This window comes from Lemur catta, chromosome 1 (assembly GCF_020740605.2).
Source record: "Lemur catta isolate mLemCat1 chromosome 1, mLemCat1.pri, whole genome shotgun sequence".
Lineage (NCBI taxonomy): Eukaryota > Metazoa > Chordata > Mammalia > Primates > Lemuridae > Lemur > Lemur catta.
Genome location: NC_059128.1, coordinates 65,926,382 through 65,981,163, shown reverse-complemented (window position 1 = coordinate 65,981,163; position 54,782 = coordinate 65,926,382). Strand labels below are relative to the sequence as shown.

The 54,782-nt window shown below is 43.9% G+C and overlaps 3 protein-coding genes and 1 non-coding gene across 15 annotated transcripts; 1 reads left to right on the top strand and 3 right to left on the bottom strand.

Annotated features, from left to right (window-relative positions):
• Positions 1–9,422: 9,422 nt before the first annotated feature.
• Positions 9,423–21,628, bottom strand: RBM23 (RNA binding motif protein 23). Of its 7 annotated transcripts, XM_045525874.1 has the most exons (14): positions 21,442–21,628; positions 18,088–18,163; positions 17,409–17,530; positions 16,870–16,917; positions 14,324–14,497; positions 13,769–13,822; positions 13,503–13,620; positions 13,258–13,410; positions 13,028–13,165; positions 12,559–12,624; positions 10,964–11,159; positions 10,761–10,874; positions 10,583–10,667; positions 9,423–10,499 (listed from the first exon to the last, which is right to left on the bottom strand). In XM_045525874.1, exons 2-14 carry the CDS (start codon positions 18,151–18,153, stop codon positions 10,496–10,498), a joined length of 1,338 nt encoding a protein of 445 aa, XP_045381830.1. In that variant the 5' UTR covers positions 18,154–18,163; positions 21,442–21,628; the 3' UTR covers positions 9,423–10,495. The 7 variants fall into 7 exon arrangements, with proteins under 7 accessions (XP_045381830.1, XP_045381860.1, XP_045381871.1 ...); XM_045525904.1 differs by lacking the exons at positions 18,088–18,163; positions 21,442–21,628 and adding an exon at positions 17,080–17,225 and having other exon boundaries at positions 17,409–17,501; XM_045525915.1 differs by lacking the exons at positions 18,088–18,163; positions 21,442–21,628 and adding an exon at positions 17,080–17,126 and having other exon boundaries at positions 17,409–17,495.
• Positions 21,629–23,081: 1,453 nt separating this feature from the next.
• On the bottom strand, positions 23,082–30,743 carry PRMT5 (protein arginine methyltransferase 5). Of its 3 annotated transcripts, none has more exons than XM_045525842.1 (17): positions 30,442–30,743; positions 29,726–29,844; positions 29,331–29,416; positions 29,021–29,155; positions 28,515–28,627; positions 28,322–28,371; positions 27,944–28,107; positions 27,340–27,501; positions 27,091–27,168; positions 26,938–26,996; positions 26,728–26,850; positions 26,466–26,641; positions 25,755–25,864; positions 25,407–25,500; positions 25,113–25,229; positions 24,839–24,903; positions 23,082–23,620 (listed from the first exon to the last, which is right to left on the bottom strand). In XM_045525842.1, the coding sequence occupies exons 1-17, from the start codon at positions 30,549–30,551 to the stop codon at positions 23,468–23,470; spliced, it is 1,914 nt and encodes a 637-aa protein (XP_045381798.1). In that variant the 5' UTR covers positions 30,552–30,743; the 3' UTR covers positions 23,082–23,467. The 3 variants fall into 3 exon arrangements, with proteins under 3 accessions (XP_045381798.1, XP_045381818.1, XP_045381808.1); XM_045525862.1 differs by lacking the exon at positions 30,442–30,743 and adding an exon at positions 30,357–30,415; XM_045525852.1 differs by lacking the exon at positions 29,726–29,844 and having other exon boundaries at positions 30,442–30,531.
• Positions 30,744–30,903: 160 nt separating this feature from the next.
• On the top strand, positions 30,904–30,976 carry TRNAR-ACG. Its single transcript has one exon. It is a non-coding gene; the product is annotated as a tRNA-Arg (tRNA).
• A 15,708-nt stretch (positions 30,977–46,684) lies between these two features.
• On the bottom strand, positions 46,685–54,329 carry HAUS4 (HAUS augmin like complex subunit 4). 4 transcript variants are annotated; one of them, XM_045525815.1, is made up of 10 exons: positions 53,938–54,329; positions 52,284–52,360; positions 50,626–50,768; positions 50,407–50,538; positions 49,925–50,059; positions 48,646–48,742; positions 48,003–48,148; positions 47,730–47,860; positions 47,303–47,371; positions 46,685–47,157 (listed from the first exon to the last, which is right to left on the bottom strand). In XM_045525815.1, the coding sequence occupies exons 2-10, from the start codon at positions 52,336–52,338 to the stop codon at positions 46,974–46,976; spliced, it is 1,092 nt and encodes a 363-aa protein (XP_045381771.1). In that variant the 5' UTR covers positions 52,339–52,360; positions 53,938–54,329; the 3' UTR covers positions 46,685–46,973. The 4 variants fall into 4 exon arrangements, with proteins under 4 accessions (XP_045381771.1, XP_045381765.1, XP_045381785.1 ...); XM_045525809.1 differs by having other exon boundaries at positions 54,115–54,325; XM_045525829.1 differs by lacking the exon at positions 49,925–50,059.
• Between the last annotated feature and the right edge of the window lie 453 nt (positions 54,330–54,782).

Sequence of the window (54,782 nt, the reverse complement as noted above, 5' to 3'; positions counted from 1 at the left end):
CTGCAGGAAACAGGCTGAGGCTACATTTAACTCCCAGAGCTATTCAACTTTGACTTGGGCTGGTTCAAGATGGAGCCTGTATGCACCAGGGAGGCACATCAGCCGGGGCATGATGGGGTCTGCCTGCATCTTCTCTGGCAGGGCCCCACAGCCCCAGCTGTCACCTGCAAAGCCCGTGTGAGTACTGAAGCTGTCACTGCCTCCCCTGGGGACGCCCACGCCTGCTGCTGCCTGAGCCATGAGCCTGAACAAAGGGAGCAGAGGCAGCAGCTCCCATCACCCCTAGACATACAGTACAGCTACCTGAGCACCTGAGGGCCAGGCCTCCACCCTCCCCCCCACAGCCTTCCAGAACTTGGTGGAAAGCGGAATGAGATGTCTCCTGAGTCCTTGTGGCTGGGCAGGACTCAAGGGGGACCAGCTCAGCACAAGTGGTTATGACAAGATGAATAATGCCACTATCCTTAGGGCTTCATACACTTTATCTGTTAATTCTTTAAAGACTATATAAACTGTTACTATTTTACAGTAGAAGAATCAGAGTATAAGTAATTTGCCTGAGGTCACCCAGTAAGCAACAGTGCTGGGATTCCACTCACGTCTGCTTGATAATGGTGATTTTATCCAGCTTTGCATCTGAGGCTCTGCTTCCCCCTAAAAAGGATAGGGGGAAGAGGAAGAGGGACAGCAGAAGACATGCAGGGACACAACGAGCAGGCCCATGTGCAGTGGCTATGGTGAAAGGTCCAGAGAAATTACATGGTTATAGTGGAGTAAGCAAGTTCTAAACTCTGGGGACCATGAACAGAGGCAGTTCAAAATTTAAAATGCAGGAAAACACATTAGGCCCATTAAGGGACCAGATGGTTCTACAGTTGGGTTGAAACCTCAGGGACATGAAGAGGAGGGATAAGAGATGAGCATGAAAAAGAGAGTTTGGATCTCCACTGCAAAGGACCTTAAATGCCAGGCAAAGGAGTTTGAGCCCAATTCTGTAGGCAATGAGAGTCACTGAAGGTCTCTGCATGTGGAAGTGACATAATTAGGATGGTCTTTGGGAAAAGGAAGCCGCGAGAGATGTGCATGGGTTGGAGGAACAGAGGCAAGGCCTGAGGAGCTGAGTTTAGGGGCCAGTAACAGTATTTCATATAGAGGGTAAACCATCCTGAGGGGATGGCAGTGGGAAAGGAGAGGAGGCAGGGACTTGAGGGTCAGAATCAATGGGCCTTGGCCACCAAGTGTATGGTTATAAAGAGACAGAAGAGTTGCAGGTGGAAGGAGGATGGTGAGGAACCAGGAATTAGAGAGCAGAAGAGATGGGGGAGGGGGTAAGTGAGCTCCATTTTGGAGATACCAAGTTTGAGACACTAAAAGAACATCCACAGAGTTTCAGCAGCTCCCTGGACAGCTGAGTCCAAAATCGGGAACAAGTTGTGGCAAGAGACAGATATGAGAACAATGCCATGAAGACAGTAATGAGAGCCAGGAGAAAGGGTAAGATGCAGGGCTGGCTTTATGGATGAGATATCTCTTGAGTCCTTGCGGGTATGTATGCCCTTACCATCCCCTGCAGTCACACAGGGCCCCATGCTTTAGTCTAAAGCTCTGCTGTCGCTGTCTTGAAATTCTTTGAACAAGGAGCCCTGCGGTTTCATTTTGCATGGGGACCCACAAATTATACTAAGGAGGAGGGTGCAGTACAGGCTGGGATCCTTAGCCCCAGACCACAGAAGGGGTCTGTGATTCTTGTGAAACGGTATATACAGTTTGATGTGTTTGTAGTCATGCATTTGCCTGAGAATAGGATTCATGAATTTAATCAGATTCACAAAAGTATCTGTGACCCAACAAATTACAAACCATTGATGGTACTGGTTGCCTCTGGGAAGGGGAACTACATGGATAGAAGACAGGGATGGGAGGTTTACTTTTCACTGTATACCGTTTTTCTACATTTTGAATTTTTAACTATGTCATATATTATCTGTTCAAAAACTAAATAAAATAATTTAAAACAAAATGTCAGGGTTCCAGAGAAAGAAGAGGGGCCTAGGAGAGTCCTGCAGATAGACAGATGAAGAAGATGGAGAAGCTGCCACCAAAGATGTACTGGAAGAACTAGGATTGAGCATGTTGTGGCTACTACAGGGAGGAGGGAGGGTTTCTATTTAATAGAAATAGAGTATCACCAATGGTTAAATGTGGCCACAGAGGGAGGATGAGGAACAAGAAAGGCCCAGTGCCTTTCACGTGGCAGAAGCTTAATGTATGTATATGCTGAAGATGATGACGGCAGGACCTCCCCTATGAGGAGAGCCACACACCACAAGCCTCCCTTCCCCCAGATCAGCCAGTCCCATCAGTAGGACCCATCTGTGTGTTCCCTCCAGACGCCTACAGGGAAGAACTCAGAACAGACGGATGCTGAAGCCAGGCTCCTGCCAGACTTGGAAGAGGTGGGGTCTTCTCTGAGAGCCAGGTCATCCTTCTCCCTCCCTCTAATCAAGGCAAAGTGGAGCTGTTGGTTGATCTGAGCTGGAGGGAGAGGTCAGCAAAGGGCCCTGGGGCCTGAGGTAAGGTCCCCTGTCCTCATGCTCCTTTTGACCACTGCAGTTTTGTCTTGGGGTCTGTATGCCCTTACCAGCCCCTGCTACCCTCAATCCCCTTTGCCCACAATGCCCCTCATTGGCCCAGAGCATAGACTGTGTGCTCTCCCTGAGGGCCAGAGGAGAGAGCAGTCCTGCGTCTGGGAAGGTATCCTCCTCTCTGGGCCTCTGCCTGCAGTTTGGCCTTTAGGTCCTGCTGCATCTAACCCTCTCTAGAGAGAGACTGGAGCAGGGGCTCTCCTCTTCTGAAAGGCTGCCAGACTCCTGAGTGGAAGTCCTCTGGGTTAAAGCCTTACACCCAGGAAGGCCACACACACACACACACACCTTTTTACTCATCTAACGTTTCAATCTACATTAATCTAAGTAAATTTTTCATGGACATTTTAATCTTTCATCCACAAATGCTTGAAGACATTTTGTTCCCCTCAAGTACTAAACATCTGCAATATGCCAAACATCTGGACCCCGTGGGGAAAACAAATACATATACCCTTGCCCCCCAAGTAGCTTACAGTTAAGCTGGGGAGACATCACAAAGTGGTGACAGTGCTAAAACAGGCAAAATAGCAGAAAACTATACCATATTCTATCTAACTGGGGGCTACATCACATGCTCTAGGAATTCTGAAAGGAAGAAGCAATAAATTTGGAAGACATATTTTAGAATCTGGGCCTTGAAGACTATGTAGGATGTAGATAGATAGGGGAAAGAAGGAAAAACATTCCTTGTGGTGTAACTACATGGGCAAAAGCACAAAGGAGAGGTAGGCAGCCCGCCATGTGCGGATGTGAGGAAAAGACCCTCCCTATACAGAAGGCAATAAAATTTGGGTGGATGATACAGCCAAGTTATCAAGGGGCCCAAACAAGAGCATCCTGCTTCTCAGTCCTTTATCATCTTGGTGGCTCTCTCAAGGTCCCTGTTCATCTATTTGAATGTTGATGTCAAGCTTCCACAGCTTGGTGGCCTTATAAACTCAAGATGTGAGTGGAAATTCAGTGACATCTTGGAAATTTTTCATTTTAGCACTGAGGATGTGTTCCCTGGATGGGAGCGGGGCGGTGGGGGGGTGTGTCTGTGGATGAAGTCACTCTTAACCTCTCTGCTTTTTTGAACCTCAGCTATGCTATCCCAACTCTAAAATGAAAATAATAAGAATACCCACCTCGTAGGATAGTCATGAGGACTAAATAAAGGACAAAAGGCAAACGGCAAAGATCTTTGTAATTTGTCAAGTGTTATACAGATAAGCAGTGGCAGTAGTTTTTTTCAACCTATGCCCTGGCCCCTTATTTAGGTGCCCAAGCAGCTTGCTAAACTCTCAAAGCACAGCACCACTCTGGAGATACAAATCTAAGTTGTGGGCCAGGTGCAGTGGCTCACGCCTATAATCCTAGCACTCTGGGAGGCCAAGGCGGGAGGATCATTTGAGCTCAGGAGTTCAAGACCAGCCTAAGCAAGAGGAGACCCCGTCTCTATGAAAAATAGAAAGAAGTTAGCTGGACAACTAAAAATATATAGAAAAAATTAGCCAGGCATGGTGGCACATGCCTGTAGTCCCAGCTACTCGGGAGGCTGAGGCAGAAGGATTGCTTGAGCCCAGGCTTTTGAGGTTGCCGTGAGCTAGGCTGACACCATGGCACTCTAGCCAGGGCAATAGAGTGAGACTCTGTCTCAAAAAAAAAAAAAAAAAAATCTAAGTTGCGATCCACAAGATCCAATATGCCTCCCATAGGACTTACAGGTAACCTGTTATTGGGTTTTGTTGTTTGGGGGAGGTTTGGGGGAAAATTGGCAAGTGGCAACTGTGGTATTGTATTGCACAATTTTCCATTTTTTTTTGGGGTTCAAATTATAACTTGTCTTTGAGCAGAGGATCTGTGCTGATTTAAAATAGTTATAATCAGGGAGGAAATACCAGTGTAGGGCTAGACTCTGGAGACTAACAAAGGCAGGTGCTGTAGCAATGGCTAGGAGAGGTTAGGAGAGATGCTAAGGAAAGGGTGTAACGGAGAGTACTCTGGGGTTTTTCCCTGGCCAGGCAAACCAAAGAGTGCTAGGTACCTTGAAGGTACCTGGGGAGTGGGGTGGCAGGGCACTCACCTTGATTTTTCAAAACCACCTGCTTATATTCTGACTATATGGACAGAGCCTCAGGCACAAAAAGAGATTGGGCTAGTGGGATTTGTTTTCCTGAAAACTGGGCTGGTTGTATGTGACCCAGGACCTCACGAGCTTGGGACTTTAGCCCAGGAACAATTAAGGTTTATTTTCACCATGCCTCACCTTTGCTTCTCCCCTTGAAAACCTCTGAAGCTGGGGAGGAGAATGAGGTGGGAAAGTTGATGATAGTAACTAACAAGTTCTAAGCCCTTCACACTTATTTCATTTAATCCTCACACTATCCCTGTGAGATAGGTACTATTATCATTTCCTTTTTACAGATGCGGAACATGAGTTAGAGAAGTAAAGTAACTTACTCAAGCTTATTCAGCTAATTTATGACACAAGAGGGATCTAAATCATGCAGTGTGGCTCCAGAGTGTCACCATTCTGCTACAGGATGAAGGTCCCCTAGCTTGCTTGTTCCCAGGAGTTGAGAAGAGAAGGCTAATTCTCTGCACCACTCATTCAAAACAAGTAGGCTTCCTGATGCTTGAAAGTGGATTACAGCTCCCATCCTTTCTGGAACATTGGCAAGTTTGACAAGTCTCTGATTTCCAAGGTCATTGTTTCCCCTTTCTACAATTCAGCACTGACTGGATCCTTTCCAGTCTTTAGGCACCTCATCCATCTACCCAGTGTTTTCAAAAATAACTGCTTAATGGCTCTCCAGTAACTCTAGCCAACTCCTTAAGGGCTTTTGAGAGCAGATCATCTGGACCAGCTACCAGAAAGTCATCCAACTTTTTAAAGTGATCTTTGTTCAGCTCTTTCCTTGCCCCTACCTTCCCACATGATCTAAGTTGGTTGCTCCACTTCACATTCACAGAGCTTTCTCAACCAAGAGCCTCACCTTGAGAGTAAACCAGTTCTGGATACAGAGTACAAAAGTTGGGACAGAGGGGAAAGGATGTCTGAAGTTAGAAGATTCAGACAATCAGCTTCTCAGATCAGAATTCCTTTCCCGCATGCAGCTCATGATTATTGCAGTCACCTGGTTGCCATGGAAACATCAGTCTTGGGTGGATAGCAAGCAGCACTTTAGAAAGAAAGTATCACAGGCTACCATGGTAACACCAAAAAGAGTAAAGCTGCATCTTCTCTCCTGGAGGAGTGAGGAAGGAAGGAAGAGGATGCTAAGAAAGGCAGGCTAGAAGGGACAGCCTGGCTCTGACTTTCACAGAGAAGGAATTCAATTCAACAGACATTTAATATGTGCAAGGCAAAGCAATAATCAAAAAGATATCTACAGCTGGCCTCATTAGGCTATAACCATCTAGTAATAGAGTTTTCAAAGAACTATAAAGAAAGGCAGAATAAGACCCACAATAGGATAAGAATACGGAAAAGGGAAATTAACTCCAACTATGGAAGCCTCAGGCTTTTAAAGGACAGGATTTTGACCAGCACAAGGGAGATGGAAGAGAGAACAAGATGAGCAAAGTCATGGAAGTGGAAGAATTCAGGATCTACTGAGAGCTATGGGGATAGATAGGAAAAGTGATACTTCCTCACTGACCCCAAGGCCTTAGCTTCCACGTGGTGCCAAGAGGCAGGGAAGGTTAAGTTCAAGGGATCTGAAGCCAGACTTCTAGGATTGGAATCCCCAACTTGCTGTGTGATCATGGGGCTAATTATTTAATTGCTTTGGGTATCAGTTTCCTTGTTTATAAAGGAAAAATAAAACAATCTACCTTAGAGGGTAGTTATGAGGATTAAAGGATTTAATGCACATAAAGTGATTAGATCATGCCTAACCCATAACAAATCTTGCCTAAATGTTAACAATTATCATTATGCCACCTTCTACCACCTCACATTTCAGAACTATAACCTCTTCTCTGTCCAAGTATTGCTCCCTGATTCTCACCACGCCCTTTCCTTTATAGGGAAAAGAGGGACTGTGATAGAATTTCTCCCAAGTTTTTGATTCATTTCCCTTCGTTGTAAACACCAGGACTAAAAGTTCACAAGTCAAGACCCTGCTTCCACTTGTAACTCACATCTGGGGGTTGTTGAGAGTCTAAGAAAGAAATAGGCAAGATTCCTATGGCAAAAACACAGCAGTTTAAAGAATAGGGAGGAAATGCCACCACCTTAGGGAAGGCAGAAGCACAGACCATAAACCAAAAAGTCAGGTGAAAATCCCATTTATTTATTTTTTTAAGAGACTGGGTCCCATTCTCATCACCCAGGCTGTTGTGCAGTGAAACAATCATAGCTCTCTGTAGCCTTGACTCCTGGGCTCAAGCGATCCTTCCACTTCAGCCTCCCAAGTAGCTGGCTCTACAGGTTTACATGAAAATCCCATTTAGAACTGAGGACTGGTGGGGAAATTCTAACTATGCTGGGAAAGGATCTGGGTCAGTCTCACCTCTACCCCACCTTAGCTACCATGCTAACGTAGGAGAGGTTGAGAGAAGTTTCTTTTATTTTAGGGTGGGTCCAGAGGCTGTTCATTGCCCCCTTCTCTCTACTCTAACCACCTCCTATGGAAGGATGAGTAACAAGAAGGCACTGAGTCACACACAATGACATCAACTATCACTCATCAGATGCCATCATCTTATATGGGGCAAGACTAGAGCAGAAGTTGTCTTCGATGTTTCCTTACTTCCACCATTATCTCCCTCCCAGCAAGAGGCTATGTGAGGAACCAACAAGGAAGAACTAAGGTGGAAGGACCAAAGTACAGGACGGCCAAAGTAGCTAGGGATAGGAACATAAGGAAACCAAGCAGAGGAGGGCAGGGAGGCAAGGTCTGTGGGTATTTAAAATTTGTAGGCCAGGCGCGGTGGCTCACGCCTGTAATCCTAGCACTCTGGGAGGCCGAGGCGGGTGGATTGCTCGAGGTCAGGAGTTCGAGATCAGCCTCAGCAAGAGCGAGACTCCGTCTCTACTAAAAATAGAAAGAAATTATCTGGCCAACTAAAATATATATATAGAAAAAATTAGCCAGGCACGGTGGCGCATGCCTGTAGTCCCAGCTACTGGGGAGGCTGAGGCAGTAGGATCAGCTTAAGCCCAGGAGTTTGACGTTGCTGTGAGCTAGGCTGACGCCACGGCACTCACTCTAGCTCGGGCAACACAGCGAGACTCTGTCTCAAAAAAAAAATAATAATAATTTGTAGGAGTCCAAGCCAGCCATGAAGAGGTCTGGTTCATGGCCTCAGGATGACTAACAAAAATGGACCCCACTGCGCTTCTCAAGATGCATTAATAGCCAAATCAATACCTATAGGGGACTGGGTCATAGCCAGCAGCTCCTACCTAAAAATAATGCATTCTCCTTCCCTTCCCCCAGGTCCCAGAAAGCAAACTAGGCTAGGACCCAGAAGTGGTGGGGGTGACAGTGAAAAGAACAGCAAGAGCAGCAGAGACTGTAGGCCTGGAACAATCAGGAATGCTATGGTTTGAATGTGCCTCCCAAAAGTCTGTGTTGGAAATTTACTTCCCAATGCAACGGTGTTGGAGATAGGGCCTAATACAAAGTGATTGGGTCCTGAAGGCAGAGTCCCCATAAGTGGATTAATGTCAACTCCAGGTTATTTAACAAGACAGAGTTATTTCAAAGTCAATTCAGCCCCTAGTACCTTTCTGTCTCATGTCCTTGCTACCACCCTCTGCCTTTCTGCCATAGGATGATGCTTTCCAGATGCTGGTGTCATGCTCTTGGACTTCCCAGCCTTCAGAACTCTGAGAAATAAACTTCTTTATAAATTACCCAGTCTGTGTGTTTTGTTATAGCAGCAGAAAATGATCTTAAGACAAGGAGCTACAGTCCTGGTGGCCTTTTAGGACATAAGCAGGCCTTAAGTACTTACTGACTTAGTGTTAAAAGCAATCCCAAAGGAACATCACCTGCTTAGAAGTCTGAGAGCTAACAAATTAAAACCTAAGCGCAATTATCCATATTTTTAGCATAATAAAGTCTTAGCATTCTGTTGCCATAGAGATCAGTAAAGAATGGAGGAACCCCATAGAGCCCTGCCCCCAATTCAGGCCCTCTCCTTTCAGTTGGTCCCTAAGCTGGTAGGCCAGGCTTTTCCCTACCCCTTATCATAAGACTAAGAAAGCAGGCAAAGGAAGGTGCACCTCCCCTTTCCCAGAGCTATTCCTGGGATACTCAGCTCCCTGGAATTCACTCATCCCTGGGCTGTTATCCCAGGCAGAGCCATACAGAAAGCAAGAATTGAGGGAACTGACAGAGCAACAACAGGAGACATTAGGTCCAGTGCACCTGGGTGTACAACGCCAAACCCCTTTGGATATTGGACTAAAATTGCTACTACAAAGAGGTCAAAGGCAGACATGGAGGTCAAAAGGATAAGAATGGTAAGCTCAGGAGGCTTCTCTGTACTTAAACTCCTTAAGATCACAAAACACCCCCCTAAAAAAGTACAGAATGTGCTACCATCACACTGCCATCTGGTGGAAAGACAAGATCTGTCCGTAGGCCCAGAGAAGGAGCCTGGAAGTCTGTCCAGTGGGCAGGTAGGTATGGAGATAGTTAAGATAAAGACAGATGGAGAAAGAGACCATGGGACCAAGAGTGTAATGCATACAGATGGGGAACGCTGCCCAGGTATGAGCCTTTTGTCCTTTTTCTTTCCCAAAAGGTTAAATAAAAAAAACAAAATAACACAATGGTATTACAAATGTTTTATATTCCTAGAACCATCATGGTTTTGGCTCATGAGAAGTTAACATCAGACAGACATACCAACAGAGACCACACACATATGGGCAGCAGCCACCACCATAAGGGGGCTTGCTTTTTGTACAAAGTTTTTATATATATATATATATATGTATATTTATGTACACAGACACAGGGTATAAAATCCAGTGAGAAGGGCTCACACGTGCCCAAGTAGGAGATGGGAACAGCTTTAACTGCCAGGGTTGAGGCCATAGTAGAGGTACACAGGAAGTGGTAGAGAGTAGCAGCCTCCCTCCATCCTCCCACCCTGGGCCAAAGGGGGGACAACCTGGGAGGAAGTACAAGTATACTTGTACTGGGAAGAAGTACAAGGAAGTTGGAAGATACTGGAAAGGTGCCCCACCTTTTACTAAACTTCTGAAATCCCCTAAAGGCATCCAAAATGCCTGGCAGGATAGATCACTCCCATGCCTCCCAGCAAGATGCTGAGCCTACAGTAGTTTCTGGCCTCAAGCTGTACCAAGCTGAGGTCTAAGGAAAGCTTCACAATGCATATGTCCATGCTATCTTCCAGGGCCCTTGCAGCAGAAAGCCAGCACCTTCAAGGTCCACCCTCCAAACTCCAAAGTCCTCTTGATTCTGAGGTCCCTGACAGATTTTAGGGTAAAAGGTATAGAAAAAGGAGAGAGGTTAGTTCCTTCAGTTAATGTCCTATGGCCTTCCCAATGGGGGAGGAATCATGGAATCACTAAGGTGACAGGAAAGGGCAAGAAAGTCATCTTGGAGACGAAACACAGGGAGAAACAGGTATTCAATGTAGGTGTAGATTCTGTTCTCTTCAACTGGGGGCTTTGCTCAGCAGAGTCCATTTCCAGTGGGGCCATGGGCAGGAGCTCTTCATGGTATCTAAGGGTGGCCGCAATTCCCTCAGAGTTAATGTCCATGCCCTCAGAATGGCTTGGTCCACAAAATGGAGAGATAGGGCCATGGAAGAGTAGATGTGGAGAAGCGAGTGGCAGGACCCAGAGGCACAGAGAAGCAGCATACTGTGCCACTGATTTACCTGTGGCAAGGAGAAGAGGTAAATGAAGAGCCAAAGAAAAGAGAATAACCAAAAACTAAAATGAGCTAAGCCCTGAGACTTACATGGTCGGCGGGGTAAAGAGGCTGGAGAGCTGGAAGCACTGGGAGGCGATTGCCTGGGAGGCAAGGTTCAGGGCTGGACTCAGAGCTAGAACAAAGAGAGGCAGAGTGCCTGAGCAAGCACACAGCATTCATTCTTTCCAGGCCCCCACCCTTTTCTCCTTCCCAAGTCCAAGTCTACCAGTCAGAGCTGCTGGGTTTAGGGCCCCCAGGGGAACTGCTCCATTCAGTTGCAGGGCAGCAGCTTGAGCAGCAGCAGCAGCTGCAGCTGCGGTTGGTAGCTGGATTCCAGAACCTAAAAGGAGAAAAAAAGGTGGGATATCAAGTCCTGACCCTTGATATAAAATTCAACATCATGTTCTTCACCCTGTGGAGATACTCTACCTTCTGCCAATTTGGCCATGAGCTGCAAACGTCCACCTGCTGATCCCAGATCCAGCTCCTGGTCCCCATCAGGAAAAGTGATGTCTGTGCCACCATCCAGTCGCTCAGTCACGTGGCCAACCCTCATAGGTCGACCAGCAAGCTCAAAGCCATTCAACTGTTCCAGGGCCCGCCGGGCACACTCAGAGTCAGAGAACTATGAGAAACCCAGGCCGTGTCAGTCATCTTCTGGCCACAGAGATGTTCTCAAAGCCCCAATAACAACCCTTAGTCCTGCTATCCCAAGAAAATTGCATGCTCACTGCAGTACAAACTTTTCTTTCCCAGGGAATGTGACCTATCCCCATCACCTCAAAATAATTCTCTGAAAAAGACCTTTTCCAACTGACTCAATGGTAGTCACTTTTCAATATTCCAGCTCCACTAAGAATCTTAACAATGTGGAAGCCTATCATCTGTAGGGAACCTAGCCTGCCAGACATTTCATAAATGGGCACATGCCACACCCTAGTGCTAAGAGCAAGACAGCACCCACACCCCCATATACACACCAGTGCTGCTGATTAAGTGACCTACTGACCAGAAGGCCTCTACTCTCTAGTCCCCTGCATCAGCAGCACCCTGGTATAAAGGGGATTCCCAGTCTGCTGTTTGTGATAGTGTCAAGGCTGCTGACATAAAAGGTAGCAAAACAAGAGCAAAAATGCCCCACGGAAGCCTTTCCATATCTGTGTCACACAGAAAGCTAGGAAAGGTCACTTGCCACCACAGAATTGTCAACACCACAGTTGGCTTTGTTTACTCTGGTTTTTCCTGCTCTAGGGCCTGGCATGTGGTACTGACAATTCCTAGGTAGGTGGTGTACGTGGCTTGCCTTTACTGGACACTTCTGAGGTGAGCAATTCGCATGGTAGAATACAATCCACTGCCCCTCTGCCCTGTGGGCAACTGTGTGGGTGTATGCTGCCTGGATTAAGCCCAGAAAATATCAGCTCCTATCAGACTTTGTGGCTGGCAGCCAGTTCTCAGCCTCGAGTCACATGAGGCCAGAAGAACCAGTTACAAGAATTAGAAACAATTCTGTTGGAGGGTCAGGAAAAGGTGAAACTTGCCCACTATAAGGTGGCCTCACTATTCTCCCCATAGTGTATATCAATACAAAGATCCTTCTCAATGGAGAAACTGCTTCAAACGGGGCAGCACCGGAGTACCTACTCCCACCCCTATCATGAGAATACATCAATTCTATAGAACATGTCTTTAAAAGCCCATACCTAACCTCCCTCATGCCCCCAACATTTTAGCTGCAGCCTGGAATCATTACTATTACCCAAAGAGCAAGTTGCAGCACCAGGGAAGCTGGTTGAACTCCTGGACACCCCCATACCAGGGCCACTGACAGAGTGTAGGACCAAAGCCAAGATCTCAAGCAATGCACTCATCTCAAGGGGTAGAAGGCTAGTCCAAGCTTCAGGCACCAGGGTTTATGGGTCATTTAGACAGTTCCTAAAGGAGGAGGATGAAGCTAAGCTGCAAAATCAGACAAGTGGATAAACCCAAAGTAAAATTCAAAAATTAAAAGACCAGTGACTCACTGTAATGAAACCATAACCTTTAGAGCGGCCTGTATCTGAGTCCTTCATCAGAACGATATTATCAATCTGTAGAAAAGAAAAAATTATTAATAATCTTTTGACTAGCGCATACTTTTCACCTTTCCTACCCAGATTGTCTTAAATACTTTTAACTTTCTAGCCAACAAATTACATCTCCCCAAATCTTTTAAAAAGAGACAAGGGTCATCTTTCTTAAAAACACTGTTTCTGACTAATCTTACTTCATCTGGACTCTATTATTTGATTTCACTGTGTTTGGCTTGTCTACTGAGCAGCACGAGCAAAGATGGAGCCAAACTTTCACAGCATAGACCCATATGCCCATTATGATGTATGCAGTGGGTTTACCATGGCCAGGCAAAACAGAGAGGTACACTCACCCTCCCTACTATTTCCAACTCCCTTGGGAACTGGGAACCCTTCAGAGGTTTCCCTCACTTCTACTCACTTTGCCAAAGGGCTCAAAGATGCCCCGGAGCATGTCCTCAGTAATATTGAAGTGCAGGGAACCCACATACAGGCGCATTGGTCCACCACTGCCCTTCTGCAGATTGTTGGCCATGGCAGCCAGTCGGTTTTTCTCAGCCTGAGGAAGGAGAAAATGATAGGCCATGTCCTACACTTCCTCTTTCCTTACAATCTTGTATTATTACTATGTCAGTTTCTCGGCTTGCTCACCTGTGAAGCCTGTACAATGATAGGCACTCCCAGCAGCCGTTGTCCAGTCAGCCCAATGGCCAGTGGCACAGACTGGATTTCACAGAATTCCACATAGGCAATGCCCTTAGAACGACGGGAGTTCCGATCTGAGATAATACGCACATCACGAACCTATCCAGGGCACAAAGGAAATCCTGAGTTGGGCATAAAGGGAGATAGACAGAAGATAGGCTACTCAGAAGAAAACTAGGTGGGAGGGTTACCTTGCCAACAGCAGAGAAAAAGTCCTCTAGGTCTCGAGGCCGAATGCGTGCAGCTAACTGCATACAGAAAACTGTGCGAGCATCACGTTCCTCAGGACTCAGATTATCAATTGGCTCCCTAAAGAGTAAGATGTGTTGAGACCATCTCTTCCAATACTTGGTCTTTGTTCTCCAACCCTCAAGTACTACACAGTCCTATAATTTGGCTCAAACAACCTTTTATAATCCCTCACAATCCCTAAAAACAGTGCTCATTATCAACTCACCTGACTGGGCTCTTCTCTTTGAAATGAGGACTCTTACTGTGTCCATACATCCGCCTAAGGAATAGAGAAACATAAAAGGTGAAACCGTATCCACAATGGTCCAATTCCAGGTCTTCCATCATGAGAAAACCAGATTCTAGCACTGCATCTCACAGCAAACTTTTTTTTGAGATTTAGGGGGCCAAGAACTATAGCCTGGAATGCTATAGTTCAGGTATTTGCTCCCTCCAAATCTGATGTTGAAAATTGATTCCCATCACAAGTGAATTATATTCTTTTTTAAAAACTTTTTTGCAGAGATGAGGGGGTGGTCTTACTATGTTGCCCAGGCTGGTCTCAAGCTCCTGACCTTAAGTGATCCTCCCAAAAGTGCCAGGATTATAGGTGTGAGCCACCATGCCCGGCCACAAGTGAATTAATACCACACCTTCAGGGACCAAGTATCCTGCCTATCACAATGGGTTATAAGCACCCTCAGGCAGGCGCCATAATGCACTTGTTATTTTACCCAGATTACAATACGAAGGTGATTTTATTAGCAAAACTGATATTCACCCAGGGGCAAGTGGAGGACTCCTGTAATGCACACGATCCTCACGACGTCGGTCCCGACTTCGTGACTCACTACTATGGCGACGATCCCAGCTACGGCTGCGGTGACGACGCTGACGATCCCGACTTCTGCTCCGACTGTTTCTCCGTCTATGCCGATCCCGGTCTCGACTACGACTACAGATGGAAACAACTACTGTCATGCATCGCATAACATTTTGGTCAATGAACAACTTTATATATGACAGTGGTCCCATAAGATTATAATGGAGGTGAAAAATTCCTATTGCCTAGTGATATCATAGCTGTCTCTGATGTAATACAACATGTTACTCACGTGTTTGTGGCAATGCTGGGGTAAACAAACCTACTGTGCTCCCAGTCTTATAAAAGCATGGCACATACAATTATGTACAAATGGATCTCATGACGACAGAGAATAGACTGGTGGTTACCAGAGGCTGGGAAGATTAGGAAAAAGGGGGTGGGAGACGAAAAGCCAATTAAAGGCTTTTCTAAACCATAAATGTATAGTTTGAGAAAAGAAGACCTAGCATTCAAGAAATCAATAGGGTGAATGATGATTTACAGTAACCTATTATATATTACAAAATAGCTAGAAGAGAATAATTCAAATGTTTCTAACATAAACACAAATATTTAAAATGATGAATATCCCAACTACAGAGTTGAAATTTACAAATTATAACTGTATTAAATTGTTACACATACCCAGAAACTACACACATCTATTATGCATCAACAAAAAACTGTTTTAAAATAGAAATAATTATGTATAATACATAATACTTTATAATGATAATAAATGACGTTACTAGTTTATATATTTACTATGCTATACTTTTTTACTGTCATTTAGAGTGCATCCCTCTACTTATAAAGAAAAGTTAGGCCGGGCGCGGTGGCTCACGCCTGTAATCCTAGCACTCTGGGAGGCCGAGGCGGGTGGATCACTCGAGGTCAGGAGTTCGAGACCAGCCTCAGCAAGAGCGAGACCCCGTCTCTACTAAAAATAGAAAGAAATTATCTGGCCAACTAAAATATATATATAGAAAAAATTAGCCGGGCATGGTGGCGCATGCTTGTAGTCCCAGCTACTCGGGAGGCTGAGGCAGTAGGATCGCTTGAGCCCAGGAGTTTGAGGTTGCTGTGAGCTAGGCTGATGCCATGGCACTCACTCTAGCCAGGGCAACAAAGTGACACTCTGTCTCAAAAAAAAAAAAAGAAAAGTTAACTTTAAAACAGTCCTAAGCAGGTCCTTCAGGGGGTATTTCAGAAGGCACTGTTACCATAGGAGAGGACAACTCCATGTGCATTATTGCTCCTGAGGACCTTCCTGTGGACAAGCTGTGGAGGTGAAACATGTTGCGTAAGCCTAGGCTAATGTGTTTGCATATTAGTTTTTAACAAAAAAGTTTAAAAAGCAAAAAATAAAAAATTTTAAAAATAAAAAAAAACTTATAGAATAAGGATATAAAGAAAGTATTTTTCTTTCTTTCTTTCTTTTTTTTTTTTTTTGAGACAGAATCTCACTCTGTTGCCCGGGCTAGAGTGAGTGCCGTGGCATCAGCCTAGCTCACAGCAACCTCAAACTCCTGGGCTTAAGCAATCTTCCTGCTCAGCCTCCCGAGTAGCTAGGACTACAGGCATGCGCCACCATGCCCAGCTAATTTTTTTTTTTCTATATATATTTTTAGTTGGCCAGATAATTTCTTTCTGTTTTTTTAGTAGAGACAGGGTCTCACTCAGGCTGGTCTCAAACTCCTGACCCTGAGCGATCCACCCGCCTCGGCCTCCCAGATGGCTAGGATTACAGGGGTGAGCCACCGTGCCCGGCCTAAAGAAAGTATTTTTCTACAGCTGTACAATGTGTAGTGTTTTAAGCTAAATGTTACTACGAAACAGTCAAAAAGTTAAAAATAAAAAGTTTATAAACTAAAAAAGGACAGTAAATTAACCTTAATTTGTTGCTGAAGAAAAATATTTTTTATAAGTTTAGTATAGTCTAAGTGTACAGTATTTATAGTCTAAGAAAGTGTGCCATAATGTTCTAGGCCTTCATGTTTACTCACTACTCACTCAGAGCAACTTCCACTCCTGCAAGTTCTATTCATGATTAAGTGCCCTATACAATATAACATTTTTACCTTTTATGTCATATTTTTACTGTACCTTTTCTATGTTTAGGTACACAAATACTTACGATTGTGTTAAAATTGTCTACAGTATTTAGCATATTAATATGCTGTACAGGTTTGCAACCTCAGAGCAATAGGCTATACCATACAGCCTAGGAGTATAGTAGGCTCTGCCATCTAGGTCTGTGTTAGTACACACCATGATGTTTGCACAAAGATGAAATCACCTGATGCACTTCTCAGAACGTACCTTTGTCGTTAAACAATATATGACGGTATTAAATTTGTTAAAAAGCAAACAAATCTATCTTGGCTTTAATGTATAGCATTCCCTGGTATCTTTCAATTTATAAAAATTCCCCAAACCCAAAAGACCCCAGAATTACTGACCTGCGCTTTCTATCCCTGCTTCTACTATGGCTCCGACTCCTCTTCTTCCTGTGAAAGACAGTGTAAATTCTTACTATTGAAAAGGTTACATTGTCTCTGCCAAGGAAAAGGAATGACAATAAGACCAGGGTGAAACCAAAAGCATCCAAAGATTGAAGCCCCGAAGAAGGTCTGGCAGTAGTTCACAGCAATTGCACAACACCAACTTACACACGGCCCTGAATGCTGTCAGGCATCTGAAGCGGCCATTTTTCCCCCTAAAGCCAAGCAAAAGCTGGTATTTCCAAATCAGAGGTCCTCTTGCTATTTTATTCAAATGAAACATATCGATGCTAGGACTGATCCACAAATCTACACTGGAAAGTGAAGACTAAAGATCATTAAACCAAGTCACCATTATTCTCATGACCCAGTGGAGCCATTACTAAAAGTCAGCAGTCTTAAGAGAACCCCCGCCTCCCCTTTCTGGTTGTTTCTCCAATGGATGCAGTTATTTCCCATCCCCAAGTTGCCAACCTATTTCTTCATCCCACACTCACTTGCTTGTCTCCCCAGTGGTGCTGCTCACACTGGTAGCACTGCCACTGTTGCCGGTGCTGCTGGTGCTGTTGGTGGTATTGCTGGGACAGTCCTTTTTAACCTCTTTCCTTTGCTGCTCATCCTGAGGAGTTCGCCAGGAAAATGTCATAAGGTATAAGATGGCAGACAGACAGATTCCATTGGGCAAAAAGAACAAAGGTGGACAAGGAAGAAATCAAAGCTCTTGATTATCTAGCCAATTTTTGAGCACCTGGATCTCCTAACAAAGAGAAGAAAGGAAGCGAGGAAACTACCCAAAAGGAAGAGATCAGAATGGCAGATTTTGATGTCAAACTTCAGCTACCCAACATCTGGTCCACTGACATTTATCTCCTAAGAGAGTGAGAAATTGGTGCTAGGTCTGAGGTACACTGACCTACTGCGTCACTGAGAGTTATTAGCAAAGCACACGTTACCAACACTACGTTATGTGTCAACCCCTGGTTTTCGAGGACCTCTCCAAAAGTATGGCCCTTGAATATAGTCTCCAGCAAAGTTTACTAAGACTATTCCTTTTATGATTAGTCACGGTACATAATAAACAAGCAAGGGAAGAGGACTCACAAATTGTTGAAACTGATGAGCCACAACTACTCTTTCTTATTAGCCCAACTCCAGAACTGAGGTGGGAAACATTACCTCTTCTTTTTTATAGGGAGCTTCCAGCATGGCCTCAATCACTATATCAAAGTCATCAGACGCCATCGTGTCAGATCTGAGGAGAGGGTATCAATATGTAAGAACATGATTTATATTTTTCTTCCCCTTCCAGCACCACACATTTCCTTACCCCTGCAAGAAACAGACTTCAGGACATACAGTTCTGTTTCTTCAACTCCAAATGGATCGTATGAGCTATCGCTTACCATAGGTTTGATACCTTATAGATCAGAACTAGTTCTGCTTTATGGCTTATAAATGGAGATGGATCTAAGAGAAAACTGAATACCTAGGAAGAGACAAAACACAATACAGACCCTGTGGTATGGAAAGAAAATGCTGGTACTCAAAAATTACTATTCACTTTACAATGGACACTAGGCCTCCATTCTACTGTTCAAAATTCGGAATAAATAACTGGTTTAAACTTAAAGCATAAAAATAGGTTTCCAATGAAAAGGTAAAGATGCAAGACTAAATCAGACAAAAGACAAAACACACCAAAATGCAGATTCACCCTAAACTAAGCTCTTCTTCCCACATACCCCAAACACCAATAATTAGGGTCTCATCACTAATTTTCTGTCCAATACCAATTAGAATTTAGGTAACTCAGAAATTATGATTAAGATAGGCTTGACTAATCCCATTTTGAAAACTTTCTGTCTAGCAGGTAGGGTAAAACTTCTTGCCTCCTCCAAGGTTTCACATCTAGCAACTGTCTTTCCCTACGCCACAACTCTGTCAAATAAGAAAAAAAGATACCAAACAAAATCAACAGGATAAATTATTCAAATTATTGGCGTGGAATTATCAACACACTTAACATGGATGAATCTCAAAAATTATGCTAAGTGAAAGAAACCAGACCAAAAAAGAGTATACACTGAACAATTCCATTTATACAAATTCTAGAAAATGCAAACTAACTTATACCCAGAGAAAGCAGATCAGTGATTGCCTAGAGATAGGAGTGAGTGGGAAGGGCGTGGGAGGAAAGGATTTAAAAAAGGCCACAAGAAAACCTTTGGGAATGATGGTTTCATGGGTGTTTACATATATCAAAACCCATCAAACTGTACAGTTTAATGTTATATAGTTTTATTGTATGCCAATTATGTGTACCTCAATGATGCTGTAAAAAAAAAATAACCTAAGGAATTTCTATGCAAGGGGGCTATCATAACTAGACTTTCCATTTCCGCAAGAGCTCTGTCCTTTTTAAAGCAGCTAATGTACCATCCAACAATGCTGCCCTGGTTGCCCTCAGAGTCCATACCCTATTTTGATGATTTAATAAGTGTAATAATAACATCTATCATTTACAGTAGCTACAACTAATAGGCACGGTGCTAAGCATGTTACAGAGACAAGATTCTTAGGAGAAAAATAACTTGGAGTCAAATTTAAGGCTTAAAATGGGAATCAAACCAAAATCAAAAAGGTGTATCTAAAAACCAGTGAACTCAATTTTTCATAATAGTAACACCTTATATTTATTTAGTAATAAAAGGTAATATATACTGCAGGCAGTATATACCTAATCCATTCACAGATCTTAAAAACTGAGGTTTTCTGAACTACCCTAAAGTCACATAGCTCAAATGAAGGAGCCAATTCTTGATCAGAAAGGTCTTTTGACTCCAAGTCTAATGTTCTATCCATTATTATCAGGTTACCTCTCTCTTATATGGTCTACAACTTAACCTTAAAGGAACTAAAAAAAAAAAAAAAAAACCCACAGAACATCAAGATGTGTACTTTTAAATAGTCTACTAGGTTTATCAGAAAAATCAGTCCCATTAACCACATCTTATCGTGAGGCTTCTATATCTGTGCCATGTACAGTATACACGTAAAAGTATCAGGAACCAGACTAGTAATATATACTATCTGGTCCACTGTGGAAAAATGGTTCTAAAAGTAAAAGTCTTTGATCCTCAAGCTGTTCCTTTCAGTCATTTTGGATGCCAAGTCTATACAAATTTTCTAAGTGTTACAAACTTTTTATTTTTTAGAATCTGCCTTTTCCTCTCTCCAAATTAAATGCATCTGATTTTAAAAACTGCTCATTGCTGAGTGCTAGCACAGGGTAGGGGTAACTTAACACATGCACAAAAACTTTCATTTAAGTTGACAAGGTTCTACAAATGAACTTTATGAATCAAGTTTTCACTCAGAAACGAATGAACCTATTTACACACAGATATATAGAACATAACACGATTTTGAAACTTGCAATCTCACTGGGTTTAGTGTTTTTCTAGATGTCTTAAAGCAATAAAGTGTCAAACACTATGCATTTTCAGGTTGTTAGTCTTCAAATTCGCTGTGTCCTAACTTACAGGCCAAGGTGCATTCAATCCCATCTATATACAGATTACAGTGTTTTCTTCCACCCTACTCCAAAAGCTGCATTAAAGACCCACAATCATGGCAGTGCCTGGACCTTGTCATAGCACAGTCAAGACTCAAGCGAGCAGGCAGACTAGATCCCACTACTGAAGGGGCAGAGGAGAGTGAAGAACCACTGTCAGTTCAGTTCACCAAGAATTCACCAAGCGCTGGAGTCCCAGGGGTGATGGTAGCGCCATCTCCTGGGTCTGGTCACTGAGCTGGGCACAAACACCTCCAAACTGAAAGCAGCTTAATTAAGAACGGGAACAATGAGAAAGATAAAAACATTATTTGAAGGACTGTCCTCCCCATCCTGTGTAAGAAACCAAGGCTACGCTTTATTAAATGGTCCTACAGCAACCGACTGGTACCGTCTTTGCGAGAGCCACAGTCTCCCAGTGCTTAATCCTCACATGTGGCTTCACCATATCCCTAAGGAATGTACAGTCAAAGAAGTTAAGAAGAAAAAGTCCATATAGGCCAACACGATGAACACGAGTCTTCAAGAAACTGGGGACTGAGGAAGAAATCTCAATTCCCTTATCTCCCTCTGAGTGGTGGCACGAGTGGCTGAAAACTGATCATACATGTCCTCTCAGGCTGCGGGGGATCGATGCTCCCTCCCCAGGATGGGCGACCCTAAGTGTCATGGCTGCAGCGACCTGGAAAGAGGTCAAAGTCACTGGGATCCTTGAAACCGCATCTTTATCGGTATAGGACATACGCACGAGGGGACCCACCTCTAAAGTCCTGCCAGTAGGCTGCCTTTAGGTAGCAAACACTTCCAGGTAAAAATAAACCAAATAAGATTTTTTAAAATTTTAAGTTTGCCTATTCTGCTCATGACGCCATTCTGCCTGTGACGTCAAGGGGAGGCGCCCAACGTCACGCATAAGTGACGTTGTGGGGGGGGAACAGGATTTCGGGGCTTCTCACCAGTTCCGGGTCCCCACAGGGGGGGGCCCGGTTTTGTCCGTTCCTTTGGATGTGTTGTGGGGCGCGAAGCTCAGCTATTTCCCAGAGTCTCCGCAGGAAAAGCGGTACTGCAACCAGAGCGGCTCCTCTTCTCGCAAAATGGCGGCAGCCCCTCCGTCTTCCAAAAGCCTCCCCAATCTGCGCATGCGCTGGAACACCAGGCTATGGAAGTAACTTCACTGGTTTCGCGGCAACAGTCCAAAGTACAGATTCTCATTGGCTAAAGCCCTGAACATGGGTGGAGCAAACTCAAACGCCTCTTAGCAACCATCAAGTGCCCATTGATTGGCTAACCTCCCAAAGAAAGTGGAAGCGTCCTTCAGTAGCCGCCTATCAGTCTCTCATTGGGTAAATGACTTGCGTAGGGCGGGGAGAACCGGATTAAGAACGAGAGTAAGGGAGCCTTGGTCCCTTCTCCCCCTTGCTCGCGTAGACTAGGCCACGCCGAGGGGCTGGGCCATCCCGGAGATACGATTAGACGTCCTTGGCCGTCCCTATTCTGATTTGAAGTGGTGCCATCGGTCTTCCTCGGGACAGTTTCGTGGAGAGCGGTTGCATTTGCTTCACGTCCGAGATGCCTGCTAACTCTACATCCCCATTCTAGGTGGGCTACCTACACAACCCTTCTGACCTGGGAAACCCAAGTTCGCCACAGATTTGTCTTCTTCCACACTCTGCCTCATCGTCATCACCTGGTCCCACAGGCACATACCTTCAGTTCAAATCAGTGCCCCACACATGTCCCATTGCAAAGGTAAACTTGAAACAGCTAACCTCAGGTAACAGTAACCTCAGGTTACTCTTTGGGTGCAGGAGTACACTGAGCCCTCTAACCAGAAGGGAATAGGTCCTGCACGGTGGCTCAAGTCTGTAATTCTATTACTTTGGGAGGTAAAGTTGGGAGGATAGCTTTGAGGCTGGGAGTTCGAGGCTGCAGTGAGCTATGATTGTGCCACTGTACTCCAGCCTGGGTAACAGAGCAAGACCTCATCTCAAATAAAAAGAAGGAACTGATGTCCACCTTTACTTTCCAAGGGCTTCCAGGACCCCGCCCCGCCGCCCCAACTTCAGCTGCCTAATGCAGCTACCAGAAACATGGTTGTAACACGGAGAAAGCCAGAGTCGGGACCTGAGTTCCAGTTCTGATTTGGATACTAACACCATGTCATTGTATCAATTTAAAATTCCCTCTCTGTAAAATGAAAAATTGCATTAGATGAGCTCCTAAGACTTCAAACTCTAATCCTGTGATTTTATTCAAACAAAATAGGTGGATTCCTGTAGAGATGCCTGGAGCTTGCAGTGCAGCAGCTCAAGAATGCAGAATGGAAGCTGACTTCACTCACTATTCCATCTTTCTTTCTCCAAGGCGGCAAACTCTATGCCTCCTCCCCAGAGAAATGCCTAACCACAGGTCCTAATGGACAAGAGCTCACTGTAGCTGATCAGAAAGGCCTATATGCATAAGTCCCAGAGACACCACTCAGCTTCCTAACTAGGGAAAACAGCTAGGCCCCTTTGGGTCCTAGATAGGATAAAGGCAGAGATCTGAACATGCCTGGGCTAAGTGATGTGTGGGAAAACAATGGCAGAGGGAGGGGTTGAGCAGGAAAGGGCTATAACTTTATTTGTATTTCCTCTTACACAAAACCATCAAAACAAGAACAGAGAAGGCTGAGGAAGGGCTGAAAATTTGTTCCAACCACATGTTCTCTGGACTATTCCAGGGAGCTCTTGAGGCTGAGTGCGTAGCTTCAGATCCAGCACTAATTCCTCATGCCCTGGCCTGAGGTCTTCACAGGTTGGTGGCTTGAGCCCTGCAATTATTCTTACCCCTTGCCCACGTTGACATAAGGTAGGAAAGCAGATTGAAATGCTCCTATCTGATGGGCAAGAAGACTCATAGCCCATTGATATATTGCACCTTCTGTGCTACGGGAGCAGAAGCTGAATCTGCTTCTAAGGCTCTGGACACTTGCATGCAGGGCTAGAGGCCAATGGTGTATGAGCGGCCTGTGGGGTTATGAATAGCAGAACAGACTGGTGCTGTCACAGCCCACTCATACCAGACCTTCTTGGAATTGCTGCATCGCCAAAAACGCACACAGATGGTCTGGCCTTCACGCACCGTAATGGGCTGCTGTAAGAAGAAATACAGGAGGTTCAGGGTGGAGCTAATGAATTATATGTGGTGATGCATTAAGGTAAGTGTGGAGATAAAGTGATAAACATGACAGACTGTTCCAACCTTCATAAAACTTACTTGAAATCTATCAGAACACTCAACAATCGGACATTGGAACAAATAAAGCGTGGTAAGTGCTGTGAACACATACAGGGTGCTATAAAAGCACCTATGAAAGGGAACACTAACCCAGTCTAGGAGGTCAGGTAAAGTTTATATGACAATATATATTTTGAAGGAGACCTGGAAGTTAAGTTAGCTATGTGAACAGATAGATGAGCAAAGAACTTTACAGGAAATGGAGAGTTCTAGGAGAAAGGTGTGAAAGCCTGAGGTAGGAAAGAAGGGGTATTAGAGAAACCAAAAGAAGGTCCATAGCGCTGAAGCAGTGTAAGCAATGGGACAATAGCTGAAAAGGCAGGCAAAAACTAGATTATACCAAGTCTTATTAGCAATGTCTTAGATTTTGATTTTTATCCTAAGGGCAGAGGGAAGGCATTGAAGAGTTTTAAACAGCAGAAAGGTCAGATCATTTTTGTTTTCTGGGTTTTTTTTTTTTTTACTATGGAATATATCAAGTATATTGACAGGTTTGAGTTTTTTAAAAGATGATTCTTGGGACGGGCACAGTGGCACTGTAATCCCAGCCAGTCGGGAGGCCAGGGTGGGAGGATCACTTGAGGCCAGGAGTTCAAGACCAGTCTGGGCAACATAGGGAGACCCTATCTCTAAAAAAATATTGAAAAATATTAGCTGGTTGTGGTGGCAGGTGACCATAGTCCCAGCTACTCAGGAGCCTGAGACAGGAGGATCACTTGAGCCCAGGAGTTTGAGGTTGCTGTGAGCTAGGCTGACGCCAAGGCACTCACTCTAGCCTGGGCAACAAAGTGAGACTCTGTCTCAAAATAAATAAATAAATAAATAAATAAATAAATAAATAAAGGTGACTCTTGCTCAAGGTAGAGAATGGACAGAAGAGTAGCCAGAGTAAACATGGAGAGGCCAGGTAGAAGTTCACTACAGATAATCCCAGTACTCTATCACCAGGATTGAAGAGCATGGGAGAGCAGAACATGGATCGTAGCCACGTATCTTCCTGAGAGAAGGAAAGAGGCAGAACACCAATGGCAAAAGTTACTCCTTAACCTACAGAGTCTTAAAGGTAATTCCTACCTTAATAGGGAAGAGGATGGGAAACCATGAGAACATCCCAGGAGAGTGAGTCTCTGGACGGATACCTGTGTGGACAAAAGAATGAAAAAATGGAAGTTTCCATGACTGTGCATTTTGTCTATGTTTAGGAGGGTCTCTTCTGTGATCACAGAAACAGTCAAAGATCTCCACTCATTGACTCTGGGGCTCCCCTTGAATCTAAATGAAAATGTGTACATAAGCTGCCCTGGCAGCCCAACCTCATGCCCTGCCATCCACTGCCACAGACACTCACTCAGAGTGATGTCCTGATAAAGCACAGTCTCAAAGTAGCCTGCAAAGCCATGCAGCACTGTGTTCACCTCCACAGGAAACTCCAAGGTACAGTAGCGATTGTTGTCAATCATAGGATCTGTCAGAAAAGAACTGTGTGGGTGACAAGAGGCCAGAAGCCCTAGACAACTTGGTAAAGCATGAGCAACACCCAGGAAGGGAAGCCTAAATAGGGCAGATTTAGGACCGCAAGGGAAGCAAGCAGGAGGGTGAGCTCAGACTCCTCCAGTCAGAGGATAGCCATACAGGAACCTACCTCTGTTGGGATGGCTGAAGGTGAAACAAGGCTGGGGTGCAGATAGCTGGTGGAAGTTGTGCAGCCGTACCACATAAGGCATCTCAAACTGGGCCTGTCCCAGGTGAGAGAGAGAGCAAGAGCTAGAAAAGATAGGCAAGAGATACCTACTTCCCCAAGGAAAGAAGTTCAAGCCTAAAGGACACAGAGAAAGATTACAAAAGCATAGTTTTACTTCAACCACTTTCCCCACCCCCAACTTCTCCTTCATCTCTTCATTGTCTCCAGTGGAAGAAAATAGTTGAAGCAAATACAGAAAAAGAGGAGGACTAAAGACTACCACTTCATTCCAGAAGAGGGGTTCTTTACCTCAGGGTCACGGTCCTTTTCCCGACAGGCTCGGACCTCATTGTACAGCTTGGAGGAGGAGATGGGAGCCAGGAAGGAGGTGTATTCCCCAGGAATGCTCACGCCATCATCTGCAGAGTAGGAAGGTCAAATTAGTTCCCAAGGGAGGGAAATAGTGGGTCTGTACTAAATGAAGGCTCAACTCTCCCATGTCGAAATAGACCAAGGCTGGCATGGACATGATAGGAAGAGGCAGATCCATGTTGCACTCCCTGGCCTGCCTGCCCCCAATTCCTGTCATGGGGGATTCTACTTCTAGGTTAATTTATAGTCACACAAGATTAAAACTGAAGGAATTTAAGACAGTCTATCTGGTTAATCTCGTGGTTCTTAACTTTTGTGGTGTCAAAGGCCCACAAAAGCCCAAGGTTTGTATTATGTCAGCACAGAGAGTCCATTCCCCTCCTTTTACAGATGTGAACACTAGGGTTTGGAGAATGATTTTATTTGCTAAGGGCACAGAGGCAGGGTAGCAGCAGTGCTCAAACTCTTACAATCTGGAGATCAGCCTGGGAAATACAGCGAGACCCCCATCTCAAGGAAAAAAAAAAAACAACAACCTCATATGATCTGAACCAAGTCCAACCCACTTTCCCCTAAACCCTGTAACCTCCTCCCAGGTTGCTGCCCCACCCACCATTACCCTCCACAAATACTCAAACCTGGAGGCACCTTTTAGGAAGTGCTGGGCTCCATCCAGGCACTCAGGTGACAGTTCATTGTCAGCGAAGGAACCCAGAAGCTCACTGACAATGATGTCTGCTTTCTCTGGAGCCACCCATTCCCTCATGTCTGATGAGACTACTGTCACCTGGCTTCCCCATTCTTCAAACTGCCAGTTCTCTAGCCTGAAACAGAGACAATAAGGTAAGGAGAGATGTTAAAGAAATTTGGCAACCGGGAGAAACTTCTCAGCAAGCAGGTTGCTACTCACGTAACCACAGCATTTGGGTTCTTCTCCACAGCGTACAGCTTTATCCGCCTGTCAGCCTGCTTGGCTGCCCGCAGGGAAGCATTCACCAGGGGACCCCGACCTGCTCCCAGCACCATCAGTACCCTAAGAAAGAAAGGGGAAATGTCAAGCAGACTCAGCATATAGAGAAGTAGGCATGCAAATCCCTAGGATAGAAGGGAAAGCACTCACTGGACATTGGTATCCTTTTCCTCTTCTGATACTCGGTCTAGCAGACATTTATAGATGGCCTGGGGGAGGGAAAGAACACCTCATGGCTATAATCCCATCCTGCCCAGGTCATCCTGGCCCTGTGTTTTTACTAGCCTGGGCCCCACACTGTACCTGCTGGTACTGAGAGTATTTGATGGGGTCCTTTTCAAACACTTCATATGTCTGAGATTCCAGATTGTCCATCAGTGGCTGATGAATCAGAGGAAAAAGACAAAGTTAGCCAGTTTCTGGCAAAGGACAATGCACCCAAACATCAAAAACTCCCCATTGCCTCCTGAACTTTGTTAAGATTTGGGGGCACCTACTGCCAAGAGACATTTTCATCCCCACCTTCCTCCTCTCAGTATACTCCAGACCCACCTGGAGCGGGGACTGCAGATAGTCTTCATAGCCCTTGGCAAAGAGTTCGTAGGCATTGGGTGGAGGGCGGTTCTGGCTTAAGTATTCCAAGTACTGGAGGTAGGAGCAGAACTCCTTCTCTGAGTGGTGGTTGGTGCCCGTGATGATAAACTGCACCTCCAGCTATGAGAGAAGTCGAACCATCAGATACAGCCCTCAAACCAAGATTCTGGGATATTATGGTTTATAACCAAAGAGTCATAGCACAAAATAAGGACCAGACCGACAGTTCCCCAGTGTCTGCCCCAATACCGAAAAAAGCAGCACAAGCCTTCAGTAAACTTATAAAGCCCTCTTATGCCATATAAGCATCATCCTGGCTCAAAGAGTCCCATGAATCCTTGCTATAACTTCCTAAACGAAACCTTCTGTAAAGTTCTCAGGTCCAGTTCCTTTTGAAAGGTTTCTGGGGCTCCTAGTGACATTTGCCTTTTTGTTCTCAACCCCAACTTTGCTGAAATTGCTCTATAGAAACCAGAAAGGGAAAGTGTCAGCCCCACAAGAAAAAAGCATCATACACATGTGAATAAGGCTGGACCACCTTTAGAACCCTTCTACCACTCACCTTGAGGAGCCGGAAGATAAGCCTCTGGTGCATCTTAGACAGAACAGGAAATCCCTTCTTATTGGTCAGGAAAATATTGGTAGGAAGAATGGCTGCTTTGATGGGCTCCCCAAGCCAACGATCAATGACATGATTAGATGGGAGGTCAGCACCAATTTCAAGAGCTACACAATGGAAGAGAAAGACCTGTCAACCACTGCCAGGCAAGAAGCCCTTTCTTGCTCCTTTGTGCAAGATGTGTTTATTTCTCTTCTTTAAGAGCAAGGCAATTTAAGGCACAGAGAAAGTAGCAAAATTGCTAAGTAAACATGAAACTCCTGAATCTTATTCATGGAGGTCAGAGAAAGGAGACCTATTCCAGGATCCTCATGGACTTACCCACTGCAATCCTCTTGCTATAGTCACACAAAGTGCGGAAGTTGTGCCACCTATCCAGAGTCAAATACAGAAAAACAGAAAAATACAGTCAAATACACATGGCCTACCAATCACCATAGCTCAAGGAGACCTCCCTATAGGTTCCACCCTCACCCTAGCCCTTGCCCTGGTATAGCAATAAAAGGAGATATACCACATCCATGTCTTCTCCTCTCCACTGTACTCCTCTGTGTGGGTAGTAGGTGCATTATCAATTATATCATCCCTCAGGTCTTCTGGTGCTACCAAGGGTACCCGCATCCAGAACTGCAGAGGAACAGGTACCGTTTTAGAACTCTACTTTGAATTCATTAGGTCTAAAAAGTTCCTCCCAATTAAAAAGATCTTGATGTGGACCTCAAGTGAATCCTTTTATATGCTTTTACTGATTTGTGGTTATGTATGGGTACATGTACCTTATATATATTCTTACATAAATATTTGTCTTGTCTTTTATTTCAACTATAAGTTTCTGGAAATAATTATATATTCTCTATGTTTTGAAACTGTCTTCATACTACTTTTAGATGGGGAGCGTGGGAAATACTGGTATTTTAATTCTGCCAAATACACCTTTTACTAAATGGCTAGGCACAAGACGGTACTTAAGGCAGCCTGACTACCATACTATGCAGCAGGAAAGGAGCCCCTTGACCATACCATGGAGGAATGGTGGCCACTGTGGATGTGGTTGGTCAAAACTCTGGCCAGGTTGGTATTATCTTCCTGATTCAGGGGCAGCAGGAAAGCTGGAAGACCCAGATATGCACCAAAATTCAGCTCCTGTAACATGGCCTGGAATGGAGATCAAGAGGAAAAGGTTAAAAGCTAACAACCAAATAATTGGATTGTATCAGTTGATTTGTCTTTATTTACCAAGTTATTGGGTGGGGGGGACCACTCTCTCCACCCAGCTTGGTTATAGACCTAATTTTTAGAAAGATCCAGCAGAGAGGTCAAACAGTCTTACCGCCTCAGAGTTCCTGCGGATCTTTTCCACTTTTGAATCTGGACGAATCCATGGAGAAAGCTTTCCCACAATTAGCGTATTCCAGTCTGCACTCCCCCACCCAAGAAAGACAAAAGCTAAATAAGGTTCAGCACTTTACTTGTTCAATTTCTAGTTCTTAGCAGGGGATCCAGAGTAGAGATGACAAAGACTGTTTCTATACAGATATGGGACAGCCTGATACAGAGTAGGGTACTGAGGCTTTTAGCAAGTAAGCAAGGAGAAAACAATAAGTTATCTATTATCCCAGGGACTAACCAATACTTCCAAGTAAGAAAAGGAGAAAAATGAAGGCTTTGATAAAGCATTAGTTGTAACTGCCTCTAATAATTAAGGGCATATGGGATGGTCCCTACCCCTTCCTGACAGCAGTAGGTCTGATCGTGTCTGGGGGCCAGGCCGATTCTTAGCAGGTTCCTGAGTGAACTCCCTCTTGAAACGCGGGTGGAAGACAGGCATGCAGAGGAAATCAAACCTACAACCGCGACAGACCCAGAATCATCATGTAAAGAGAGGAGTGCCCAGAGATCCAAGCAACTGGATTTACACCATTTCGACTTTCCAAAGCCCTTTCAATTGCCATCAGTCACCCCACTAGGCTGTTGAGTTTCAGCCCATCTTGGGGCACGTCACTTCCGCTGCACTATGCCTTAATTTCTCCCCAAAGCACAGCCATGGAAAAGATGAATAAGGAGAAAAGATGGAAATCACGCCAAGTATTTTTTTCTACTATAGTGTCACTGGCTTTCCAGTACTGCCCATGCCTCCCCCCTCAAGATTAACCTCTTTTCTCCCTTACCCGCTAACACTTTCTTCCACTCGCAGACAATAATATCGACCTCCAGGGCCCTTTTTGAGTTTACCCAACAACTCCCCTGACTTTTTGGACTCAGGGACCACACGCTCGCGTAAGTTTCTTATGTTCTGACCTCCTCCCCGCCAAGAAGTAATGGTTTCTCCCGCCCTCATGCTGTCCGACCCCTTCACCCCTGCCTCTTCGAGACGACTAGTCTGCCCTTCTCCGTCCCCGAGTTCGGACCCCGCATTCCGCTCGTGGAGGTCCGGCCCTCACCCCTGCTTGGCCACAGCCCCTAGTGTGTCAGCTATTTCGGGGACGCAATTCAGGTCCCTCCCGCTGGACACGCGGCTCCCACCGGCACCCCCGACCGCCATCGCCGCCATCTTTCCCTCGCGCAGTCCACGCCGGGATTCCTTGATACTAGCAGCCAATCGCAAAGCCGAAAAAGGACCCCAGAAGGCGGGACGAGTCGCCTTAACAACCAGAGCGTCTTCCACAGCTTCTGAGTAGGAGGAGGAGTGGTGAGACGTAGCTCTTCCTACCAATCCGCGGGCGGCACAGTGACGTATAGCGTTGTTCCCGCAGATCCACCAATCTTAGGGTCTGGTTCGTGACGAACTTCAATCTCCCAGAATGCTTCGTGAGCCGCAGAATTCAGTTCAGAGACTACACCTCCCATGAAACCCTGCAGTATAACCTTGAAGTATTATAACTGAGGCAGACACAATTGTCTCAGGGCCAGTGGCGCAATGGATAACGCGTCTGACTACGGATCAGAAGATTCCAGGTTCGACTCCTGGCTGGCTCGATGAGACAGCCGCTCTTTTCATGTAGCATCTTGCAATATAAATGGTCGTAATTGACATTTTCTACTCTCTCTTTACTTTCAGTGTTTAGTTTCTTCATTATCTTCTCACGCTGTCATGTTTAGGTCTCAAGTTGACTGAGTCTTGCAGCCATGTTATGTCAGCTATTCCCGTCTCTCTCTTCAGAGGTTTTTCTTGCGTCATTACTTAGGTCCATAAGAATACAGAAAACTGGGTTAATGGCTGGTGCTATTAAAATGGACTTAGTCGCCTATGTTTCATTTTTAAATACATTGTGGTAATTCAGCCACTAATTCCTAGTGATTCTCTGTCTTAAATGGTGTAAACATCTGTTAGAGAGACGGAAACGAGGGAAAAGAATGAAGCAAGAAAAGACCTAGGGAGGGAAATGGAAACAACCTGAAGGCAGGGAGCCAACTGGTGTTGAGGGCCCAGAAGTGAGGATGGAGAGAACACAATACAGGAGGCCCTATGCGGCTGCGTTGACAGAAACTAGGGATGACTGGCAGGGGGCCATGAGAAACAGAAGTCAGGGGTGATGCCTAGGGTTCTGTCCACTCAGGGAACGAGATGAGAAATGAGAATTAGGGAGTCTCAGGGTTTGGGTTTGGTCATGCTGAATTGGACGTCTAGGGGGCGCTGTGTAATAGAAAGTTGGATGAACAGTGATCCCAACCAGATTGGGAAGTCGCCAGAACAAAGCTATCTGAAAGCACTAGGAGTGAATGAGATCACCATGGCCCGTGGGGCGACAGAGCCCTAGGAAACATGGAAAGGGTGTGGATAGGATAAGCTCTGGGGAATCCTGGGCACAACGTAAGTGCCCCAAAAGGATGAAAGTCGCAAAACCAAAGAACTAAGATAATGCGCCATGAACCCTGAAGGGGTTGGATGTGCTTTTGTCTATTTTTTTTCTTGTATTGTTTCATAATGGAACATGCTGGGAATGTCTATTATTATTATTACCACCACCTGACCTTTCTCTGCTCCAGGATCCCATGCAGGATATCATATTACATTTATTTGTCATGTGTCCTTAGGCTCCTCTTGGCTGTGACGGTTTCTCAGACGTTCCTTGTTTTTGATGACCTTGATAGTTTTGATGAGTACTCATCAGGTATATTGTAGGATGCCCCTCTGTTGATCTTCTCATGATTAAACTGGGGTTACGCTTTTAGAGAAGGACGATCACAGAGGTAAAGTGCCATTTTCATCACATCATATCAAGGATTCATACTATCAGCATGATTTATGGCTGTTGATGTTGACTTTATCACCTGGCAGAAGTAGAGCTTATTAGGCTTCTCCACTGTAAAGTGATTCGCTCCCCCACCCCAGCTCTCCATACTGTACTCTTTGGAAGGAAGTCACTATGCACTCCTCCATTAGAGTACAGTATGTACAGAATTTATTTGGAATTCTTCCCTGCAAATCTTTTCAGTGTGTGGTTGTCCGCAGGAAGCGGGTGAGTGCTCCACTGGCATTTTAAGAGGGAGAAAAAGAGTTGTTGAGGAGGCCTGCTTGTTCTGTGCCCCAGCTGTGCATTCATAGAAGACTTGTTAGATGTTGTTTCTTTTTTTTTTTTTTTCCAGACAGAGTCTCGCTCTGTTGCCCGGGCTAGAATGCCATGGCATCAGCCTAGCTCACAGCAACCTCATACTCCTGAGCTCAAGCAATCCTCCTGCCTCAGGCTCCCGAGTAGCTGGGACTACATGCATGTGCCACCATGCCCAGCTAATTTTTTCTATATATTTCTTTTTTTTTTTTTTTTGAGACAGAGTCTCACTGTGTTGCCCGGGCTAGAGTGAGTGCCGTGGTGTCAGCCTAGCTCACAGCAGCTTCAAACTCCTGGGCTTAAGCGATCCTACTGCCTCAGCCTCCCGAGTAGCTGGGACTACAGGCATGTGCCACCACGCCCGGCTAATTTTTTCTATATATTTTAGTCGGCCAGATAATTTCTTTCTATTTTTAGTAGAGACGGGGTCTCGCTCTTGCTCAGGCTGGTCTTGAACTCCTGGCCTCGAGTGATCCACCAGCCTGGGCCTCCCAGAGTGCTAGGATTACAGGCGTGAGCCACCGCGCCCAGCCATATATATTTCTTTAGTTGACCAGATAACTTCTTTCTGTTTTTAGTAGAGACGGGGGTCTTGCTCTTGCTCAGGCTGGTCTCGAGCTCCTGACCTCGAGCGATCCACCAGCCTCGGCCTCCCAGAGTGCTAGGGTAAATACAGGCGTGAGCCACCACGCCCGGCCTAGATGTTATTTCTTCCATAGCAGATAATAATCTAGGTTGTGGACCATCTGTGCTCCTGGCATCTCACTCCTGATGTCAAGCTGGTGGCTGCTCTGTTGGTTGTTAACTAACTCATCATGGGTAAGAGGGAGGGAGGACAAAATCTATGAAACAGTAATGTCTGTTTTGCCACCAGTTAAAATAATTTTCAAAAGGAAAATTATTTTCTTTTTGTGAAAATAATCTTTTTGTGAAAATGTGAAAAGAGCCTAGAATTTCTGACTGACCTTAAAATAAGTCTACATAGGCTGAATTTCATGTCCATGTGTTGTCTTTGTCTTTTCATTCAAAATGGCCTCAGCTATGTGGCAAGCATGATGCTGAACATTTCTCAGTAATTCTATATCACATTGCTCTGACCTTTCCTACAGCACTTTCCTATGTCATGAGTCTGTCTACATAAGCTATCTGTAGAGGAGCGAGAAGGGAAGGACTGAAAAAGAAACAGAGAACTTTGAACAAGACTTGTCCCTAGGCATTAAGTCAAACTTGGTGAAGCCTATTCTTAAGCTCCAGTTCTCTCTGCTGCGCCCTCCATGCTGGCCTGCGTGCTGAGAAGCATGTGAATCACTGTTGCACTGTGGGATGTAGGCCTTTGCTGAGGTGAAGTTAGGGAGATGGTAGGACAAAAGGGCAAATACCCCAGGTGAGAAATAATGTTACTGTCTCCAACAGGAGCCAGTGATCAATAGGCCAGAGCACTGGAGACTTTCTGGAGGGGAGGACCCTCTCCCAGGTAATCCTCCCAGGGAGCCCACCAGCATTCCTCACCTTCAGGCCCAGTTCTTTCACTGGATTCTGTTTTTTGTCCTTGTTTAAACACCTCCAGCCTATCATAAACCCTCTTTTCACCTTCTGTTGTGCTCCCTTCCTCCCTCAGCATTTGCCTCCCTCCCCAGGCCCACCTTCACTCACCTCCGTGCCTGCCCAGCAAGGCACTCTCTTCAACACCAGAATAATGGCCCGTTTGACCCTCCTACTGCTCCAAATTGCTTCTTCACAATCAAGGCTGTCCTCCAGCTACAAAAGTGGCAGAGTTACTGAGGCAAAATAATCTGTGCCGATTTGCATTCTCTTTCTTGTCATCTCTATTATACAGTATTTATCTGTCAAAATGAATAGAAAGCAGAAAATGTTCTGAACATAGAAAGAAATGGAAAACCACCCAATTTATTTATGAAGCCAGAACATACTTAACATCAAAACCTGTCAGAAATAGCACCCAAAAAAGCTATAGAACCTCACTTATGGATATAAATGTAAAAATCCTAAAATATTTAGCACTAATAAATAAAACTTAACAGTATGTTAACTTAATCATTATATAACATAACCAATTAGGGTTTATCCCAACAATTAACACAAACCTAGGTGCTAGCAAATTTATTTATATGATAGGTCAAAAATAAACCAAACAAGAAAAACATTTGATCATTTTTATTTGTCAAAGAAGAGGACACGGTAAGTCAGTTGCATTTTCTATGAACATTCTTAACAGTCTTAATATTCTTCATATATGTGTATATATTAATATGAAGTCAACTTATGTAAAGATAAACAAGAATGTCTAGTTTCATCACTGAATTATTTAATATTATTCTGAAAAATCCAATATAATGAGACTAGAAATAGAAAAAAAGAGGTTATAACTTTTGGAAAGGGAGAGGCAAATTTATCATCGTTTGCAGAGGATATGATTGTATACATAGAAAATCCATGAAAATCAATTTTAGAATGATGAGGATTAATAATAGAATGCAGAGAAGCCACTTGACACAAGATAAATATAAAATAAATCTGTAGCCTTCTTATCTACTAAATTAGAAGACATAATTAGTAAAAATATCCCAATAATATGATAGTTAAGAGCATGGCTTGCTAAGCCAGATGGCAAGAGGTTAAAGCCCTGTTCATCCATTTACTAACCATCTGACCCTAACCCCTCTGGCTTCAGTTTGTGTATCCACAAAATGGGAATGTAAATAATAGTTCTTATAAAGTTGTTATGAGGATTAAATTAGTTAATATAGTAAAGTACTTAGAATCTACCCTGCACATAGTAAGCCTTCAATATATATTATTTATTGTGATTAGTATTTTCCCCATCCACAGTGTTAACAGTAATATCACCATAAAATCCTTAGTTGTATGTTTACTGAAAAATGTGAGACGCCTATATTAAGAAAATTATCCTAGTACTCTGGGAGGCCGAGGCGGGAGGATCGCTCGAGGTCAGGAGTTTGAGACCAGCCTGAGCAAGAGTGAGACCCCGTCTCTACTAAAAATAGAAAGAAATTATCTGGCCAAATAAAAATATATATAGAAAAAATTAGCCGGGCATGGTGGCACATGCCTGTAGTCCCAGCTACTCGGGAGGCTGAGGCAGTGGATCGCATAAGCCCAGGAGTTTGAGGTTGCTGTGAGCTAGGCTGGTGCCACGGCACTCTAGCCCAGGCAACAGAGTAAGACTCTGTCTCAAAAAAAAAAAAAGAAAATTATAAAATTCTGTAGAAAGATAGAAGACTGAAAAAATGGAGAAATAAGCCATAATCTTAGAAAAAAAATGAATCTTATAAGGATGTCAATTTTTACCAAATTAATTTCTCACTTTTACAACATTCAATCACACTTCTAATGGAATCTTTTGTTACTTGATAAAATAATTCTACTGTTCATCTGCAATAAAAATCAGACAAGAAAAGCAAACAGGAGGGAAAAAAAGGGAACTCTCTATATTTTTAGCTCTTTACCTCAAACTCATTATGAAACAAGTAATATAAAAATAAAGGGTTATAATTACAGTTAGTACAAGAATTGACAGAATAAAGGAGCCAAACCAATACTCCAGAAACAGACCAGTTGTATGTATATACATGGATATGATTAAATATACAAACTTAAAGCCAGGCACGGTGGTGCCAGCTACCCAGGGGAGCCTAAGGCAGCAAGATCGTTTGAGCTCAGGAGTTTGAGTCCTGAACCATATAGCAAGACCCTGTCTCTTTAAAAAATGTATATATATGCATATGAACTTAATTTGTAATAATAATGACAGCTAACATTTATGGAGCTCATATATTGTGTCAGGTTCTAAGAAAAGCACTTTGCTTTCACAAGGACCCTCAATCTTCACAAGAACCCTGTGAGATAAGAAGTGTTATTCTTACATGGGTGAAAGAACTAAGGCTTAAAGAGGTTAAGTGACTTGCCCCCAAAGAAGGATGTTAGGTGGGATACAAACCTAGGTCAAGTGATTCCAGAGCCTTTGATCTTAACCATAAGACGTATCGTCTATAATTTTCCTTTTAGAAAGCTAGCCTAGACAATCTTAACAAACTGGGACAAAGATTAATTAAGAGAAATGCTTAGTGTAGCATTTTTTATAATTACAAAAAATGTAAAACAACAATTTGGATATCCTATGGGGATATGGTTAAATAAATCATCCATGCAATGAAATCTTAAGCAGCGATTAAAATCAATGTTGTCAAAGAAAATTTAATAACATGGAGAAATGTTCATGATATGCCATTAAGTGACACAGATTACAAATTTTGCATACAGAATGACTTCAACTATGTGGAAAAAATCATATTTCCCAAATTTTCTATCATGAGCATGTTTATATTACAGGGACAACATTTTAAAAAATGTATTGCCAGGCACAGTGGCACGCACTGTAGTCCCAGGTACTCAGGAGGCTGAGGTGGGAGGATTGCTTGAGTCCTACAGTTGGGGACTAGCCTGGGAAACATAGTGAGATCCCATCTCTAAAAAAAGAAAAAAAAAAGAAAATGTGTAAAACCTGTTACCTGTCCTTGTACTTGGTTTTTCTGCTTGTTTATGTCCTTTCTTTTGAAGGCCTAACCAAGGCCTTCCTCCTCCTCTGTAGACATCTGTTGTTGTCCAACCTTCAGCAATTACTCTTGCCTCATAGCAATAACTTGATAATCCTCCTAGCCAGGCCAGTGTTTATTAAACTCTACCACATGCCAGGCACTTTAAATATATTAGTTCACTTAATCTTTAGCACATAATCTTGTGAGGTACGAATTGATATACCTATTTTACAGACAAGAAAACAGAGGTGTGTGTCTTGAACAAAGTCATGTATCAATTAAATGAAAGGGCCAGAATAAGAATGCAGTTCTTCTGATTCCCGGTCAATACTTTCTCTTTTATGACAGTGTTTCCCAAAATGTGGTCCAAGGACCTCTTGCATGTCTATGTGAGGACAGATTCTCTTCATTTACTTCAACCTAAGCCACATATCACCACAGAGAGAAGCAGATATAAGAATCCAGTTGTCTTCTATTAAGCCAGACATCAGGAGATTTGCAAAAATATAAAACAATGCCACTGTTCTGAAACAAATTTTTTTGTTGTTTTGGAAAACACAGTTATTTTTCATTAAGTCGTGTTATTTATGTTAACATCCAATGGGCTTTTAAAAAATGAATTAATAGGGCTGGGAACGGTGGCTCATGCCTATAATCCAGCAACTTGGGAGGCTGAGGCAGGAGGATCACCTGAGCCCAGGAGTTCAAGGCTACAGTGAGCAATGATGGCACCATTGCACTCCTGGGCAACAGAGCAAGACCTTGTCTCTAAGAAAAAGGAAGTGAATTAATAAGCAAATATTTTAAAATTTTCTCTCTCTTTTTTTTTTTTTTGTTAGACAGAGTCTCGCTCTGTCACCCTGGCCAGAGTGCCGTGGCGTCAGCCTAGCTCACAGCAACCTCAAACTCCTGGGCTCAAGCAATCCTTCTGCCTCAGCCTCCCGAGTAGCTGGAACTACAGGCATGTGCCACCATGCCCGGCTAATTTTTTTCTATATATATTTTTAGAGTCCATATAACTTCTTTCTATTTTTAGTAGAGACAGGGTCTTGCGCTTGCTCGGGCTGGTCTCGAACTCCTGACCTCGAGCGATCCACCCGCCTCGGCCTCCCAGAGTGCTAGGATTACAGGTGTGAGCCACTGCTCCCGGCCAAATTTTCTCATTTTTAATTTTTAATATAGGAAATATCTATAGATAAAACTTTCATAAACAAAAGCCATTTGGAGCCCTCAAATACTGTTAATTGAGTAAAGCAGCCCTGAGACCAAAAAAGATTGACAACACCTGCTTTACAACCTTCTCCCCTCCAAGAGCTTCTGATGTTGTAGATAGGATCAAACATACTTCCCACTACTGTGATGACAATTCAAGACCTGTCTGGCAAGCACCTTAAAGAACTTGTAACAAAGTGCTTCTGGGGATTTAAATGATAGCAAGACCTTTTCTAGCTGGAATGATAATGGGAAAGCAGAATTTGAAGTGAACCTCAAAGAAGATAGGATTTTAGGAGCAAAAGAGTTTTTGTTATGTGGATAGAGCAGTATCAAGCACAGGAAAGCATGCAAAGGGAGGCGGGGTGAGACCATCAGGATGTGGCTCAGGGTGAGCAGAGGATGTAAGTGGTGGAGAAAGATTGGAAAGTGAAGCTGCACACTTAGGGCTTGAATCCATAGCTAAACCGCGTAGACTGTGTTTGGTATGCAGTGGGGTGACCTGAAGTGTTTTGAACAGAGAAATGACAAAAAGAAGTGAACATTACAAAGTACTTATGAAAAGCAAATCAGAATCATCATGAAAATTGATCTGGCAGTGCTATAGAAGATGGGAGGAGGGGCAGTTAGAACAATTTGCAGGGCCCCAAAATGAGGACCTGAGTGGGGCAGGACACAGCAGTGCAGGGGAGAGATGCCCATGGGCCGTGCTGGCTGGTCTCGCAGGATGGCAGGACATTGGTGAGGTCTTCTGGTTCAGGGCCTGGCCCCAGCTTTGTGGGCCCAGAGCCTCCATTTGTTAGCAGGCTCCATATGGCTCCAAATCTCTAGAACGCTCTCACCAGAGACCAGTATTTAAACTACATTGCGAATGTCCGTGTGGGAGGATAGCACTTTCCAGGGGCAGGGATACTCTTTTTTTTTTTTTCCCCAGATAGGGTCTTGCTCTCTTGCCAGGGCTAGAGTGCAGTGGCATCATCATAACTCACTCACTGCAGCCTCAAATTTCTGGGCTCAAGCGATCCTCCTGTCTCAGCCTCCTGAGTAGCTGGGACTACAGGCATACACCACCACACCCAGCTAATTTTTCAATTTTTTTGTAGAGACGGGGTCTCGCTCTTACTGAGGCTGGTCTCAAACTCTTGACCTCAAGCAATCCTCCCGCTTTGGCCTCCCAAAGTGCTAGGATTACAGGCGTGAGCCACCGTGCCCACGGGGATACTCATTTGACATATGGGCCATCCTCTTTCCAGAGTCAAGAAATCAGGGAAGCCAAATCCGCAAACATGATGTTGCTTGGAGGGTATATGTTTGGATCCAGGACATCAGAGTGTCTTAGGACAGTAGGTTCTGTAGCCAGACTGCCTGGGTTCATGCCAAGGCTCTTCAACTTACAGCTTGGTGACATTGCATAAGTTACCTGATCTCTCTGCACCTTACTTAGTTTTCTCATGTGTAATACTGAGGCAGTAATACTGCTTACTGATGTCAGTAAGCAGTATGTTTGCTGTGATAATTAAATGACTTGCTATATGCAAAGTGCTTAGAAATCATGTCTGGTACCTAATAAAGTTTCAACGCTCCTGTTTTATGGAAAGAGCTTGCAACCAGGGCTTGTTCCCGCCCCCAGTGTAGCCCCTCTCTCCAGTGACCTAACTCATATCCCCACTTTAGTGTCTGTTTCAAACAGGTTAGGGCTGGATGAAAACTGGAATATCTTGTGTGCTGGTTACTTTAATGTGTCGACTGGGCTGGCTTATACCACCCAGATATTTAATCAAACACTCATCTAAGCCTGGCACAGTGGTGCACACCTGTAATCCCAGCTACTCAGAGACTGAGGCAAGAGAATCCCTTGAGGCCTGTAATCCCAGCTACTCAGAGACTGAGGCAAGAGAATCCCTTGAGTCCAGGAGTTCAAGGCCAGCCTGGACAACATAGGGAGATACCCCCACCCCCATCTCTCTCTCTCTCTCTCTCTCTCTCTCTCTCTCTCTCTCTCTCTCTCTCTCTCTCTCTCGAAGAGACAAGGTCTTGCTCTGTTGCCCAGGCTGGAGTGCAGTGGTGCAATCATAGCTCACTGCAGCCTCTAGTTCCTGGGCTCAAGCAATCCTCCTGCCTCAGTAGCTGGGACTACAGGTGTATGCCACCATGCCCATCTTTTTTTTTTTTTTTTTTTTAGTTTAGTTTTAGTTTTTGTAGAGACGGGATATTTTTGTAGAGGATAGAATTACAAGCATGAGCCACTGTGCCTGACTCAAGACTCCATCTCTTAAAAAAAGGAAAAAAGAAGAAAGAAAAAAATTAAAACCGGTAATCTAGATATTGCAGTGAAACTGTTCTACAGATGTGGTTGACACTACTATCAGTTGACTTTAAATAAAAGAGATTACCCTTGATAATGTGGGTAGGTCTCATTCAATGCGTTAAGGCCTTAAAAGCAGAAACAGGTTTCCCAGAGAAGATACTCTGCCTCAAAACCTCAAAACTGCAGCATCACTTCTGCGTGTTTCCAGACTGCTGGCCTGCCCTACAGATTTTAGACTTGCCAGCCCCCACAACCACATCAGCCAATACCTTAAAATACAACATATATAAAAACATGTTCTGGTCAGGCACAGTGCTTCACACCTGTAATTCCAGCACTTTGGGGGGCTGAGGCAGAAGGAATGCTTGAGGCCGGAGTTCAAGACCAGCCTGGGCAACGTATCAAGACCTATCTCTACAAAAAAATAAAATAAAAAATTAGCCAGGCATGGTGGTGCATGCCTGTAGCCCCAACTACTTGGGAAGCTAAAGGGGAAAGATTGTTTGAGCCCAGGAGTTTGAGGTTGCAGTGAGCTATGATGATGCCACTATACTCTAGCCCAGGCAACAGAGAGAGACCCTATCTCAAAAAAATTTTTTTAAATAAAATAAAAAATAAAAACAGGTTCTGTTTCTCTGGAGAACCCTGACCTTGCTCTTCAGATAACCGTTTTCTAAGCCCTAGGCAGACCATTTGCTCTTAGTTACTCATTCTTTCTTTGGCCAGGCATGGTACATTTAGGTCTCTCTAAACTTCACTTGTCTTTTCCTGAGACCAGACTTTAGCCACTGTGGCTGAACCTCAGCAACTTAAATATAAACCATCTTTTACAGTAAATTATTTCTACAGATTGTTAATCTAGTCCATTATGAGTTGACTCCTGTGTTTTCAGTGTCTCAAGGTATAAGGAAACCTGTTAGTTCCTTTAATAAAACCTAGCCCAGGGTCTTCAAGATGGGTAATATGGAGAGATTCTTTATGGGGTGAGGGGCAACACAGGGTGGCTGGAACCCAAGGACACTCTTCCTCCATGGAGATGATCAGGCTGGCCTCTAGGCAGGGCTGGATTTCCTCTTTCTGGTGCTAAGGAAAATTCAGGGTCATTCCCCAGGACACCTCCATATTCATCCTTCATTGAGAACATCAAGGCAACAGATTTTGTTTATCCAAGGGTCTCAGAGTTTCCTTGGCAGAGTGATCCTATTCCAAGTTCTGGAGGTGATTCCTCCTCTCATCTCAGAAGAATCAACAAGACTTACCAGATGTGGTAGGAGGCAAGTAAAGAGAGGTATGTATGACTGTGAAAGAATGAAGGGGAGGCTGTAAATGTAAATCTCTTCTGAGAAGTGTGAGGGGGAGAGGGCAGCTGAGGTCCAAGATGTCACACAGTCCGCCTACTTGCCCTCCAAGTGTCCCTTCCATCTGTTCCACAATAGAGAACAGCACGTGTGAAGGGCACTTCTGGCAAACCTTCCACCTTCAGTCAGTGGTAAGAATGAAAAGACCGAGACAAACCACTGTAGTGCTCCCTTCAGGCGGCACCAGACACCCCTTTTGTCCCTTCCCTGACTAAGGAACTGTTTTGAAAGACTTTCTACCAAACCACATTCATAAGCTCAGTAGTTAATTCATTTTTCCATGAAATAATATACTGAATTAATATACTGATTTACTATAATACCAGCAAAAAGCAAAGGCACTCGAGCAAGATTTTAATATATGTGAAATGATATTCAATGAAGCATTTTTGTAATAGGACAAATTGGAAACAATCTAAATATCTATCATGAGGGAATGGTTAAATAATGATAGAGCTATGCTCTAATAATAATATTAGCTAATATTTATGTACATATGGTTGCATATTTATAAACAGATCTGGCACTATACACACCAAATCACTCTTGTTACTCTGGGGAGGTAAATTGGGATAATGGGGTACGTCGGTGTCAGAGGGTGCATGGTTCAATCTTTTACTTTTTACTATATATACTTCAGTTTGGAAGGTTTTTTTAATAAAGCATTTTTTTTTTTAAGCCAGTGAGGATTTTTTTTTTTTAATTTGTGCAGAAGTGTTGCAAGCAAGTGTTCCATTTTCTGTAGGCTTTTGGAAATAACAGAAACTGGCTCACTGTCCATCCTCATGTCATCAAGGGAGTTAGGGTGGGAACCACTGCCTTGGAAGCCATTTTGCTTTCTCAGGCAATTAGAAATCTAAATGTTTCCCAAACCCCAGCTCTCTAGAGTCTTGATTGAAGCCATGGGATATTTTTCTCAATTTTGTTCACTTTAAATGAAAGCTTTCCTTGGTACATAATTTGCTCATTCCTAACTCTGTGCTTTCACACACTGCCTCTTCCCCTTTCTCTATCTTTGTTGTCTTTTCCAAAATTCTATTCCTGGTTCACTGCTCTTGGTTTGCAACCACATTTATTTGCACTTCCTGTTACTTTATATTCTTAGACTGTTTCTGTGTGTCTACTACTGTCTATAGGTTATAAACATGAAGGACAAGATCCATTTAAAAAAATTTATTGTCCTCAGCTGAGCACGGTGGCTGACATCTTAACCTAGCACTTTGAGAGGCTGAGATGGGAGGATCACTTGAGGTCAGGAGTTCAAGACTAGACTTAGCAACGTAGTAAGACCCCACCCCCTTCTCTACAAAAGAATAAAATAGAATAAAAATAAGCTGAGCATGGTGGCACATGCCTGTATTTCCAGCAACTCAGGAGGCTGAGGCAGGAGGATCACTTAAACCCAGGATTTTGAAGTTGCAATGAGCTATCATGATGCCACTTGCTCTCATGTCCAAGGAACAGAGGGAGACCCAGTCCCCCCAGCAAAAAAAAATTTTTTTTAAAAAGATGATTTTTCAGCCCGAGTGAACTAATTAAAAAATATTATCCTTATTATTTCTTTTTCTTTTTTTCTTTTTTTGAGACAGAGTCTCACTCTGTTGCCCAGGCTAGAGTGCTGTGGCGTCAGCCTAGCTCACAGCAACCTCAAACTCCTGGGCTCAAGCGATCCTCCTGCCTCAACCTCCCAAGTAGCTGGAACTACAGGCATGCACCACCATGCCTGGCTAATTTTTTTTCTATATATATTTTTAGTTGTCCATATAATTTTTTTCTGTTTTTAGTAGAGACGGGGGTCTCGCTCTTGCTCAGGCTGGTCTCAAACCTCTGAGCTCAAATGATCTACCTGCTTCGGCCTCCCAGAGTGCTAGTAGTACAGGTATGAGCAACTGCGCCTGGCCTATCCTTATTATTTCAAATACCAAAACTGAGTATGGTTCAGGATGAGTACCTAATTGAGTGAGGAAATGCTGAATGTCATAGTAAGTATGGCACTATGTGGTGGTATCTGACAATTCCCACCTTAACCAAGCAATCAAACTCAGCTTAATTAATAGTGAGACATTCCCATCTCATGTGGCTCCAATGTGATATAATGTCATCTGTTAAATATTCTTTACAAAAATGTTTAACCCAAATCTAATCAAGCCTGTAGATCTATTTCTAGTTTGCAGGAAATATAGGCTTACAGCACTGTCCAACAGAACTTTCTGAGTCTGGGCAATATATCGAGAGCTTGTCTCTAAAGAAATAGAATTTTTTGCAATAATGAAGATGTTCTGTATCTGCACTGTCCAATTCAGTAACCACCTACCTATTGGAAATTTCATTTCATTTTAATTAACTTAAATTTGAATTTAAATAGCTGCATATGGCTAGTGGCTACTATATTGGACAGGAGAGGAACAAGTTACATACCACAAGGAAAGAGTTAAGACAATGGAACATTCTACAAGGCAACTGGCCTGGATTTTTCAGAAAGTCAATTTCATTAAAAAAAAAAAATGAGAGGAATGTTTTATGTTTTAAAAAATCAAAGAAATCTAACACCCAAATGCAAGACATGAATCTTTATTGAGCCCTAGATGAGGAAAAAAGTGGAGAAATTTGAATATGGCCTGGGTAATAGATAGTATGGAATTATTAATTTTTTAGGTGTAATAATACTATCAGTTACACAGGGGAGTGCTCTTATTTTTAGGATTTGCCTATAGAAATACTTAGAAAATGAAGGGTCATGATATCTGTAACTTACTATAAAATCGTTCAGAAAAAAAGTCTGTATATTTATATCTAAATCTTTATTGGGGGTAGAGGGAGAGAGAAATATTGGCTATTTCTGAGGTTTTTCCATTAATCTTTTTTTTTTTTTTTTAATTTGAGACAGGGTCTCGCTCTGTTGCCTGGGCTAGAGTGGAATGGTGTCATCATAGCTCATTGCAACCTCCAACTTTTGGGCTCAAGCAATCCTCCTGCCTCAGCCTCCCAAGTAGCTAGGACTATAGGCATGTACCACTATGCCTGGCTAAGTTTTGTATTTTTTGTAGAATACAGTGTCTTGCTATGTTTCCAAGGTTGATCTTGAATTCCTGGCCTCAAGCAATCCTCGCACCTTGGCCTTCCAAAGTGCTGGGATTACAGGCATGGCCTACCACGCCTGGCCATTTTTCCATGAATTTGCCATTTGTTCATTTTGTGTGAGCCCAACGTTTGTTTATGGATAACTGACGATGTATTAGTCTGTTTTCTGTTGCTTATAATACCTGAAACTGGGTAATTTATAAAGAAAAGGAATTTGTTTTTTACAGTTATAGAGTCTGGGAAGTCCAAGGTCAAGGGGGCACTTCTAATGAGAGCCTTCTTGCTGGTGAAGATTCTCTGAAAAGTCCTGAGGGGACTGGCACAGGGTATCTACCATTTGGTGAGGGGCTGAGCATGCTCCCTCAAGTTTCTATTCCTCTTTTTTTCCTTTTTCTTTTCTTTTTTTTTTTTTTTACTACTTAGATATTTTATTTAAACATTTTTTCTTTTAATTTCATTTTTTCCTTTATTTTTTTGCTCTCTTCCTCACACAGAATCAATTTTATTTCTTAACTAATAATTGTACGTATTCAAGGGGTACATAGTGATGTTTCAATATATATAATGTATAGTGATCAGATCAGAGTAATTAGCATATCCTCTTTTCTGTTCTTATAAAACCACCAGTTCCACTCCCACAATAACACACTAATCCATTATCCCATTAATCCATGAATGATCCAATCATCTCTTAAGGGCCCCACTCTCAATATTGCCACACTGGGGATTAAGTTTCAACATGAGTTTTGGAGGGGACATCACAACTATAGCAGGTGGTAAGCACCATTTATAAAAACATTTGAAGTTGAGTTGAAGATCTTAATGCTTTCTGTAAATCAATGCAGAACATCATTTGATCTTAGCAGAATGCCCCAGACACTCTCCCTAGAAAGTATTTTGAGAAGCTGAGTAGGATCTTCTAAATAAAGGTAGAGGCCTTCTGCTTCTGTTTTCAGTTCCCAATTTTGACACCAGCCAGGACCCTGTCTTGTTCTTAGCTAAGTAGACCACTGAACCTGGTTCCTCAGAGCGATCTCCTCCCATCTTCTGCCTTCGAAGAGAAACGTAGCTCTCAAACCACACCACAGGGAACCAGGAGCACAAACAGCTTGTGTCCTTTCCTATAACTGAGCTGGCTGCCACCTTCTTTATTATAACTGCCCCACAGTGACAAAATAGTTCCATACCTGCCTGAGCACCTAGCACTCCTCTGGAGATGACAGGTTTTCAAAAGCAAGCCCACGGAGGGGTGGGGGGCAAGGGCGATATACGTAATCTAAACTTTTGTACCCCCATAATGTGCTGAAATAAAAAAAAATATTTAAAAAAACTGTACTAACCAATTTTATGATCCAAAACATAAAAATTAAAAAAAAATTAAAAAAAAAAAGCAAGCCCACATTTAATCCACTTCTGCTCTCCCAGAATGAAGCCTCTAAGACTTGATGTGGGCAAGCTGGCATTTCTACCTCCTACTCTTTGCATACAGTAAGCAATATAGATCTGTCTCTATTCGGATCCACTCAGCAACCCCTCCTTACCCACATAGCCTTAGATGTTCTTTCTCCACCTTTCCCAAGGAAAATGACTAAAACCCCAAGACATAATATCATCACTTTATTCAGGAGACAATCAAATATAATACCGGCTGACACAGACAAACAACTACGCATAAAATTATATAAATCTGCTTGCCACATTTTCCAGAAGAGATCCAGTCATTGTAGACAAGAAAGAGAAACCAGGAGGGTGCCTAAACGCCTGCAGTGTTTCAAGCAAGCATCTCCACAGTCTCTTATAAAGAAGGCAGCCCCAGGTGAAAATGGTCCTGTTAGCAGGAAGAGTAGGAGCCTGTGCAGAAGCCATGCTTCCTGGCCCTGCCAGCACTCAGTGGTAGGCCTTGTTGAACTCCTGGAGGGCCCAGCGCTTGTTCTCAGTTGCCTGCTTGAGTTGGGTGTACTCTTTTACCAGCCTGTCAAACTCCTCCCCAAGGACCTCATAGGTGTTCAGGACCTGTCTTGACTTTTCCATGTCCTGCTCCTGTAGGCGAATAGCTCCCTCCAAACGGTCCCTGAGAGCCCGGGCAGAGAAGGTACAGTATAAGGATCTTGCTCCTCAGACAGTAGACAAGAATAAGAATGTTTTTAAAGGAATGAGTCTGGAGAGTGTGGGGAACCATCTGTGAACAGCCATACCAGGCTCTTGAGAGTTCTCACCTAATGAGACGATGAATTTCCACTTTCTCGGCAGTGTAAGTGTCAGACAAAATCTTTAGCTCCTCCATCCTGACAGAGGGAAGAAAGAAATGTCAAGTGGAAGATTCCTGACAGCAGCAAAGTTAGGAATGGACACAGTACCCACCCATGGTCAAGGTGTGGGCTACGCAGTGGCAGGATAAAAAAGGTCACTCTGAATCCCTGAGCAATTGATCGCACAGTAAAGCGCCTATTTCAGAGGGCTGTAAAAGAAAAGACTCAAGAATGTTGAGAGCTTTTGGGTAATCCAAAGGCTCATACTGATGTGTGACACTGACTGGATACACACAAGGTGCTAGGCATGGTAGAGAGGAAAGAGATGAGGGTGAGGGAGGGAGGGCTGGTGTGTGAGACAGAATCCCTTAGATCTACAGGGGTCACGGCTCACCTCAGCTTAAGGATCATGGCACTGCACTTGATTTCCAGGTACTGGGCATTGATGCGGTCTAGCTCAGACTGGGTCTTCAGCCGGTGTTCCTGAAGAAGCCTCTGCAGCAAGGTGAGGCAGCGGAGAAGCACCTGAGCCCCCAAGAGGAAGGAGGAAGAGGGCATTAATAAAGACAGCAGAAAGGAGGGCAGACTACAAATGCTTGGCTTCCCCAAAGATGCCCCTGGGTTCCGGGTAAAGGAGAGAGGAGGCTGTCCCACTGCCCTGACAAACCTGGGAGTAGGTGGCACTCTTCTTCTCCAGAAGCACCATCTGCTCCTTCTGCTGGCTCTTGGCATCCTGGCACTGCTGCTTCTCACCCACCAGGACCTCTGCCAGTTTCCACACCTTTGCTGCCTTCAGGGTTTCACTGTCAGCATCTGGGCAAAGGGACAGAGGACTGACAGGAAAACCCTAATTGCTATTGCCCCTTTCAGTGCCCTGATTCTACATCTAGTCCTACAAATTCTGCCTTCTTCCATGTTTTCATCTGATGCCCGTTAGAAATGGTACGTTCTCATAATTTAGTTCTATTTCTTCATACCTTTTATTCCAGATTTGGCCCTTAATTCTTAAGTCATAGAAATAAAGATAAAGGGAACACGTACAAGCCTGAACTTTCCTCCCTATGTCAACTGGATCCTCCTAAGAAGACAGAACTCATCCTTCTCTGCAGCAGGACACTCCCACTCAGCATCTTGCTGAATAAAAGAAGTCCTTACAAAAATCCCTGTTTTTATTCCACAGGCAAGGAAACAAATAAGCGTCTCCGATGCTTCTAAGCTGCTGTCCCAAACCTAAAATTCAACTACATTATTCTCAAAAGAGCAGACCAGGAACCCTGAAGGCCAGCATAACACAGAGAGCTAGCACTCACCTGAACTGGGATCATGGTAGCACAGGAGAGTGAAACATTTCTTCTTCAGCTGCTCTTCCACTTCTAGCTGGAGTCGCGCTCTCATCCACACAAAGTCCTACGGCCACAGAAGCAAAAAGAGCAATTCAAATAGACTTTCAGAACTAGGAAGACCCAGCCAATGAATACATGATGATAACCAAAGAAAATGCTTCAAGAGACATCAAGGAAACCCATTTTTTCCTATCAAATTAGCAAAGAATAAAATGACTGTCAAGATCCCATGTTGGTGAAAATGTGGGGAGTTAGGAACCCTAGAAATATCTTTCCGAAAAGCAATTTGGCAATAGGTATCAATATGTTCTATGTGTACAAGCTCTGATCAGGGATCCCACTTCTGGCACCAACACTAGGGAAATAATCACATGAAGGGAAAGACACATGTGAATTAATATGTTCATTCAGGGTGGTTTCTAACAGCAAAAGTGTAGAAATAATATGTATCAGTAAGGTTAAGCAAATTATGCTACAACCATACAATGGAATCCTAGCAGTGATTTAAACTGATAATACAAGAAAAGTAAGCTCTACTCTTGTGTCTAGACACCATGCTGAGAGTGCTATAGGAGGTTCCATCTTTTTTTTTTTTTTTTTTTTTTGAGACAGAGTCTCACTCTGTTGTCCAGGCTAGAGTGCCATGGCGTCAGCCTAGCTCACAGCAACCTCAAACTCCCGGGCTCAAGTAATCCTTCTGTCTCAGTCTCCCGAGTAGCTGGGACTACAGGCATGCACCACCATGCCCATCTAATTTTTTATATATATTTTTAGTTGTCCAGATAATTTCTTTCTATTTTTAGTAGAGACGGGGTCTCGCTCTTACTCAGGCTGGTCTTGAGTTCCTGACCTTGAGTGATCCGCCCGCCTTGGCCTCCCAGAGTGCTAGGATTACAGACGAGAGCCACCTCACCCGGCCAGGAGGTACCATCTTATTTATATTTATTTATTGACTTGAAAAAAAGTCCAAAATATGTTACATGAAAACAGACTACACACTCTTTATACATGCATGGAGGGTATAATACCATTTATGTCAAGCTGTTTATAATAATGTTGTGTTCCTATAGGTAGTATTTCAGCTTTTACTTGGCTTCTGTGTAATGTTTTCCTATGTATTTGAGTTTGACCACCCTAAAAATGTATCATTTTTATAAAAATAATAAAGCTTAACAAAAAAATTTTAAAGATATGGGAGAAATTAAGCCATTTTACTTCTTGGTCCCAATATCTGCCCACTCCCAACCTCTGAGGGTGGCATGAGTTCCAGAAGGTCTGCTTTCTCCAGCCCTAGCAGTGGAGGTATCTCCCTCTCCTGGCTAGGACCTAAGAGCCATGTCAGTTCAGTCACAAGTAGCCGCTGTTCAAGGGTCTCATGAAACTGAGAAAGAGAGAGAGAATTTAAAAGAAAGAGGTGACTATAAAACAACTCCCACTCCACCTCTTCCATCCTCATGAACCAGTTCTTCACACATTTTCAAAGTCCTCAGAAACGTCATCCTCTTCAGATACCTCCTCGGCTACAAGTGCCTTCTCCTGTCAATCGTTCTATTTCAAACCCTAGCAACACACCTGTTCCTTCCCCCATAATTAAAGTCCATTTCTTTTTTGATAACCCATTTCTCAAAGCTCCTATTTCTCCTAGATCACATCATCAGACAAAGCCACAGTTGGCTTGATCATTCCTATAGGTGGTAACTGAACCCCACTTCATTTCTTCTGCCTTACCTTTTTGTCTTCAGAAGTTAAACTTGTGTCTTGTGTCTTCACATAGTAGTCTACAAGTAGCTCTTGAATGATTCTCTGTAAAATCTCAGACCTCAACCACGTTGTCTTATGTAGTCGAACTTCCTTCCATGCCTAGAAAACCCAAAAATCCCAGGTAAAAACCTCCCCTTCAGGAGATTTTTCCCTTCCTCCTATCATCTCTTCTCCCAGGGCCCTTACCTGAGCCTGCTCCTTTGCCAGGGTGAGACTTAAGCCACTCTCGTCCACATGCTGTGAGAGACTCAGGAGCAGCTTGCCAAAGTATGGGTTCTGTAACAGGTCCTTTTCACTCAGGTTACAAGGAGGAAGCTGTTTGCTGCACACTTAATGGCATGTCCCCCGCAGACACAAAAAAACAAAAAAAGGTATGGATTGTTACTTTACATAATTGAGCATAACTTAATATTCACTTCCAAAAAAACCCCCAAAACCTAGGTTTTTCATAGGAAAGTTTTCTAAATCAAGTGAGATTTTTAAAAAAATCCACAAATAAACTAGAGGCGATACTCAAAGTAACAAGCCTTTACATTATATATGGGGATGTTAGTCAAGGGAGAATAAGTATCCAATAAAACTAAGATCTTAGAAAATAGAAATGCAGTAGGTAAATATTAGACAAAGAGAATCAAGAATAAGGGTCCTTTAGTAGAAATCACCACAGTACCCAAAATGCCTCATTCACCCAGAATTATTAGAGTTCTTAAGGCAGGGGAAAAAAAACACATGTAAGGTTCCAACTTTGGATGTGATCTCCAGTCACATAAGCAAGACTGACAGAAAGTATACCCTTAAAGTAAAAATTTAACTAACCAATTCTTAGTGTAAGTAGAGTTAAGTAACCCATGTATGTACAGAACAGCACAAACATGAGAAAAAGTACAAGATATTGAGGTCCTCTGGTTATTCCCTATGCTCAAGGGGCTTTCTTTCCATCTCTTTTCCCATATGCTCTCTGCTGGGGTCTTTTACTTCTACTTACCAAAACACTCAAATTTTCATTCTTTCAAACATTATACCCAACGTTCTTTTAGAGAACACTGACTGAAGGATTTGATATGGAAAGAGTCTAAATGTAGAAAATGCGAGTTCTTGAAGGATTCAAGATATAAAAAGGATTCAAGATATAAAAAGAACTCAAGATATAGAAGGATTTGCGATTTTGGAGAACAAAAGATGAGAAAATTCAAGACACAAGTAGGAAGGAAGCCTTGAAGGAATTTGCTGGCCACACTTATCTTTGTAATGTCTGCTAATACAGCTTGGGAGCATCTTGAGTTTTTAGTCTACTGCACAAGCAGATACTGAACCTACACTCACACGAGTTGCTATCATTTGTTTTCCAAAAAGAGAGCGTTCAAGAATCTCCATATATTCTAGGCTTCTGTGAAAGAAACTGGTGAACATTATAAATCCTTTTTATTACAGAGGGCAAGAACCTAGATAAGACCTCTTTTTTTTTTTTTTTTTTTGAGACAGTGTGTCACTCTATTGCCCGGGCTAGAGTGCCGTGGCGTCAGCCTAGCTCACAGCAACCTCAAACTCCTGGGCTCAAGCAATCCTCCTGCCTCAGCCTCCCGAGTAGCTGGGACTACAGGCATGAGCCACCATGCCTGGCTAATTTTTTTGACATATATTTTTAGCTGTCCATATAATTTCTTTCTATTTTTAGTAGAGACGGGGTCTCACTCTTGCTCAGGCTGGTCTTGAACTCCTGAGCTCAAATGATCCGCCCGCCTCGGCCTCCCGGAGTGCTAGGATTACAGGCGTGAGCCACCGCGCCCAGCCGATAAGACCTCTTTGAATAAATTATCAAACCTTATGCAAATGGCCACACTTACCTTGTTGAAGTATTTCCATCCCTTCTCCAGGTGAGCAGAAATCTCCAGATGCCATTTGATTTGCTTGGGATTCTTATCTATGGAATCAAGTGGAAAAAAAAAAAAGATGAATAAACAGCTGGCTGCTCCAGGTGAAACTACCTTGGGTTTGAATTTTGTTGTCCACAGCTGGGAAGGAACCTCGGGGATGCCTTTTATAGAGCACAACTATATCACATATTCAGGGTCCCAAGCTCTTATGCAGTTTTTATCGACAGACTTATAAATGCCAAAACATTTTGCATTCTAAGCATATAAAGGTGTCCATTTGTTCGAAGCTGTCTAAAAGGCATCTCCTAAAAAGAAAGAAAACTTTCCAATTCACTGGAGTCTAAACAAGAGGATTCTCCACCACCATTACGTCAGTTAAAACTAAGCTGCTGCTTTCCAGTTATGAGTGAACTGGGGAGAGAAAAAAATCAAAGTCTGCTTTCTTTCCCCCCTCAAATAACTCAGCTATCAAATTCCATAATAGTGTTTTTGTGCTTCTTTAACTTGTCCTTTCATCTGAGATCTGTTGGTAGCTTTTGATCATTAACTCTAGAATCATCCTTCAGGAGTGACAAATCATTCCACACTTGAACAGCAACAACTGGTTTTCACATAACAGCATTAGCAAAGAGCACCAGGAGGAAAGAGCATGACAAGAAGACTGACAGTGAGGTCAGGGCCAACAGAGTGATGCACAGGTGTAGTTAATACTGCTGCAGCTGGGACGTGATCTGTATTGCCAGAACATGGAGGACACTGAAAAGGGACACCAACAAAGAGGGGCAGTAAAGATGGACAGAGTTTGGACTCAGGAAACAAAATTTTTCCCTTGACACTATTTTCCATGTTTGTGCTCCACCCCCTCCTCTTGTAGGGTATCAAACTCCAAAGGGCAGAAGAGCCTCCTAAAGCAGAACAGACATTGAAGGTTATAATGATTTAACATTTCATGTTCACAGAACATTTGGTTTACTTGCTCGTTTTATGAGTAACATCAAAGTAACTACTCATTTGTTTTGTAACATGGTCCAGAGGGGGACGCAGCCGAGGAGGCAGAATGCTAGGACTTAATTTTCAGCCCTTGCTTCTGTGTGAATTTAAGGGAAATTCCTTTTTTGTGCCAAACTTTTTTTCCACCTGCAAAACTGAGATAACGATTCCTGCCTTGGATGAGACATTAAGAATTAACAGCACAATTGACTTGTCAACAAAAGCCACTACTTAGTTAAGCTCAGTGTTTTAACAATTCTGTTTATCGTTGGTGCTGATCTAAGCCTGCAAATAAAAAGTTTTGCAGGCAAATTTTGCACATGGCAATCAGGACCAACCTAAATTTCAAAAAGTTAGCTGTTTTTCCCTCCCTGGAGGAACTGCCCACTTGGGGGTTTTTTAGGGTGCTTTTCTTTACCCTTTTTAAAGGTTACAGGGCGTGAACGGCAATCAGACTGGCAATCAGGCTCGATTCTCCACCCTCTGCACTCAGACGTGTTAAAACGCTGCTACAGGGACCCAAGCATTTAAATGTTCTGACTCAGGCGTCTTTTAAATTCTTAGAGCTGTCTTTACACGCTGCACTGAACGTTAAATTGATTTTACAGGTATTTTCACAAGATGTGACCCTTACAGGGCCCGAGATGAATCAAAATGCAGAACGGGCTCTCCGGCGCCTACTTCCACTGTCTGGGCGGCCAAGGACTCCCAAGGGCGAGGGCGGCCGAGGCCGGAGACCGGGGACTGGCCAGGTTGGCTCTCCCGGGCCCCTCCTCCCCGCGGCGCCGCCCGCCCAACCTCCGAAGCAAACCTGCAAACCCTGGGGCAGCCGAAGCGACCGAGGCGGTGCCGAGGAGGCTGGGGCGGGCTGGGCGGCGGCGTCTACACCCGGGACCCCGCCCGCGCCGGGGCTCCGGAACCTCACGCTGGGGCCGGGGGAAGCGAGGTCGGAGAAGGCCGCGCAGGAAGGCCCGGGGAGGAGAAGAGGCCGAAAGCGCAGGAGAGGCCGCGGGAGAGGAGGGAGCGGGCGGGGCCGCGCTCGAGGCGGGAACGGCAGGCCCCGCCCCTCGCCGGGCGCGCGCCCTGGGGCCCCAACCGCCCGCGAACCCGGGCTGTGGAACCCGGGCTGGGAAAGAGGGCGGCCTTAGGAAGGCTTCTTTGCCCCCTCTCCTTAGTCCCTCTGCCAGTGAAGGGCAAATGTTGAGAAAATGGTAACAAGTGCTAACATTTATTGTGGGCCTACCATGAGTCAGGCACTATGCCAAGCGTTTTGCTTGCCCTGCCTCATTTAGTTCTTACAGCGCCCCGTGAAGAAGTCGCTATCATACCCATTTTACAGAGGGGAAAACTAAGGCACAAAGAGGTTAAGTTCAAGGTCCCCGTTTCCAAGGTGTAAACCTGTCCCAATGGCCGTCTGAACCTTCCCAAACCTGCAGCCCACACCGCGCCGCGCCAGTCTCCTCACCTGGGCACGGATGG

Excerpts from the sequence above, each read along its gene's own strand:
- RBM23 (XM_045525874.1), bottom strand. The coding sequence starts at position 18,153 with ATGGCGTCTGATGACTTTGATATAGTGATTGAGGCCATGCTGGAAGCT. Across the intron at positions 13,823-14,323 it reads AGTCCTCCACTTGCCCCTGG|GCGGATGTATGGACACAGTA; the intron begins GTGAATATCAGT and ends TCTATTCCTTAG. Across the intron at positions 13,621-13,768 it reads AAAGAGAAGAGCCCAGTCAG|GGAGCCAATTGATAATCTGA; the intron begins GTGAGTTGATAA and ends CTTACTCTTTAG.
- HAUS4 (XM_045525815.1), bottom strand. The coding sequence starts at position 52,338 with ATGGCATCTGGAGATTTCTGCTCACCTGGAGAAGGGATGGAAATACTT. Across the intron at positions 50,769-52,283 it reads GATGGAAATACTTCAACAAG|TGTGCAGCAAACAGCTTCCT; the intron begins GTAAGTGTGGCC and ends CATGCCATTAAG. Across the intron at positions 50,539-50,625 it reads TGGCAAAGGAGCAGGCTCAG|GCATGGAAGGAAGTTCGACT; the intron begins GTAAGGGCCCTG and ends TGGGTTTTCTAG.
- PRMT5 (XM_045525842.1), bottom strand. The coding sequence starts at position 30,551 with ATGGCGGCGATGGCGGTCGGGGGTGCCGGTGGGAGCCGCGTGTCCAGC. Across the intron at positions 29,156-29,330 it reads TCCGCAGGAACTCTGAGGCG|GCCATGTTACAGGAGCTGAA; the intron begins GTAAGACTGTTT and ends TCTCCATTCCAG. Across the intron at positions 24,904-25,112 it reads TTATCAGGACATCACTCTGA|GTATCCGTCCAGAGACTCAC; the intron begins GTGAGTGTCTGT and ends TTGTCCACACAG.